Source organism: Rutidosis leptorrhynchoides, chromosome 2 (genome assembly GCF_046630445.1).
Source record: "Rutidosis leptorrhynchoides isolate AG116_Rl617_1_P2 chromosome 2, CSIRO_AGI_Rlap_v1, whole genome shotgun sequence".
NCBI classification, from domain to species: domain Eukaryota; kingdom Viridiplantae; phylum Streptophyta; class Magnoliopsida; order Asterales; family Asteraceae; genus Rutidosis; species Rutidosis leptorrhynchoides.
Window position 1 is genome coordinate 679,115,440 of NC_092334.1, and position 72,089 is coordinate 679,187,528.

Below are 72,089 nucleotides of genomic sequence, written 5' to 3' on the forward strand. Positions count from 1 at the left end.
GAACAAAATTAGCAGAGGTCAGGCGAAATCATTTGCGGAATTATTCACCGTGGCTAGGGGTTTCGAGTCGTATTCGTGATCAAAGATTGGTGAACCTTCAAGTAAGAGAAGGGTTGTTTTGTATGGTGCTCCAAGTAAGGGTGCAAGTGTGAGCACGGGTGGTACACGGACAAGTATATCGGATTCTAGTGCGCCTAGATGTTACAATTGTGGCGTAAGGGGTCACAAGTCTTGGGAATGTTCGGTGCCAAAGGGCGATGTCACGGTGTGTTTCAATTGCCAAGAGGAAGGACATCGTAAGTCGGAATGTCCTGAGTTAGCAGGGACGGGTGCGACAAGGAGACGTTAAGGTACGTTTCATTTTAATAAATATGTCCTTTGATTATTTATTATGTGCCATTGGGTTGGGTTTGTTAAATGCCTTGTGTTGTGCATAATATTGATATGGGTGACGTTCCTAATGGAATTACCCTGCGGTGACGTTTTGATTTAATGGGCGAGGGGCGTAAGACTTGGTGCAACCAAGCATTCCTTAGTGTTGAGAAATGTTTTTACCAAGCCATGTGTATGGGTTTTGGTGTTCGGTCGTTAAGCACGTGTTCGCTTTTATGTTGAAGTCGATGATCCATGAGGTTTGACGGGTGGATAAAACCCTAAAGATAAAGTGTTTGATCTCGATGTATGTCGGTAATGGAGTCTACGTGATGCGATGTTAGGTGCCTCTTTCATACCTACTAGCGTGGTATTCGACTCCGTTGGTATTGCGGTTACATTGTACTTATGGTACCGGAGAGAAACCCTTAGGTACATGAGTGACTAGGTGGAAATTTGACAAGCTAGAGCAATCAGAGGATTGTAAGATTAAAGTTTGCGTAATTTGTGGTAAACTCTTCGTTTGAAGTGTTTAAGGATGTGTTAAAATCCTTCGTATGCTCAAGGTTGGAGTAAGAAGTGGTGATGGGTCGTGTGAACCCAATTGTTAGTAAAGTCTACCCTTGGTAGCATTGTACGGTTGTACAAGGTGCGGTTATGGAACGTAGTTCCAAGGGGGGAGTTACACTCCCGCACGAGGAGGTTTTAGTGTGAGGTTTCGGATGATACTCTTAGTAGATCCGGAATTTGTGTCGGGACTTAGATTTGGTCGATTTGTGGTAAGAGTACGATTTGGAATAAATTGTACTTATGGTTTTGAATTTAAATCATCACCGAGGTGGTAATGTGGTAAATCTCGTTAAGTGATAATGGACGGGTTTGACGAGCAAGGTTAGATCCCTCGGTTAAGGGATGTGCGTGTCGGATTCTCTTTTAGAGAATTATTGTTTTGTGCCTATGTGCGATATAGGTGGTTCTTGCTCGATTGTGTTGGTGTTGTGTACGCATACGTATGTATTTGTGTGCTATGGTATGAACCACGGTGCCGGTAGCGCCATAGTATGTGCTGGTGAATTATGATGTGAACCACGGAGCTGGTAGCATCATGGCGATGCGTATGGTGTGAACCACAGAGCCGGTATCACCATGACGCGGGTATGGTTAGTGGTATCCATTAGGATTCACTATGGTGTAGCAGTGAGCGATGTTACACTACTCGTTGATCGAGGCCAAAAGAGCGTGTGTGATGGGAGTAGTGTTATATCTGCATGGTATAACATTATCGGGAAATGCGAGTACCGGTGGGAAATGCGAGTACCATTCCTGTGTTGAGAATTGGGAGTGGATCACGTGTGGATGCGGATTCACGATGACACGTGTAGTTCGGTCATTATATTGTGGAAGTGAGTCGCGTGTAGTTCGGATTCACAATGACTCGTGTGGATGCGGTCATTATATTGAGGAAGTGAGTCACGTGTAGTTCGGATTCACAATGACACATGTGACAACCCGGAAATTTCCAACCAAATTTAAACTTTATCTTTATATTATTCCAACACGATAACCAAAGTTTGTTAAGTTAAATCTCAAGAATTTTAAATTGTGTTCATGCATTCATTATAACCTCGACCAAATTCCAACGATTCACGAACCGTTATATATAAATAAATATGTATATATATGTATATATATTATAACTTGAGAATATTAATAAAGTATTAAACGTATAATACTTTACATGAACGTATTTGTTTCAATATGTTTATCGATGGAATTAGAAGATAATATCAAATGATTAATTTATCAGATACATTGTGATATGATTACGGGTCTATGTTATGAGGTCCACTGTGATTTAAGAAATCTATTCTTTTTTACAACATTCGGAAAATGGTAAAGTGATTTATAAGTAAGAACGTGAAGTGTAACTAACTTAGATGTTGGATATCGACAAGTAAGTAACTCGACATTTTTCATTAAGATGATTTCATACGTTTATTTAACCTTTGAACTTTATCCCATGCTTCACCAACAGACTGTAATTTAAAAACTTGAAACCTATTATGAATATATATGATTCTACTTTTCTAAAACGTTTTTTGATATAACGATTTCCATTATTTTAACCTTTAAACAAAATGATTCTTAAAAATATATTTGATTTTGGAAAACAAAATTATTATATTTATTTGATTTAGTTTCAAACGTACAAAAACGTTTTCAGTTTAAAAAGAACTTTATTATTAAAACGTATATAACTTTTATAAATATCTAGAACCACTTTTGAAAACTCATTACTTAACCAGTATGATAAAGATAACGATATTTATATTTTATTTTATTAAATATATATAACGATTTAAATTAATATTATATATATTTATACGCGTATTATACGTACATAGTTTTATACTTTTACTATACTTAAACTTTACCTTTACTTTATTTTTTACTTTACTTTGACTATAATAATTCACTTTAATAATTCATACTTTAATAATTCACTTTAATAATTCATACTTTAATAATTCACTTTAATAATTCATACTTTAATAATTCACTTTAATAATTCATACTTTAATAATTCACTTTAATAATTCATACTTTAATAATTTACTTTAATAATTCAAAAATCTATTATAAATAGAATTCAATAGGTTTCATTATTTCATAGAAACTTGAAAATATTTTTCTCTAAACTCTCTCAATCTATTTACATATATATATTTACTCCGTATTATTTCAAGATATTATTAGTATACATAAAATATTACGTCGGAGTGCGGTCCGGGTGATTTCGAAATTGTTTTTCGAGTGGGATTGGATTAAGGAAATTATGGGTTATAGCTATGGAGGTGATTGGGTATGGTTCATGGGTATGCTCATGAGGTCAATATAGTGTTTATCATCTCCGTTGCGTCTACGTACCTTTCCTGCAATATTGAATCTCAATATTGATACGTGAGTACTCATAATTTAACTTTTACATGCTAATAGTGTATCCCTGACTAGTGCTCGAGTATATAGGATTATGCATGTTTGTACTTTTGATATTGCCTTTAGTTAGATTATGTTGAATCCTGAATTAGTTATATATGCGACTGAGATAAGGTATAAGATATGCATGTCGTTGGAAAGCTAGCGAAAAATTAAGAACTTTTTATTTAGATATCGAATGATTTCGATGAACGGATTTGAAGTTATAGTCCATCGAATTTTTGTATTATTATTAAAAATGATTATTATTATCGTCGTTATTATCGTCGTTCTAGTTTTATCTTATTATTATTATTATTATTATCTTTATCAATAAAAGGATTTATCATTAAAAATTGTTTTTTATTATTATTATTACTATCATTATTATCATTAAAGTTATAATTAGTATTAGTATTATTATTATTATCTAATTATTATTATTATTATTATCTAATTATTATTATTATTATTATTATTATTATTATTATTATTATTATTATCATTATTATTATTATCATTATTAATATATATCATTATTTAAAAATGGTTATTGTTATTATTATTATTATTATATTATCATTATCGTTAATAATGTCATAGTAATTATCATTATTAGTATTATTGTAATTAAAACTAATATTAGTAACACCTAATTATTTTGATTACTATTATTATCATTATTATGAGCACGATATAAAAGACGATTAAAAGCTATTAAACGAAACGATTAGGAAATAATGAGTAAGAGTATCATGATAAAATTAAAATATTATAAGATATTGATTTAGATAAAATTATCGTTCTTATTATTTTTATCATTACTATTATTATTAAAAGTATCGTTAGTATCAAAACTATCATTTTAACAAAAATTATCATTTTAACAAAAATTATCATTTTAATAGAAATGTCATTGTTACTATAAAATATCATTTTTATTATCATTTTAAATAGAATTATTATTTTAAAGATAATATTAAAAATTATCGTAAATATTAAAGTTATCATAATTAGAATTATCGTTTTATCATAATATCACCTTAGTAATTATAAATATTGATATTTTTATAATAATAATTATTATTACAAAATAATACAACTTTTACTTACTAACATTATAGATATTATTTTATTAAATAAATATGTAATACAAACATATTTTACTACGTGTAATAAATTACTTTAATAATACCTATCATATTATCTTTATGATATTAAATGAACCCTATAAATTTTATTACTTAATATATATAAAAGTATATTTTATTATATAAATTTTAATATAAAATTTTATTTATTAATAAATGAATTATATTATTTACTCTAATAAATCTTTTAAAAATATTTAAAAATATAAAACGACGATATTTAAAATATATTATAATCATGTATAAATTTTGGAAATCATTTTGAGTCAAATTGACTTTTGTTGACTTTTGCATATTAGTCTCGAGCATTAGGATTGTGGTACACTATGACCTGACCTAATTGTTAGACAAATATTGACCAACATATAATTATATATAATTAATTTAGGTTCGTGAATCCGAGGCCAACCTTGCACTAGTTCAATGACGTTATATGTATTTTCACTACGAAATACAGTATGGTGAGTTTCATTTGCCTTTTGACCCTTTATATTTTTGGGCTGAGAATACATGCGCAAATTTTATAAATGTTTTACGAAATAGACACAAGTAATCGAAACTACATTATATGGTTGAATTATCGAAATTGAATATGCCCCTTTTTATTAAGTCTGGTAATCTAAGAATTAGGGAACAGACACCCTAATTGACGCGAATCCTAAAGATAGATCTATTGGGCCCAACAAGCCCCATCCAAAGTACCGGATGCTTTAGTACTTCGAAATTTATATCATGTCCGAAGGAGGATCCCGGAATGATGGAGATATTCTTATATGCATATTGTGAATGTCGGTTACCAGGTGTTCAATCCATATGAATGATTTTTGTCTCTATGCATGGGACGTATATTTATGAGAACTGGAAATGAAATTCTTGTGGTCTATTAAAATGATGAAAATGAATGATTATGATAAACTAATGAACTCACCAACCTTTTGGTTGACACTTTAAAGCATGTTTATTCTCAGGTATTAAAGAAATCTTTCGCTGTGCATTTGCTCATTTTAAAGATATTAATTGGAGTCTTTCATGGCATATTTCGAAGAACGTTGCATTCAAGTCATTGAGTTCATTAAAGATTATTATTATTAAGTCAATTTATAGTTGAATAGTGGATATTATGAAATGGTATACATGCCTATCAATTTTCGATGTAAAGAAAGTTTGTCTTTTAAAAACAAATGCAATGTTTGTAAAATGTATCATATAGAGGTCAAATACCTCGCGATGTAATCAACTATTGTGAATCGTTTATAATGTATATGAACGGGTCCTTTCAGTTGGTATCAGAGCGGTGGTCTTAGCGAACCAGGTCTGCGTTAGTGTGTCTAACTGATAAGTCGTTAGGATGCATTAATGAGTCTGGACTTCGACCGTGTCTGCATGTCAAAAGTTTTGCTTATTATTTCTAGTCGGAAATCATCTACTTATCATCCATAGGAAATTACCTGCTTATCATTATTAGTCTAGACACGTCTTGCTACATTAATTGCATGAGTAGTGTATAGACAAAATTCATATCTTAGCGTATCTGCTAAATCATATCTTATCGTATCTGTTACTTTAAACTTTGCCTGACATATCCCGCAAATTCCTCCGTAATCTATGAAATCTTTTGATCTCTATATATAGATATCCTAGGTAAATAGAATACCACCCGATAGCCGAAAAATCATTTTATATCGAAAAATCCTTTATCCAATCGTACGAAATGGAATTTGTCATCAGTTCAAGTCACTCGGATTCTGAAATAGAATCTCACTCAAGCTCCGAAAGCAGTGTGACCGGAATGGATCAACCAATCAGTCATCACCTATTCTGGATGAATTGGGGATGGGTTCGTAGCCTCCTCAATCATTGGAAACAAGAAGAAGGCGATCCTTTCCATCCACCACATTGCCCTCTTGGCGAAGAACCTGAAGCACTTGCCGGCGAACCTGTTCCAGACACCATTTTCTCTCTCATTTCCAGGGTATCTCGTCACGATTATATACTACATCAAATTCTAGATTTTATTTATCCGCTCGTTCCGACCGACAATCATCCTGGAATAATAGAAGAAGTCAACGAACTTCGCGCTCGGGTAGTGGCTTTGGAGAATATGGTTCAGAGATTACAAACACCAGCAGCAGCATCAGCAACATAACCAGTACCACCATCATCAACGCCAACAGTACCATTACCACCTCCAACCACAACCGCGTTGTAAACCTCAACTTCACAATCTGTCCCACGAGTATCAACGTCATACGTACCATAGACACCAAGGAGTACCAACAACAATAACTGACGAAGTATTAATTCATAACTTCATTGGAGAAACATTCCGCAACGATTATATAATCTCTAAAGTCTTAGAGATTATCTAATCTAGCCCTAACCATAAATCAGTTAAGCGAACCAAAATGATAGAAGGAAGAGTAGAAACCCTGACAAAAATGGCGTGTGATTAACAAGTTAAACTTGTTTTACCAATAGCATCAACAGTACCATCAGCGTCACCAGCATCGTCAGTACAGTCAACATCAGAATCAACAACACCTATAACATCACAAACTCCGCCAGTTCAAGAATCACTGTTTACATCATTACGAATCAATAACGTGTATATTGTATCAACAAGTTATGAAGAAATAACTCATTCCCTCTGAAGAAATTATATATATATTTTATATATATATATATTTTGAAATAAAAAAATAAATCTTTCCGTGTTAAAGCTATTGTGTGTGAATCTTAACTACTCGGTTAATTCATATTACAAATATGCAATAATGTACGTCCCTCACCCGCGACTTAACCATCGTTAACTACAATCTCTGTCTCAATTCAACAAATTCCAATTCCTGATAAATCAAGTAAATATTTGATTTTACACTTCATCATTGATGTAACCGAAACTTTTCAGATAACATCATTCGTACTTTGCGAAGTTCACAAGAATTTAACAAAAACCAGCATCACATCTCAACAAATAACGAAGTATTGATTCATAATTTCAATATTATTGAAGAAATACTTATGTAACCTCTATAGCCTTAAAGGAATTATTCAATTCTAGTTCCAATCGTAAATCGAATGAGTTTAATTTAGTATTAACTCATTAAAATCTATGTTACATCTGAGAAGAATATATACATATATATTTTCATAAAGACTGTAATAAAATTCTTATGTACAAAATATTAATTGTGAAATTTTTTTAACGGGTAGGTAATACCCGAGAGATATATATAAATTCACAATTAATATGTTACATTCTTCGAATCAGATTAAGCAAATTATCAATTATACTTCCTACTTTCACAATAATATACATTCTTTCATAGAAATCAAAACAACCATACTCATTCAAACCCAATTACATATTCTGATTTTAAAATCTCAGAATTCAATTTGAGATATAACCGGTACCATCACTTTTAGATTCCTACATCTTTCAAAGCTATACTTTGACTTCAAAAGTGTGTTAGAACATCAAATGTATACAAACGATTACAATCTGTGTTTAAACCCTTCGAAAATCTCTGAAGACACTTCAAATAATGAGCAATCGAGATGATGATCCAACCACATATTACCCACAGTTATGTACTTAAAAAACTCTCGAATCTAAAGTCATAATTCAACACATATCTGTGTCAGATCTTTTGGCATTTATTAGCAAAAATAACCTTGCAATTCCTTTGCAAAGTAGCAAATTATATCACAGCTCCAGCAAGACAACTTCAATTTTTTCATTCGGAGTAGCCTTATCATAATTTTGATATATGTGATTACCCTTTTGTTACCGGAGAACCTTTCATATTCCACCACATTAGCAATAAACTTACCAACAACTTCACTGATCTTGGGCATTCCGAAGAATCATTATATTTATCGAAACCTCATCATTTACTCATCTACCTCTTGTAACGAGAATTGCCATATGAATCACTGGGAATTAGAAATCAGTATTTTGAAATCTCACAGCATGTTGACGCCAACAGTTATACATAACGTCTATTTCCAAGGCTTACATACTTCGAATGTGAAGTTTCTGAAAAACACTCTGAACCGCGAACTAGTTCTCGAAATGCTGATGAAGTAACAAAAACTGTAAATGACCTTAGCAGTAAAAAGTTTGATGATAAAGATTAGTGTATTAGCAAAGCTCAGAAATAGAGAAGTTTTGGAACTGGAAAACGGATTGAGCAAAGTATGAAGGAGGCTGTGGACAAATCACAAAGACTGAACTTGCCTTCAAAGAATCCAAATGATTTAGTGTCTGTTGAAGTCATTAACGAATACCTTGCTCCTGACACTAAACCCTTACAGACAACATACTTCATCATCCTCTGATATTAGAAATTCTAAGATATCATCGTATCTTTCATTATAAATATCCTCCATATTTCTGAAGATATTTCCATAACTATTCTTATCTGGAATCATTTATCTCTTTGCGCTATCTGTATTACATCAAAAAGGAAACTGTTTAGTTCCTATACTCTGTAAACCTTTGAGTTTAAAATATGAATATTTTTGAAGTAGTGTTGGAAACTGAAGCATGAGTTAGTATAATATAATGACACTTGATCAACGTGATTATATTACAGTAATTCATGCTGAGTTTCTAAATGGAACGTGATGATTCACAGATCATAACATCATCATTTGCCATGTTATACGACTCTTGTATTCTATTTAACCTCTAAAATATCAAGAAAATATTTCTTGATGATTCGGCTTTTTCTGAGGTATTCTGGTAATTTGACAAGTCAAGATCGTGCCATTACAATTTTCTTCCTAGAATATTAACAATGTTCATTCCAAAATTCACATCTGCAAATTCTGGACCATTACAAGCGGTGCTTAATCGCAAGAAGAAGAAACGAAAGGACAAAACTCCGAAATAGAAATTGGGGTATAAATTGCAGCAAATAAAAGAGAGCATTAACTGTGGATGACAATGATTATAGAAGATAGAAACAGAGACTTTGAAATATAAGGGAAGATATAAAGCCCAACGACAAACCAAAAGTTATAAACCATATATATCGATGCATATAGTAATATAAAGACACGGGAGAACTAGAAACACTATAAACCCAAGAGTATAGTAGAAGTAAATAGATTCTTCCGGCGGTAGATGAAAAAGAAGAATGACCGATATGAAAGTTAGAAGTATATCGAGAATCAGAACTGGATGGAGCATATTGATGAATACTTTAAAATATGAGTTGAGGGGGAAAGAATAGAATGTGATGAAACATGACTAGGAACTTAGAAATCAACAGATTTAACTCACACAATGACGGAATAAGTGAATCAAACCCTCTAGTGAATAGGTTAAGCTTTTTGGGATTAATTTAGTCATACCACAACTAAATCAATTGTGATTAGATCAACACTTAGAGCTATTATTCACCACCTGGGTGATTTGGGTTGAGAGAGAATCGGAGGAGCTCACCAGATCTGAGTGTGTGTAACAAATGAGAGGCTTAACCTAAAATGAAGAACATAAGACTTTATATACCCCTGCTATTGACTCACCCGCACGATTCATCCATCACACATATGAGTTAGCTTCATCAGCCGTACGGGTGATCACTCACTCGTGTCTTCTCATTTAGATTGTAATTGTGACTTAGCTCAGCATCAACCGTGCGTATGGGCCTGTCAGCCGTACGAGTGAGGCTTCACTCGGACGTCTGACTAAGTCTAACATAGTCAAACATCCAAATCTCGTTCCTGCAGTTCCTGTAACCACATACAAACACGGATAGGATAATAACGAACGATCATGGTGGCCTGTAAACTGTTGTACCTACAATGGACGTGGGTAGATGTCTAGGGACTTGCATAAAATGCATCAACAGAAGGTGTGAGTTGTAAGAAAACGAAGGAGGTGAATTTATAAGAAAATTTCCGACAGAACAATTAAAATGGACGATCGCATTTAAAGCGGATCCTAATTCCCTTTGTTACCGGAGAATCAAATCTTATTACAAAGATTTTCTTCAAATCCCTTGAAATCTGGAAATCAATCATATCTACGTCAAATGATAAGATGAATCTACACTTACTCATTTCACTCTTCTATGTTAGCTTCATTCGTACTCTTCATATAAATGGATTGTTTATCCAAATTATTCGCTGATGATAAAACTCTAATTTTCAGCCTGTATGCATCATGAAAACATACTTATTATCATTCACGACCTTTCCACTCAAATTTTGGGACGAAATTTCTTTAACGGGTAGGTACTGTGACAACCCGAAAATTTCCAACCAAATTTAAACTTTATCTTTATATTATTCCAACACGATAAGCAAAGTTTGTTAAGTTAAATCTCAAGAATTTTAAATTGTGTTCATGCATTCATTATAACCTCGACCAAATTCCAACGATTCACGAACCGTTATATATAAATAAATATGTATATATATTATAACTTGAGAATATTAATAAAGTATTAAACGTATAATACTTTACATGAACGTATTTGTTTCAATATGTTTATCGATGGAATTAGAAGATAATATCAAATGATTAATTTATCAGATACATTGTGATATGATTACGGGTCTATGTTATGAGGTCCACTGTGATTTAAGAAATCTATTCTTTTTTACAACATTCGGAAAATGGTAAAGTGATTTATAAGTAAGAACGTGAAGTGTAACTAACTTAGATGTTGGATATCGACAAGTAAGTAACTCGACATTTTTCATTAAGATGATTTCATACGTTTATTTAACCTTTGAACTTTATCCCATGCTTCACCAACAGACTGTAATTTAAAAACTTGAAACCTATTATGAATATATATGATTCTACTTTTCTAAAACGTTTTATGATATAACGATTTCCATTATTTTAACCTTTAAACAAAATGATTCTTAAAAATATATTTGATTTTGGAAAACAAAATTATTATATTTATTTGATTTAGTTTCAAACGTACAAAAACGTTTTCAGTTTAAAAAGAACTTTATTATTAAAACGTATATAACTTTTATAAATATCTAGAACCACTTTTGACAACTCATTACTTAACCAGTATAATAAAGATAACGATATTTATATTTTATTTTATTAAATATATATAACGATTTAAATTAATATTATATATATTTATACGCGTATTATACGTACATAGTTTTATACTTTTACTATACTTAAACTTTACCTTTACTTTATTTTTTACTTTACTTTGACTATAATAATTCACTTTAATAATTCATACTTTAATAATTCACTTTAATAATTCATACTTTAATAATTCACTTTAATAATTCATACTTTAATAATTCACTTTAATAATTCATACTTTAATAATTCACTTTAATAATTCATACTTTAATAATTCACTTTAATAATTCAAAAATCTATTATAAATAGAATTCAATAGGTTTCATTATTTCATAGAAACTTGAAAATATTTTTCTCTAAACTCTCTCAATCTATTTACATATATATATTTACTCCGTATTATTTCAAGATATTATTAGTATACATAAAATATTACATCGGAGTGCGGTCCGGGTGATTTCGAAATTGTTTTTCGAGTGGGATTGGATTAAGGAAATTATGGGTTATAGCTATGGAGGTGATTGGGTATGGTTCATGGGTATGCTCATGAGGTCAATATAGTGTTTATCATCTCCGTTGCGTCTATGTACCTTTCCTGCAATATTGAATCTCAATATTGATACGTGAGTACTCATAATTTAACTTTTACATGCTAATAGTGTATCCCTGACTAGTGCTCGAGTATATAGGATTATGCATGTTTGTACTTTTGATATTGCCTTTAGTTAGATTATGTTGAATCCTGAATTAGTTATATATGCGACTGAGATAAGGTATAAGATATGCATGTCGTTGAAAAGCTAGCGAAAAATTAAGAACTTTTTATTTAGATATCGAATGATTTCGATGAACGGATTTGAAGTTATAGTCCATCGAATTTTTGTATTATTATTAAAAATGATTATTATTATCGTCGTTATTATCGTCGTTCTAGTTTTATCTTATTATTATTATTATTATTATCTTTATCAATAAAAGGATTTATCATTAAAAATTGTTTTTTATTATTATTATTACTATCATTATTATCATTAAAGTTATAATTAGTATTAGTATTATTATTATTATCTAATTATTATTATTATTATTATCTAATTATTATTATTATTATTATTATTATTATTATTATTATTATTATTATTATTATTATTATTATTATTATTATTATCATTATTATTATTATCATTATTAATATATATCATTATTTAAAAATGGTTATTGTTATTATTATTATTATTATATTATCATTATCGTTAATAATGTCATAGTAATTATCATTATTAGTATTATTGTAATTAAAACTAATATTAGTAACACCTAATTATTTTGATTACTATTATTATCATTATTATGAGCACGATATAAAAGATGATTAAAAGCTATTAAACGAAACGATTAGGAAATAATGAGTAAGAGTATCATGATGAAATTAAAATATTATAAGATATTGATTTAGATAAAATTATCGTTCTTATTATTTTTATCATTACTATTATTATTAAAAGTATCGTTAGTATCAAAACTATCATTTTAACAAAAATTATTATTTTAACAAAAATTATCATTTTAATAGAAATGTCATTGTTGCTATAAAATATCATTTTTATTATCATTTTAAATAGAATTATTATTTTAAAGATAATATTAAAATTATCGTAAATATTAAAGTTATCATAATTAGAAATATCGTTTTATCATAATATCACCTTAGTAATTATAAATATTGATATTTTTATAATAATAATTATTATTACAAAATAATACAACTTTTACTTACTAACATTATAGATATTATTTTATCAAATAAATATGTAATACAAACATATTTTACTACGTGTAATAAATTACTTTAATAATACCTATCATATTATCTTTATGATATTAAATGAACCCGATAAATTTTATTACTTAATATATATAAAAGTATATTTTATTATATAAATTTTAATATAAAATTTTATTTATTAATAAATGAATTATATTATTTACTCTAATAAATCTTTTAAAAATATTTAAAAATATAAAACGACGATATTTAAAATATATTATAATCATGTATAAATTTTGGAAATCATTTTGAGTCAAATTGACTTTTGTTGACTTTTGCATATTAGTCTCGAGCATTAGGATTGTGGTACACTATGACCTGACCTAATTGTTAGACAAATATTGACCAACATATAATTATATATAATTAATTTAGGTTCGTGAATCCGAGGCCAACCTTGCACTAGTTCAATGACGTTATATGTATTTTCACTACAAAATACAGTATGGTGAGTTTCATTTGCCTTTTTACCCTTTATATTTTTGGGCTGAGAATACATGCGCAAATTTTATAAATGTTTTACGAAATAGACACAAGTAATCGAAACTACATTATATGGTTGAATTATCGAAATTGAATATGCCCCTTTTTATTAAGTCTGGTAATCTAAGAATTAGGGAACAGACACCCTAATTGACGCGAATCCTAAAGATAGATCTATTGGGCCCAACAAGCCCCATCCAAAGTACCGGATGCTTTAGTACTTCGAAATTTATATCATGTCCGAAGGAGGATCCCGGAATGATGGGGATATTCTTATATGCATATTGTGAATGTCGGTTACCAGGTGTTCAATCCATATGAATGATTTTTGTCTCTATGCATGGGACGTATATTTATGAGAACTGGAAATGAAATTCTTGTGGTCTATTAAAATGATGAAAATGAATGATTATGATAAACTAATGAATTCACCAACCTTTTGGTTGACACTTTAAAGCATGTTTATTCTCAGGTATTAAAGAAATCTTCCGCTGTGCATTTGCTCATATTAAAGATATTAATTGGAGTCTTTCATTGCATATTTCGAAGAACGTTGCATTCAAGTCATTGAGTTCATTAAAGATTATTATTATTAAGTCAATTTATAGTTGAATAGTGGATATTATGAAATGGTATACATGCCTGTCAATTTTCGATGTAAAGAAAGTTTGTCTTTTAAAAACAAATGCAATGTTTGTAAAATGTATCATATAGAGGTCAAATACCTCGCGATGTAATCAACTATTGTGAATCGTTTATAATGTATATGAACGAGTCCTTTCAACACGTGTGGATGCGGTCATTCATTTGGGATAGTGATTCTCGTGTAGTTCGGATTCACTAGGGCGCGTGTAGTTTGGCCAATCCCGATTGTTGTTGCGGTGAAGGTAGTGAGTCGCGTGTGGTGCAGATTCACTAAGGCGCGTGTAGTTTTCGGCCAGCCTTCATGTTGTTGGGTGTGTGAACTATTGGTTGTTTTATACACCGATGGTGGGGTCGTTAGGACCATGTTGCGTGAACTATTGGTTGTTTTATACACCGATGGTGGGGTCGTGAGGACCACGTTGCGTGAACTATTGGTCGTTTTATACACCGATGGTAGGGTCGTGAGGACCATGTTGCATGAACTATTGGTTGTTTTATACACCGATGGTGGGGTCGTGAGGACCATGTTGCTTGAACTATTGGTTGTTTTATACACCGATGGTGGGGTCGTGAGGACCATGTTGCGTGAACTATTGGTCATTTTATACACCGATGGTGGGGTCGTGAGGACCATGTTGTATGATTAGTGATGCGATAGCCGTTTTTCGCTCACATGTTGTTACAGGTGTGACAATAGTAGATTTTGTACGCCTTGGGATTTGCGTTGCCATAGTCGTTTGGGTGCTATCAGTTTTAGCCGTTTTTTTATGATGTTACGATAGTTACGTATTGGTCGTGTTGCGCACTACAAGGGATGTTAAGTGGTAAGTGTTATCCGTAAGGATTCACTTTTATTTCGGTCTTCGTCGGTTTGGTTGTTGACCTTAGGTTGGTATGCGGTTACTTTAGCATTGTACTTGGTAAGGGTACGCTAAAGGGTTGATATCTCGGTTCGAGATTGGTTGAGTTTTTTCCGATGTGAGGGAATGAGCAAGGTTTTAGTGCTCGGATTGGTGGATTTGATAAATCGCGGGTGATGATTTAGTTGTTAAGGATGATTCATTGGGAAGAATTGTCTAAGAAAGTCGGATTGGGACTTATGTTTGAGGACCGTTGAGTGTGGTCTGTGCGGTTAAGTGGCGCAAATCGCGAGGACGCGATCATGCTTAAGTGGAGGAGAGTTGTAAGACCCTGTTTCGGTTTCAGCTTTGTTCAGTTATTCGGGTTGCCGTCCAGGATGGTGGGACGTCGTCCAGTAGAGAAGGACTGGACGTCGTCCAGAATGTTGGATGCCGTCCAATTGGTCTGTCGGGCCAGCTGTGTAGTTTTTAGATTTTAAAAGGGGTATTGTTGGTCCCTTGATAACAACAGGAGTATTGTAGAGGGGGGGGTGAATACAATTTCTTTTAATTAACTTAACAGTTAAACACAATTAGTATTCAAACATATAAATTAAATAGAGTCACGGGTAATTTTCAACGGTTATTCTTTATTGATTGAATCACAAAGAATCACAACTATCCTTGGCGGAATGATAGTTGGTTGATACAGATTACCTAGAATATAGCTAAGAGGTAAACTAAAAGCTATTACACATTTTTGACTCTAAATAAATAAACCCACAACACTAGTTGTTACAATAGTGGATACAACAATTTATAGTAGTCCTATTAACCGTGTAATGGTTCTATTGTCCACTGGTACATAGGATGTCTGTACTTGTGGGGACAACTGCATCAGAGAGCATGCTCTCCTTTTTCCTCTTTGGTAGCTATTTGCAAGAACACCCCAATTCGATTTGGCACTACTATTTGATTAAACAAATAGAATGTTGTGTTCCCTAGGTGTTGACAAAGTATAACCCATGTCTGCACATGCGTTAAACTTTTGCATTCCCACGTGGTCTTGTAGGGTCACTTGTCAGCCGTCGACGCGTGTCCTTTTCTGTTCAACTTTGTCTTTAACTTCTGTTGAATAGTACAATTGATGTAGACCACTCGGGAAACTACTATGCTTATAATGGAGCATAGCTGTCTTGTGTAGTAAGCTGCATTTCAGCTGTGCTGGTTCTTCATTGCTGAGACACTTGATATTCTTGAACTGCTGAGTACACATCCTGTGCTGATTGAAGAACACTGTCTACCTTGTGCTGGTAGACTGAGCAGCAAACTACACTCGATATAGCAATATCTGATGTCATACATAAACAAACTTGTGCTGGCTGCACATAACATTTTAGTGCAAATAAATTACAGTTTTGTCATAATTAAATCCTTAATTATTTTCGGGACTCAGCAATCTCCCCCTATTTGATGATGACAAAACCTATGACATATAGAGAAAACACTAAAGCTAGCACAGATGGACCTAAGGAAGAATAGGCAGTAAATTTGTCCCTTTTAAGTTTGTTTTTGGGATCTTTTGTTGAGTTATCTATATCTTATAATTCGATATGATTTTGAAGATAAACTCATTTCACTTTCATTACAGCAGAGTATATACAGTAATTACAAGAACATCATAATGAAAAATGAAATAAACAAAAGATACAATTTGAGCACTAGAGGGCTATCTATCTTTATCTTTATTTAATTCCTCTTCAGATAGCTCCTCTTGTTTGATTCTCCAGGCTTCAGGAAATAGGATAGGTATATTAGCAGGATCAAATATAGGGATATGAGGAGGTAGAATGATGCGATCTCTTCTTTGAGGGCCTTCACCAGTAGATTTCTTTCCTTTAGGTTTTTGAGAAAGTACTTCTTCTACGTTTACTACTGGTGCATTCCCAAATTTTGTAGCTTTGTTGAAGAGGTCTTGGAGTTCTAGCTTCAATGCCTTTTTAATACCACTTTCAGCTTTACCAATGAAGTACTCCAATATCTCCATCCATTCACTGAACCTAAGGATCGTAACTCATCATAATTTATCCTTTCTTGGACATTATTCTCCCTGCTGACATTGAAAGCTCTTTTTGAGCCTCTGTGCACTTTGATGATCTTACTGGGATTTGATCTTTTGTTCATCACATCACCATACCTGCTCCTATAATAATGATCAGATAGTTCAATGGTTCGGGCAGTTTCTGTAGGAGCAATAGCAGGTGCTTTCTCAGCAGCTTCTAGTTCATCAAGGGCCTTATCCTGTTCCTTGACAATGGCTTTAGCTAATTTGAGGGACTCAGCCTCTAGCTTTCTATCAGCAGCCAATTTGTCTTCTATTTCTTGAAGCCTTACCCTCTCAGCAAGTTCAGCATCAGCAGCCTCCCTTCTTTGTATTTCAGCTTCTAAGCCCAACAGATAATCATCGGCAGTAATTTTCAGGGACTTTGCTGTTTCAATCATCTTTCTACCCTCTTCAGTTCTAAGGGCAACACGATACTCCCTTAGATCCATACCCAGTTGGCGAGCCTCTTAAAATTGAGCTTTCTCCTCATCAGTAGAGAGCCTTTGACCACTGCTATTTAAGTATACACCAATTTCAATGCCATAAGTCAAGGCAGTGATGTAGAATGGCTTATCAAGAGGATGATGCAGTAATCTAACTTAGCGTATCCTTTCATCAATAGCTACTTGTCTTTGCTCAAGTAATTCTTGTACAGTGATCTCCAGCCTGTAAGCATCTCTTTCATCTGGATTCATTCTAAATAGATCTGGCTCACCACGGGCAACTGAATCATCTTCCCAAGTTCTGTGTTTACCATGATGTTTTGGGGAAGATGGAGGATACATGATTGATTCACCTATGCCAGATGAACTCACTGGAAACTGATTAACACGATTATCCCGTGTTCTGTTAAAATAAGTGAAGGTCCAGGGAGAGATAGGTGATTGAACAAATAAGTGATCTCCACTACCCCAGACTGTAAAGTCAGCAGGATTAACCATATCATCATCTTGATTAGCACCCAGCACATCCACCTTTGCTGGGTCTTCAACACTTGTTTCACCCAGCAGCACACTACTGGCTGGGTCTTCATTCACAGCACTCATTTATATGTCTTCAGTACCAGCTGACTGATTAGTATCAGCTGGCACAACTGCCTCAGTATCTTCATTAGCTGCCTCAAATAGGGGTCCTTTCCTTAGGGGCTGGTTGTCCCTATGAGCAAATTTCACCCTTTGTTTGTCAATTGGCTTAGGTTCAGCTGATGGATCTTGTGTTGATACTGGTTCTTGTGGTGGCAGATCGGGAACAATAGCAAGATGCTTCCCCTGAACATCAACATATGCTGGCTGTTGTTGTGTAGCTGGCTGAGTAGACGATACTGGTCAAGAAGATGAGCTGGTTTCTAACATTGCATCTAGCCATTTCATAAATACATCAGCTCTAACTCCTCCTGACTCGGTAAAAGCTAAATAATCTTTCATCTCTTCAGGAGTCATCTTCTTTATTCTATCTGCTCGCTCAGCATACAGCTTGACTTTCTTTTTATCATACTTGATCATGAACTTAGCATTTCTTTTCAGGGTAGCCCTTTTATATTCTTCAATGCTGATCAGATCATCATCAATTTCACGCTTATCAGGAGTGAGGGTTCGTCTACGCTCCATTTTAAGTCTTTTTAGAGCAGCATAGGCCCCAAACTTAGCGTTAAAAGCAGCATCTAATTCCTGCTGTCTCTTCTGATGTCTCTCCATTTTTCTTTTCAATTTACGTTCAATGGTTTGAGAGACAGCAAAAGATTCAGCAACAGCCAATTCAGAAATGTCACTGGGCTTATTGCCAGAACCAATATCATCCACTGATGTGGCAGACACACTGGGTTGAGATTCACTAGCTGCCTGTACACCAGCTTCAGTATGAGCGTTGTTGGGCTTAGTGCCAGTACCATCACCACCATCATCACCATCTCTCCTTTGCTGTTTAGGAGCCTTTTCATGCTCATGCTCCCCCTCAGATTGTTTTCTCTTTTTGGACTTTTTCCTAGACTTCTTCTCCCCCTTTTTGTCATCAGCAGGGACAGAAAGGGTGAGCAGGGGAGACCTGTGCATCAAGGTCACTATCTGACTGAGGAATAGAGAAAGTAAAATTGTTCCAGTCTGCATCAGCAAGAGAAAGATGGGCACCAGGATCTATGCCATATTGTCTTAGGCAGAGATTGGAAGTTCGAACTTCATTTCTAGTAACACCCATGGCCATATTTTGGACATCAGCCCTAACACCAGCTTGAAGATCAACCATGCATTGCATTACCTCCACCATTTGTACATAAGCTGAGGCAGGAATCATAGTAGCCATTTGCTGTTCCTGTGAATCCAATCTCTCTTCTAACACCCTATTTTCTTCATTAAGGAAAAGAATTCTGCGATTAGCAGCATACAAATCAGCTTGAAGACGGGCAATATCCTCAGTATAATCATTGTGAGAGATGATTCACTTCTTTAAATCCTCCACCTCTTCATGTTGTTTGACAATGACTTCCACCGCAAGATCTGCAAAGGCACACACTTGTTTGAGCTTGTTCTCAATAGAAGAAGTGGTAACCTCCCCAGCTGTGCGTACTGCTTCAGACACTCTATCAACAATAGCAGAACGAATGGTGTTTTGTAGATCCGGTGTGACTTCAGCTAATGTCTTATAGACAGCCAAAGTGGAGATGGCAGCCACCTCATCAGCATTAAACTTAGTATAGCTGGTTGAGGGGTGATCACTAGCAGCTAACACAGGAGTACCTCCGTGGGGTGGTGGAGGTGAAAGATCAGAGTCTGACTTGTCACCGTGATCACCATCATTTTTACCTTTACCCGAAGGTTTTGAACCACTGGTATCCTTGTCAGCATCATTATCAGCATCATCAGTGAGATCCACTGGTTTATCTTTGGAGCCAGTCACATTATCATGAATGACTGGCTCTTCCTTACTAGTACCTTTATCAGCATCACCATCAGATGAAGAATATGATGAGAAAGAAGCTGATGAATCAGAAGGTACTGGCGAATCAGGAAGTTGTTGCATGATAAATTTACCAGTAGTGGGATCTCTGATGAACTTGAGAGGCCTCCATGTACCAGGCCATGGAGAAGCAGCTGGAGCCATACCAAAATAGTGATAGTATGGCTGCGCATTGATCTATTCTAAAGTAGCCAACCTCTCATATACCTCTTCTCTTACTGGTCGATCAAGCTGACACAGCATTTCAGTCAGCTCTTCCCTAGGTAGTTTATTGGCTGTCACCAGAGCACTTTGGGGATCAATAGTCAGCTGATCCGCCAGCAAGGCAACTCTGGGAGTGATGGATGCTCCCCTATAGATGAAGTTAGGTACAACTTCATCAGGATCTGGTACATGGCACACATATGGCTCCTGCTCAATAGAAGCAGTAGCCTGAGATGAATTAGTAGTGGCAGTAGTAGAGGTACCAGCATCCATAATGGGTTCCGTAGAACCAGTAGCAGCAGTAGGTGACTGTGCAGTAGGTGAAGAAGCAGCATCTGCAGCACCTCTAAAGAAAGTATCCGGTGTTGAATCAGAAACCTGTAGATTACCAGCTGGATCCACAGTAATAAATTGTCTCGATTGAAGATCAGAAACATCTGGAATACTAATAGAACCAGTGACATCCATATCAAGAACCTCCTTAACAATATTACCAATGACCTTTTCAAGTGCAAGAGGAGGTTCCATTATCATCTCCTCAACCCCTACAGAATCAGTGGTTGAAGCAGCAATACCAGATACAGTAGGAGGAGTAGCATATATATCAACAGTAGCTACCTCCTCATTAACAGTAAGATCAGTAGAACCAGCAACCACATTGTCTCCAGTAGAGCTAGCAGCAGTAGAGACAACAGTACTAGTGTCAGCACCACCAGTAGGTAAATCAGTAGCACCAACACCAGTAGCAGAAGCAGAGAGCTCATCAGTAGAAACATTAACATCCTTTTCTTACTCCCCCTCTGCCTGTTCATATACCCTGCTAAGAACTGAAACAAAAGAACATTTTATGTTAACAACTGTAGAACCAAATAAATTTGACTCAACAATTGCATCTGTTGTTGGTCTCTTGGGACAGATTGGTGGTTTAGTAAGCCCTTTGATTGAGACAGAGTTAGGTGTCTGTAAGTGCAGCTGTGACTCTGCTGACTCATTGGCAACACATGTTGACCCAGATAGTGTAAGAGTTCTGGCTGGTAATGATGTAGGAGTGAGACTCTTATCATGATCCAAGTAACATATTGGCTTTGCAAAATCCTGAGCTGGTTCAACACGATGAGGACCCAGCTCAAGTCTGCTTTGGGGGTCAGTTATGTGCTCTGCTGGTTGTACTGTCAGCAGGGGATATAGCATTAAGTTCAATTTAGAAAAATGTGGAAGTGTCTGGTTAGAAGAGTATGGGTTGCTACTCTTCTTAACACTAGTTTTAAAACCAGTCAGCTTGGGAGCCAAGGTTATACCTGTAACTCCACTTTCATTTTTCAAGTCAGCAGTTAAAATGTTTTCAATTAAGTTAGAATTTTCTGCTGTTTGTTCTAGAAACGCACCAGGTTCCATAGCTACATCCTTTGCAGGAGCAGCAGTTGAGACTAGTGCAATCTCACCTGCGGTTTGCTTGGAGCCAGCCTTTGCATGTGTGGATTTGCTTGTTACCAAGAAATAGATGAGCAACGGATTCCAATGCTAGAATTGGGTAGTCAGTATATAAGACTAGGGTTGTTCTTTATTATCAGAGAGCACTAGATTCTAATACAACTACTGCTTTACCAGTATGTGAGACGGTGGCTGTTCTAGTTGAGGTAGCTGGCTGCTTCCTACGCGTAGCTGGCTTACTCTGAGGACCCTCCCCCTCAGCTGGTGCAGAACCAGAGGCAGTCGATTGGTTAGCTCCACCCCGAGCAGCAAGATACTCTAGCATTCTTGGTGTCAAACCAGTATATGGAGCAGCATGTGCATCTTTTGGTATACCCCCTTATTTTAGAGGCAGGTCGTATGATTGATCAGCAATCTGCTGGTAAGCTTCACCCAGCTCATTTTCAAAAACCAGGCTTAAGAACCTTAGAAAGGAGATTAAATGCGTTCGTTTAGGTGCTTGCACCATCTCCCTTAGCCTCACATAAATTTTCCCGGCATAATCAATGTTTCTGTTGAACAACAAACCATGACCAATTTTAAGCTCAAAATCTGAGCACTGGTCAAAACTTCCTAATTTCTGGCTAATGCACTGGGTCAGCAGCCCAAAGAAGTAGTACCAAAGAGGTGGTATATGCTTCCTCAAAGGTGTATGAGTAATTGGTTGAGAAAACCCAATGATTTCTAGCACCTCCCTTCTGAATACATCGCTGGTTGGTGAATCGACAAACGGTCCATCTGGTAATTGAAGGGCACGGCGGATGGCTTCAACGGTGATGAAGCAAGTTAGGGTTTCGGTTACCATGCCACGAATACATGGAACATTCTGGGGAGTGGTGGCAGGGGTGGCAGTATACCAAAATCGTGCCAAGTAGGCAGCATAAAAGTGTGAAGGTACACCGGTGATAGCTCTAGCCAGAGGGGATTGCCGGATGTAGTCGATTAGCGTTTCATAACCCATATTGGCTTTTGATTTGGGAATGGAGAGTGAATGAGCAGCATTGCCTCTTGATAGGCGAATAGTCGTGTGTTCAAGTACATTAGCAGCTCTAACTACAGCTGGGTGGAGATTGAACAGTGGTCCTTGAACAACCTGTTCCTCCGATGCCAGTTGTGGTTGTTGATCAGGTTATTGTACCGGTTGTTGTTGCAGTTGTTGTTCTTCTGGCTCGTTTTCAACATGTGGTGATTTTGGTTGGTCTGCCATTGATGATAGGTAAAGATGAAGATATGAAGTTGTGAAAGTTGGAAGATTGGAAGATTTTGAGAGAAAAGAGTGTGTGATTTTGAATAATGACTAACCGAAGGTTATTATGGAAGATAAAACACTCTTTTATCCGTTCTGATTGGGTAAAAAACAGGAGAGAGAAAATGGCAACTGTCATCTGCAGGTGTTTGGGCAGATGTGACAGACTGGCACACTTTCGAGGGGACACAGACTGTTGACATGACGTATATACGGCTTAAACACTCATACCTCCCATTCAGCATTAAATGCAGCAGGTTTTAATTCAAAATTGATTTAAAGACCACAAAATAAGTTTTGTATTAAATATAAAATACTTTGTTACATTTAATATGTCATGAATTTAATTTAAATCATTTCGAGTAAATGAGTTTCAGTTTTAAGGAATTATTTAATTTTGTGAGCTATTTATTATTTCATTTAAAACATTTTGAGTAACCAAAGTATAAAAGACCTTGTTGTGCTGAGTGTTTGACATATAGGCAGTAAGTTAATAAATGTGACTTACTGGTTTGCCCTACATGGTATAGAGCCAGCACACCAACAAAATTGTCTTTTATTTAAAGTTCAAGCATACCCAGCTCAGAGATGAGATAGTTAAAACGTTTCTCATCTAAGGGCTTTGTGAATAGATCTGCTAACTGTTGGTCTGTTGAAATAAAATGTAGCTCCACATCTCCTTTTTGGACATGATCCCTTATGAAATGATATCGAACGTCAATGTGCTTCGTCCTTGAATGCATCACAGGATTGTTGGTGATAGCAATTGTACTTGTGTTTTCACAGTAGATTGGAGTCTTTGTAACATGAACACCATAGTTGTAAGACCCTAATCTTCATTATACAGCAGAATAAATAGAGTACATAAAGTGTGGGAATGATTGTGCAGTTAAACAGAAGATAGAGAGTGATCTGAGCTGGGTGCGCTCAGCGCACACATATGGGTGCGCGTGGCGCACTCCTCACTGTAGCCGGGTTCTGCTTGTTTTAATTAGATATTTTGATGGGCTTTTTGGTAATTTCACTTGTAGACGAGTTGAAGGCCAGTAGGTCAGACCTTGGGGTGTCATTCACTCCATTTCCAACAACCTCATCCTATCCACTTCAATTTTGGAAAGAGAGTGACATTCTTGTGTGAGAAAGCTCAAGCAAAGGAAGAAGGAGCTAGTTTTGAGTCTTAGCTCGAGTTATAAAGTTGTTCATCTCTTCTCTAGCTACGTTTTGGTTGTAGTGGTATGTTCTAACTTTAATTTCCTTACTTTAATTTTGTGTAAGGGTTAGGGTTTGGGATAGTGAAGAACATAAAACCCATATTTAATGATTTTGGGTGTTCTTGGGTAAGAGGGGGTCATGAAGACTCAATGGTGACTAACCTAGGGTTTCAAAATGTTAATTGATGTTTATGAGTTCTAATTGGTTAGTTAATCACTATCACACCTAGTTAATTAGTAAATGGGTGTTATATGGGTTAGTAGATAACTCGAAATGGGTGTGTTGACTTTAAATTAGTCAAAGGGCTAATGATTGACCTAATTGGGAAATATGGGTATGAAATACCCTAATTGTGTAATGGATAGTGTTGTTAGACCTTAATCACTAGCTTTTAAGTGATTAATGATGGTCTTGACCCTTAAAGGGCGGTTTTGGTGAAAATGGGGCATTTAAAGCATTTAAGTCATTAAATGCACATAGGTGAAATTGTTGGTATTTAGTCCAACTAGTTATGTGGGTTGATTGAAGTACTTATTATATTAGGTACTTTGCTTTGAAGCTTGCGGAAGTATAAAACCGTCACCAAATAGTTAAAGGTGAGTGGAATGATTATATGCATATGTATGTAATGTATTTATTTGTATGCTATGGTATGAACCAAAGAGCCGGCAGTTCCATAGTATGTGCGAGCGTGCTATGATGTGAACCAAAGAGCCGGTAGCGTCATAGTACGTGTGTTATAGTGTGAACCAAAGAGCCTGTAGCGCTATAGCACGATTTGTTAGGGTGTGAACCAAAGAGCCGGTAGCACCTTAGCGTTGTTAGAGTGTGAACCAAAGAGCCGGTAGCACTCTAGCGTGAGTATGACTCAAGTTGTGATGTGAACCAAAGAGCTGGTAGCATCATGATAAATGCGTATGGTGTGAACCAAAGAGCCGGTAGCACCATGACGCGAGAATGGTTAACCATGGTTGTGTATTGTTTTGTAGCATATTATATTATGTCGATTATATGTTATTGATTACGCTAGTAGGGGTTTGTTGGAGATTAGTAGCTTCGTACTTGTGATGGTATGCTAATTGTATTGCTAGCGTGCATGCGGTAAATGTGTAAGTGATTGCAAGTAGGTATATTATATATATATATATATATGGGTATAATTATTGCATTCACTAAGCTTTGCTTACCCTCTCGTTGTTTATCTTTTTTTATAGGCTCCGGCGTTGACAAGGGTAAGGGCATTCGGTTGGATTAGAGATCCCGGTTGTTTGGGAGTCGCTTTTGTGATGTGATAGCTTTTGGAGTTTGACCGAGATTTGGGTAGTTTAACCCCAAACACCATGCTCATAGTGTCATTTGGAAATTAAACTAATGTGGTCGAAACTCATGAATTGTAAGAAACTCGTAAAACGGCCGATGTGGGCCCCGTTTTGTAAAACTCATTTTATGTTTGAATCGTATGAGTTTTTCATATTAGAACATGTTGTGAAAAACGTTTCGTCTAATTATGTCAGGAAGTGGGAGATCTTTATTTGAAAATTTGCAAATTCGGACAGAACTGAATTGGGGCCTGTACGCGCCACGCACCCTATGGTGGTGCGCGTGGCGCACTCCTCTGTATGAAAAAAAAATTTGTTTCGCGTAATCGGTTGGTTATTGGTTTGGGTTGTTACAAGTGGTATCAGAGCATGGTCTAAGGGATTTAGGCGACTTGAGATAGGTGCCTAGACTTAGATTTATTTGTGTATGCGCTTTATGCGGGACTTGTAGGAGACGGGTCGGACCGGGAGTTGATTAGTGCTTAGGTTTACGTGAACTAACCTTGCGCTAATTGTTTTGTGTTGTGTTAGCAATCATGAAGTGAGATAGACGTTGTACTAGCAAGTTAATGTGACGTGCTCGCGTAACAATGATTAGCTACCATTGTTACGGGTTCAAATCGTGTCAAACAAGCAATGTACGACGATTGTTGAGCAAGATGGGGTAGTGTGGTGTATATGTATATACATATGTGTTAAGTTTTCTCGTTCGTTGCTTAACCTTTTCCGTTTTATAGTATGAAGACGAGAAACGGACCCGAGACCAATGAAGGGGGTTCGAGCGAGGATGTTGAGTTTACGACCAAGGTTGAGGCCATTATGCAAAGGCGCCATGAGGCCTTCTTAGAGGATGTTAAGAAGATGTTCTTGGATTTGATTGACGAATAAGTAGTCAATCTAGTCAAGGAACAAGTTAAGATTGTTCTTAAAGAGGATAACGCGGGAAGACGAGACTTCCACTATAAAAACTTCAAAGATGCTCAACCTCCCGCCTTTGAAGGTGAACGAGACCCACTCAAGAGTGCTCGATGGATCTCCGATATGGAGGGGGCTTTCCGTACTAGTGAGTGCCCTCTCGATAAAAAGACGAGGTTTGGTAGTAGCATGATGAGGGGTGATGCCAAGTTGTGGTGGGACGCGAAAATCCGACTTTATGGCGAAGAACAAAGTATGAGTTTGACGTGGGATGAGTTTAAAGAAGAATTTTTCAAGGATTACCGAACTTCGGCCGATCTTTCAAAGCTTAAGGACGAGTAACGTACTTTAAGGCAAGGGTCAATGGATTTGAACACTCTCAAGTCTACTTTCTTATCAAAGACCCAATTTTGCCTGGAGTATGACGGGAACGATCATATGTTGAAAGAAGATTTCTACCGAACCTTGAATGATAACTATCAAGAAAGGATTAGTAGGAATTCGGCGAAGACTTTTGATGAATTGTTTGATATCGCTAAGGGTTTTGAGTCGCTTGCTCCAAGAAAGAGTGACTTCACCTTTGGCAAACGAAAATTTGAAGCTACTGGCCACTCGAACAAGAAGAGCAAGAGTGTGACCGAGAGCGTCAGTAGTGTGAGAAAGGGAGATTATAAGAGTTTTGGGCCCACGTGCTACAATTGTGGTCGACAAGGGCACTTGGCCCGTGATTGTACGAACTCATCTTTCAACAAAATCGTTTGTTTTAATTGTAACAAAGAGGGGCACAAGAGGCCGGAGTCTCCTGAATTACGCAACGATAATGTTAAGCGGCTAGAGAAGGCAGCGGGTACGGCTAGGGGTCGCAATTGTTTGATGACCAATGAGGAAGCCAAGCAATCTAGCGAAGTTGTCTCAGGTACTTTCATGGTTAATTTCAATCCGACAAGGATACTCTTTGATAGTGGTGCAAACTTGTCGTTTGTGTCACCAAAATTTGTGCCTAAACTTAATAAACTGTTAGCTAAGCTAAGTCATCCGGTAGAAGTTGTAATAGCGGATGGCAAGACGGTGCTAGTGGTTGATGTGTGTAAAAATTGTAATGTTGTGTTTGGTGTCGAAAACTTTAAAATCGATCTCATCCCGATGACTTTGGGTGATTTTGATATCGTTGTTGGTATGGATTGGCTCGATCATAATAGAGCCGATATTGCGTGCCATGAAAAATCTATTCGAGTGAAGACCCCAAGTGGGGGAGAGTTAATTATTCATGGCAATAAACGAAGAAGACTTGTGCCGATATGCACTTTTGCATGGGCACGTCGTTTTGTTGTTGGTGGTGGCATGGCTTTTCTTGCCCATGTTGTTGATACTCGAGATGAGCCACCATCCATTCGTGAAATTCCGGTGGTGAATGAATTTAAAGACGTTTTTTCGGATGAGTTACCGGGTGTTCCGGCGGAAAGACAAATTGAATTTCGCATTGAGTTGGTTCCGGGGGCTACCCCCATTGCTAAAACTCCTTATCGTTTAGCGCCGATGGAAATGCAAGAGTTGTTAAATCAAACCCAAGAGCTACTTGAAAAGGGTTTTATCCAACCGAGTGCTTCGCTATGGGGCGCTCCAGTTTTATTCGTGAAGAAGAAGGATGGTAGTATGCGGATGTGCATCGATTATCGGGATTTGAACAAAGTGACGATCAAGAATCGTTATCCATTGCCTAGGATTAACGATTTGTTTGACCAACTCCAAGGTGCAACGTATTTCTCAAAAATCGACCTACGATCCGGCTATCACCAAGTGCGGGTCCGTGAGGAAGATATCGAGAAAACGGCTTTTCGAACGCGTTATGGGCATTTTGAATTCGTAGTTATGCCTTTTGGTCTTACGAATGCACCGACGGAATTCATGAATCTTATGAACCGAGTGTGCCAACTTATGTTGGACAAGTCGGTAATTGTGTTCATTGACGGCATACTTGTCTATTCGAAGAGTATGAAGGAACATGAACATCATTTACGGTGCTTGTTAAAGACGTTGCGGAAGGAGAAGTTGTATGCTAAATTCTCCAAATGTGAATTTTGGCTAAGGGAAGTTCAATTCCTTGGCCATATTGTGAACAAAAATGGTATTCAAGTAGATCCAGGGAAGATAGAGACGGTGAAGAGTTGGAGACGACTGACTACGCCTACGGAAATCTGAAGTTTTCTCGAATTGGCCGATTATTATCGTCGGTTTATCCAAGACTTTTCTAAGATCGCTTCTCCATTGACGAAATTGACGAGAAAGAACGCGAGATTTAATTGGGAGAACGAGCAAGAAATTGCTTTTCAATTGTTAAAAGAGAAGTTGTGTCAAGCTCCGGTGCTAGTTTTGCCGGAAGGGGTGGAAGACATGACGGTCTATTGTGATGCTTCTTTAAATGGGCTCGGGTGTGTTCTAATGCAAAGGAGTAAAGTCATCGCTTATGCCTCTCGACAATTAAAGGAACACAAAACGAGATATCCGACTCATGATCTTGAGTTAGCGGCGGTTGTTCATGCGTTGAAAATTTGGCACCATTACTTGTATGGTATCAAGTGTACGATTTATTCGGATCACAAGAGTTTGAAATATCTTTTTGATCAAAGAGATTTGAATTATCTTCAACGTAGATGGATGGATGTGGTGAAAGACTATGATTGTGAAATACTTTATCATCCGGGTAAGGCGAATGTGGTCGCGGATGCATTAAGTCGAAAGAGTCAACATCCGGCGATACGAGTAGGATCGTTACATATGATTATTACTAACAATTTCTTGAAAAACTTGGTGTGATTCAAATTGAAGCTTACGTTCACAACAAGCATGCGGAACGAATTGTGGGGTAATCGGAATTCATTACTATGGGTTCGCGTGGGTTGTTGTCTTTTCAAGGAAGAGTGTGGGTGCCTAAGATGGGGGATTATCGATGAGTGCTACTTGATGAAGCACATAAGTCAAAGTATTCCGTTCATCCGGGCGCGACGAAAATGTATCTCAATTTGAGAAAGGATTATTGGTGGCCGGGCATGAAACGTGATGTTGTTAAGTATGTTGAGCAATGTGTCACGTGTTTGCAAGTTAAAGCCAAACACCAAAAGTCGTATGGTCAGTTACAACCGTTAGAAATCCCGAAGTGGAAATGGGAGCACATTACCATGAATTTCATCACAAAGTTACCTAAAACGGCGAGAACCCAATTCGATTCGATATGGGTGATAGTTGATCGATTGACGAAGAGTGCCTTATTTCTTCTCATTCGGGAAGCGATATCATCGGAGACTTTGACTAAGTTGTTTATCAAGGAGGTGATAGCGAGACACGGGGTTCCTATATCTATTATTTCGGATCGGGATACCTGTTTCACATCTCGGTTTTGGGAAAAGTTTCATGAAGATATGGGTACGCAATTGAAATTGAGCAACTGCGTATCATCCTCAAACGGACGGTCAAACTGAACGTACGAATCAAACTTTGGAGGATATGTTACGGGCGTGTATTATTGATTTCGGTGGTAGTTGGGATGAGCACTTACCTTTGGTGGAATTCTCGTACAATAATAGTCATCATACTAGTATCGGGATGCCACCTTACGAGATGCTTTATGGGCGGAGGTGTTGAACTCCTATTTGTTGGGGTGAAATTGGTCAAAAAGAAATCGGGAGTACCGATTTGGTCTTAGAAACGAATAGCAAGAGTGATATGATTCGGGATCATTTGAAAAAGGCGTAAGATAGACAAAAGGCGTATGCCGACAAGCGTAGACGAATGATTGAATATCAAGAAGGTGACATGGTGATGCTTACGGTTTCGCCATGTAAAGGCATTATTCGGTTTAGAAAACGGGGAAAATTAGCTCCTCGGTTTATTGGGCCATTTAAGGTTTTAGCTGGTGTTGGTGAAGTCGCGTATCGTTTGGAATTACCCGTAGAGCTTGTGGGGATTCATAATACATTTCATGTTTCCTATCTCCGCAAGTGTCTAGCGGATGATTCATCTTGGGTACCGTTAGACGAGATTGAGCTAAACAATAAGTTAGAATATATTGAGGAGCCGATTGCCATACTCGAAGAGAAGGTCAAAAGGTTGAGAAATAAAGAAGTGAGAACTTTTAAAGTTCAATGGCATCGTAGTAAAGGTTTCGAGTTTACTTGGGAGCCCAAAGAATTCGTGTTGGTTTACCTTCCCTCTTGTCACGCGGCTTGGATTGCGAGGACGCTCTCCGATTCAAGCGGGGGAGAGTTGTAAAACCCTAATCTTCATTGTACAGTAGAATAAATAGAGTACATAAAGTGTGGGAATGATTGTGCAGTTAAACAGAAGACAGAGAGTGATCTGGGCTGGGTGCGCTCAGTGCACACATAGGGGTGCGCGTGGCGCACTCCTCACTGTAGCCGGGTTCTGCTTGTTTTAATTAGATATTTTGATGGGCTTTTTGGTAATTTCACATGTGGACGAGTTGGAGGCCAGTAGGTCAGACCTTGGGGTGTCATTCACTCCATTTCCAACAACCTCATCCTATCCACTTCAATTTTGGAGAGAGAGAGTGTGACATTCTTGTGTGAGAAAGCTCAAGCAATGGAAGAAGGAGCTAGTTTTGAGTCTTAGCTCGAGTTATGAAGTTGTTCATCTCTTCTCTAGCTACGTTTTGGTTGTAGTGGTATGTTCTAACTTTAATTTCCTTACTTTGATTTTGTGTAAGGGTTGGGGTTTGGGATAGTGATGAACATAAAACCCATATTTAATGATTTTGGGTGTTCTTGGGTAAGAGGGGGTCATGAAGACTCAATGGTGACTAACCTAGGGCTTCAAAATGTTAATTGATGTTTATGAGTTCTAATTGGTTAGTTAATCACTAGCACACCTAGTTAATTAGTAAATGGGTGTTAGATGGGTTAGTAGATAACCCGAAATGGGTGTGTTGACTTTAAATTAGTCAAAGGGCTAATGATTGACCTAATTGGGAAATATGGGTATGAAATACCCTAATTGTGTAATGGATAGTGTTGTTGGACCTTAATCACTAGCTTTTAAGTGATTAATGATGGTCTTGACCCTTAAAGGGCGGTTTTGGTGAAAATGGGGCATTTAATGCATTTAAGTCATTAAATGCACATAAGTGAAATTGTTGGTATTTAGTCCAACTAGTTATGTGGGTTGATTGAAGTACTTATTATATTAAGTACTTTGCTTTGAAGCTTGCGGAAGTATAAAACCGTCACCAAATCGTTAAAGGTGAGTGGAATGATTATATGCATATGTATGTAATGTATTTATTTGTATGCTATGGTATGAACCAAAGAGCCGGTAGTGTCATAGTATGTGCGAGCGTGCTATGATGTGAACCAAAGAGCCGGTAGCGTCATAGTACGTGTGTTATAGTTTGAACCAAAGAGCCGGTAGTGCTATAGCACGATTTGTTAGGGTGTGAACCAAAGAGCCGGTAGCACCTTAGCGTTGTTAGAGTGTGAACCAAAGATCCGGTAGCACTCTAGCGTGAGTATGACTCGAGTTGTGATGTGAACCAAATAGCCGGTAGCATCATGACAAATGCGTATGGTGTGAATCAAAGAGTCGGTAGCACCATGACGCGAGAATGGTTAACCATGGTTGTGTATTGTTTTGTAGCATATTATATTATGTCGATTATATGTTATTGATTACGCTAGTAGGGGTTTGTTGGAGATTAGTAGCTTTGTACTTGTGATGGTATGCTAATTGTATTGCTAGCGTGTATGCGGTAAATGCGTAAGTGATTGCAAGTAGGTATATTATATATATATGGGTATAATTATTGCATTCATTAAACTTTGCTTACCCTCTCTTTGTTTATCTTTTTTTTATAGGCTCCGGCGTTGACAAGGGTAAGGGCATTCGGTTGGATTAGAGATCCCGCTTGTTTAGGGGACGCTTTTGTGATGTGATAGCTTTTGGAGTTTGACCGAGATTTGGGTAGTTTAACCCCAAACACCATGCTCATAGTGTCGTTTGGAAATTAAATTAATGTGGTCGAAACTCATGAATTGTACGAAACTCGTAAAACGGACGATGTGGGCCCCGTTTTGTAAAACTCATTTTATGTTTGAATCGTATGAGTTTTTCATATTAGAACATGTTGTGAAAAGCGTTTCGTCTAATTATGTCGGGAAGTGGGAGATCTTTATTTGAAAATTTGCAAATTCGGACAGAACTGAATTGGGACCTGTGCGCGCCGCGCACCCTACGGTGGTGCGCGTGGCGCACTCCTCTGTATAAAAAAAAAAATTTGTTTCGCATAATCGGTTGGTTATTGGTTTGGGTTGTTATAATAGTCCTTCAGCTGGCTTTGCATCCATAGTACTTGAGCAGTACAACTACCAGCAGAAACGTATTCTGCCTCAGCAGTAGATGTGGACACAGTATTTTTCTTTTTTCTCGTCCAGCTGACTAACCTGTCACCCAGTAACAAGCAACCACCAGTAGTACTTTTCCTGTCTATTTTACACCCTGCAAAGTCAGCATCTGAATACCCAATTAGCTCAAAATCCTGGTCTTTGGGATACCAAAGACCACGTTTAGCAGTAGCTTTCAGATACCTAAATATCCTTTTAACTGCTAGCAAGTGTGACTCTTTAGGATCAGCTTGATATCTGGCACATAGACATGTGGCAAACATAATATCTGATTTGCTGGCTGTAAGATAAAGTAGGGATCCAATCATACCTCTATATTCAGTGATATTGACTGGTTCACCATTGGGATCAGCATCTATTTTAATAGATGCTACTATTGGGGTCTCTATATCTTTTAGACAGGTCAGACTAAATTTCTTTAACATATCTTTGATATATTTATCCTGACTTATAAAAATTCCATCATCAAGTTGTTTAATTTGCAATCCCAAAAAGTATTGCAAATCTCTTTGTAAGCTCATTTCATATGTCTTTGACATAAGTTTTGAAAAATCTTGACAATGTTTCTCATTTTTAGATCCATAAATAATATCATCCACATATATCTGTACCAGCAAGAGATCACCATCTGTCTCTTTTGAGAACAGAGTGGTATCAATTGTTCTAACTTTAAAACCTATACCAGTGAGATACACATGAAGTATCTCATACCATGCTCTTGGAGCCTGTTTGAGGCCATAAAGAGCTTTGTCTAGCTTGTAGACATGGTCTGGATATTTACTGCTTACAAAACCAGGAGGCTGTTTGACATAAACTTCTTCTTGCAGCTTCCCATTTAGAAATGCAGATTTAACATCCATCTGAAATACACTAAAGTTCATCTTAGAAGCATATGCCAAGAACAATCTGATAGCTTCCATCCTAGTCACTGGAGCATATGTCTCTCCATAATCCAATCCTTCTTCCTCTTTGAATCCTTGAGCTACCAATCTAGCTTTCTTTCTGATCACAATCCCGTCTTCATCCATCTTGTTCTTGAAAACCCACTTGGTACCAATGATCTTCTTAGTTTCATCATCAGGTTTAGGTACCAATGTCTAAACCTTATTCCTATCATACTGGGAGATCTCTTCTTGCATAGCTCCTGCCCATCTTGGATCTTTAATTGCTTCATCAGGACATGTAGGTTCAATGGTAGACACAAAATTTACATGCATACGAAAATTGCTGGTTGCATGTCTTCTTGTTTTAACACCACTAGCCAGATTACCAATAACTTGCTCAATTGGATGATCTTTTGTCATCTAGTGTTATGAATATGTGAGCTTGTTGTGGAACACACAACATCTTGATCAACAGCTGGTTCAAAGGTATGAGCAGCAGTTGGAGACAGCTGTTCATTATTAATGTAACCAGTACTAGCTTGTGATCCTTCAGAACCAGTAGACCTATGCTCAAGTTGTAGGACTTCAGTAGAGCCAGTAGGTCCACTTGGTTTAGACACAGATGGAACAGAGTGTTCCATCTCATCATCAGAGAACCCAGTAACATGGATTGGTGAGGGATTTGCAGCTGGTTCTTCTTCATCATCAAGAGCTTGCTGAGTAGGCTCTTTAAACAATAACTCTTCATCTTCTTGACTAGGAGATGAAGCTGGGGCAGTTTCAACAAATGTAACATTAATTGATTCTTCAAAACAACCCCCTTTTTTTTTATTGAAAACCCTATATGCCTTTGACATGTTGGAATATCCCAAGAATATACCTTCATCAGCCTTAGCATCAAACTTGCCTAGTTGATCCCTATTGTTTAAAATGAAACAGGGAGTGCCAAATACATGAAGAAATGAAATTGAGGGTCTTCTTCCTTTGAGAACTTCATAAGCAGTTTTCTGATGTGTTTTCACTATTAAAGATCTATTCTGGGTAAAACATGCAGTGTTCACAGCTTCTGCCCAATATGAATTTTTTAGCCCAGACTCAGCATACATAGATCTTGCTGCTTCAATGAGAGTTCTGTTTCTTCTTTCTGCAACACCATTCTGTTGAGGTGTTCTCACGGCAGAAAAGTTATGTGAAATACCTTTGTCAGCACAAAATTCTTCTAATGTAGCATTTCTGAATTCTGTACCATGATCACTTCTTAGCTGTTTCACTAGTTGCCCATTTAAAAGCTCCATTCTTTTGATAAAATTGATAATTTCATCAGCAGCTTCACTCTTTTGCTTCAAAAAGAATACCCAGGTGTATCTAGAATATTCATCAACAATAACCAGTGTATACTTCTTCCCACTATAGCTGGCCACATTAACAGGACCAAATAGATCCATATGAAGTAAATGAAATGGTTTCTCAACAGATGAGATTTGCTTCGATTTAAATGAGGCATGGTGATGTTTTCCCTTTTCACAGCTAGGACACAATCTGTCCTTTACATAAGACATGGTGGGTAGCCCAAACACCAAACTTCTACTGGAAAATTTGTGAATGTCTTTGAAGTTGAGATGTGAGAGTCTCTTGTGCCATAACCACTTCAGGTTGTCTGCTGCCTTTGAATAGAAACAAGTATCAGTTGTTGTGACTGCTGTGTTCATGTCAATTTGATACATATTTTCATGACGTTTTGCAGTCACCAGTGGCTTCCCTGTCTTATCAAAAATAGTGCCAATTTTCCTTCTGAATTGGACTATCTTATTCTTACTTTTCAGTTGGCTTATGCTGAGTAAATTATGTTTAAGCCCAACGACATATGCAACATTTGAGAACGTGACATTCCCATTTGTCAAAGTACCAAAACCATTTGTGTAACCCAACAAATTATCTCCATACAAAATAACTGGACCATCCTTTTCTTGATAGTGCATCAGCAGGGACTTACATCCGGTCATATGTCTCGAACAACCACTATCGAGATACCAGATTTGCTTGTTTTGAATGCCCTGCACATTAGCTAAGAGATTAGTTCTTTTTGGGAACCCATCCAAGGATGGGTTCTGGAAGGGTCATCTTTGATGATCTCTTCATGTCTGCTGGTTTGCTTGAAGAAGCAGCAGCCGATGGGGTTAGGGTTAGAGTACACCAGTTGGCTAAGTGAAACTTGCTGCCACATTTGTAGCATTTTCTCACATTTGGTATCGGTGACTGGTCATACACTGAGTAAATGGGTGCAGTAAGATCGGGTCGACTTTTAGTTACTGCCTCAATTAGCTGGTCAAGCTTGACTGTCATAATCTCAGTGATAGACAGCTCATCATTCGAGTCCACTTTTGTTTTTCCCTTAAGGGCAGCTTTCTTCTTAGAACCAGTACCGTAGTCATGGCGTATTGCTTTGCCTTTATCACTTGACGAGCCAGCGTGGGAAGTTACTGCTTGTCTACTGAAGCTGATGAGCTAGAAGAAGTTTTACCTGCTGCCTTGGACTTGCCAGTATTTCGTTTGACTGGCTTGACTACAGCTACTGGTTGACCAGTAAGTTTGTCATCAGCTGGCTCAGCACAATGGAACTCGAACACGAATGGGAATCAGTAGGTTTAATTTTTCTTAGATTATTTTCAGTGATTTCCCTTTTAATACGTCTTTCTTTTGGAGTCATGTAGTAGATGCTTGAGGGGTCAGTAGTCTCATCAATTGAGGTACTGGCTTCTCTTGCTCTAACTTCATCCTCCAAAATCTCTTTCATGGCAGGTGGTGGGGACACAGCAGGTCTAACAAACTTATTTATCAAGACCTTTTTACCCTTAACTATCTTGGCAAAAGTATTTGGCAAGACAGCTTCAGGATCAGTTTCAAGAATTGGGTCCATGAAAGTAACTTCTGCAATAGCAGCAGCATCAGCATAGTCACCAGCAAAGAAAGCTTCAACTTGGGCAGGCACCTGCTCGTTAACACACTTGGCTGTGCGTTAAGCAGATGTACACCACGAAGCAACAACCTTTTTAAGATTATCCAGCTGGTTCTTGACTTCTGCTGCCTCAACGTGAAGAGACTTTAAAGCAAAATTTTTTTTTTTCAAGTTTGGAAATATCATCTTTCAAGATTCTAATTTCATCATTTTTGCTTTTAAGTTTCTCATTTAAAGATTTGTTGTCAGTTTTCAAAACTTCTTCACGTTTGCTGCCTCTACATAAGTCAACTCTTAGGTAGTCAAACATTTCGGCTTTTTATCATCAGTATAAGTTCGAAAATTATCAATCTTACACATCAATTCAGTTTTCCATTGAGGTGAATCTCTTTTCTGATCAGCTTCTCTTATATCAGCTAAAAACTTACTTCCACTGTCATCCTCATCAGACTCCTTGACCTCCTTGGCCATTAAACACAGCTTTTTATCAGAAGTATAACCAGCACCATCATCATCAGTATCATTATCAGAGGATGACGACGAGCTGGTTTCATCCCAATCATGATGCTCAGCAACTAGAACCTTTTTTGGCTTTTTATCCTTCTTATCAGTCTTAGCACTTTCCTTCATCTGAGCTTTGATAGCTTTGTAATTGTTCTTGTACTTGTCAGCTTTTGAGAAAGAGTTAGCATGTGTAGTTGAAGGTTTCCTGGACATGCATTAAGCAGTAAAATGTCCAACCTTCCTACAATTATAACACTCAGATTTAGGACCCTTGACTGACTTGTTGCTATACCTAGCACTCGGTTTCTTACTCCCTTTGTATGACTTGCTGGTTCTATTACGATTGAACCTTTTGAACTGCCTAGCCAGCAAAGCCATACCTTCAGCAAACCCTTCTACATCACTTTCATCATCACTACTTTCTTCAGACCCAGTACCACTATCCACATCACTCTCAGCTGTCTCTTCTTCTGCCAACAACTTTTGACCCAGTAAAGCCTTTTGAGCTTTCTTTTTAGCAGCAGCAATAAGAGCAGTATCATCTGTCTTAGAAGATTTTAAAGTGGTGGGGGCAGACCTAAAGTTTTCTTTCAAGTTAAGTTCAAATTTAGCCTCTGCTTTCTCATGGTTCCAAAGTGAACTGTAGAGAGAAGACATGTTAAAGTTCTTTAAGGTCTGAGTGGTTCTTAAAGGGTCAGTAACAGATTTCCATTTAGTAGGCAGTGAATCAATGAATTTATTTACTTGTTCAAATTCAGTATAGGTGACATTCAAAGTGACCAGTTCTGCAATCAAGGAGTTAAACCTAATAAAGGTTTGCTTAAGGGTTTCATTCTTGTAGGCAAAGCACATTTCATATCCTCTTTTCAAAGCAATCATTCTGTTCTGCCTTACTTCTCCCATACCCTCATAGGTGACATCTAGATTATCCAACATAAGCTTGGCATTTGCTTTTCTCTTAATCAGTTTGAACAGTGGGTTAGGAAAAGTTATAGCTAACAGGGTTCTGATTTTAGGGTCAAGTCCAACACGACGTTTATCCTCAGCATCCCATCTAGAAGGAGTGAGAATAACCTCTCTGCCAGGAACAGCAGGAGTGTCAGCTGTAGCTGGAGCACTACCAATAGTCTCAGTGGGAACAAATGGACCATCTATGGCAATATCAGGCATGAGTGGGTCAATATACTCAAGGTGAAGCATGAATATTGCCTTCCAAGTTTCATACTCATCTTCATTAAATTTGGGTGGTCTATTGGATGAGCCATTTTCAAGGTAAGCTGTATTTGAATATGCAGCTATGAGAGAATTCAGAACCAAGATATTAATTATCAAGACTGATGCTCTGATACCAGTTGTTGGTCCCTTGATAACAACAGGAGTATTGTAGAGGGGGGGTTAATAAAATTTCTTTTAATTAACTTAACAGTTAAACACGATTAGTATTCAAACATGTAAATTAAATAGAGTCACAGGTAATTTTCAATGGTTATTATTTATTGATTGAATCACAAAGAATCACAACTATCATTGGCAGAATAATAGTTGGTTGATACAGATTACCTAGAATATAGCTAAGAGGTAAACTAAAAGCTATTACACATTTTTGACTCTAAATAAATAAACCCACACCACTAGCTGTTACAATAGTGGATACAACAATTTATAGTAGTCCTATTAACCATGTAATGGTTCTATTGTCCACTGGTACATAGGATGTCTGTACTTGTGAGGACAACTGCATCAGAGAGCATGCTCTCCTCTTTCCTCTTTGGTAGCTATTTGCAGGAACACCCCAATTCGGTTTGGCACTACTATTTGATTAAACAAATAGAATGTTGTGTTCCCTAGGTGTTGACAAAGTATAACCCATGTCTGCACATGCGTTAAACTTCTGCATTCCCACGTGGTCTTGTAAGGTCACTTGTCAGCCGCCGACGCGTGTCCTTTTCTGTTCAACTTTGTCTTTGACTTCTGTTGAATAGTACAATTGATGTAGACCACTCGGGCAACTATAATGCTTATAATGGAGCATAGCTATCTTGTATAGTAAGCTGCATTCCAGCTGTGCTGGTTCTTCATTGCTGAGACACTTGATATTCTTGAACTGCTGAGTACACATCCTGTGCTGATTGAAGAACACTGTCTACCTTATGCTGGTAGACTGAGCAGCAAACTACACTTGACACAGCAATATCTGCTGTCATACATAAACAAACTTGTGCTGGCTGCACATAACATTTTAGTGCAAATAAATTACAGTTTTGTCATAATTAAATCCTTAATTATTTTGGGGACTCAACAGGTATGTTGGTCTTTTCACTTGGTGGCCAGTTTTAAGCCACAAATGGGCAAGGTTGAGCTCATTCAACCTTATCTTCACCAACACAAACACTCTCAACCATATCTAGAGAGAGAGGAAGGGTTTAGAGAGAGAGAGCTTGATTTGGAGAAGAAGGAGTAGGATTCTCACCAAAGCTCGGGTTTTAAAGTTGTTCATCTCGTTCACGGCTACGTTGTAGTAGTATTGGTAAGTTCAAACTTCGAATTTCATTTGTTAGATTTGATATTCAAGTTAGGGTTTGAGCTTGATTTGTTGTGAAACCCTCTTAGATGATGAAATGGGTTTATGGTGACTAGTTATTCTTGTCACTTGGCGGGTTTTGGGTTGGTTGATGATTTGGCCTTGATTAGGCTTTGATGATGGGTTTAATCACTAGGTTTAGTGATTATGGAAGTGTTGGAACACTTTTGGGTGCGTTTGGTTGACAAATTTTAAAATGGGTCAAAATTAGGGTTTTGGTGTCAAAATGGGTGAGACACGTGTTTAGCACTTGTGTTCGGGTTTAATTGGTGTGTTAGGACCATTTTCACTTGTGTAAGTGATTATTGGTTAGTTTGGGCGCGGTTTGTGCTTGGAAGTGCATTTGGGTCGAAATTGCACTAGGTGTCAATTGGATTGGTTTGTAAATCCACCCTAATTGTGTTATTGTGTTGTGATAATGGAATAGGTACATTCCATCGGTGAGTTGCGGATTATTCGGTAGCATTCATCAAGGCGACAAGGTGAGTGTTAATAACCTATGTGCATATGTATGTGTAGGATGTGTGCGGGTCGGGTGAAGTGATTCTCGGCTATAGAGCTCACTTCACATACAGGTGGATTTGATGGACTTGTGTATGTGTCCAATTGGCACGGTTGTGCGTTTTGGTTGACCACCTTTGGCGAGGTGCACACTTTGCGTGTACGTTATCACTTGTGCTTTGTGATGTGGATTACATAACCCCAATGGCGAAGGGTTGATATGGAGTTGTGAATTGGATGACCCCGATGATGTGGATTTGTATAATCCCGGGATAGTAGGTTTTGATATTGGGAAGTGAGTCACGTGTGGATGCAGATTCACGATGACTCGTGTAGTTCGGTCATCTTATTGAGGTAGTGATCTCGTGTGGTTGCGAATTTACTAAGGCTCGTGTAGTCCGGCCAACCTCGATGTTGTTGTGTTATTAAAGATAATAGTCTCGTGTGGATGCAGGTTTACTAAGGCTCGTGTAGTTCGGCCAATCTTCATTTTGGTAATTGGTAGTCGGTTTTGGTGTTGGGTTAAGGGGTTAACCTTAGACGTTTATATATTGTTATATATATCGTCGTATTGTTGTGATGTAGCTAACCCTCCGGATGTAGCTTATTGGCGTTGTTCACTTCGTCATTGGTGAACTTATCTTATTGTTGATATTATTAGCTTGATGCTTAGTGATCGTACGGTATGCTTAGCTTAGCTTGACCTTATGCATGGATGCTCCGGTATGCGTTATTTGATTACTTGTGTGGCGTGTCCATTTTATGCATATTTATGTATGTAGCATATTCTCACTCACTAAGCGTTAGCTTACCCTCTCGTTGTTTACATTTTTATAGATTGCTTGGAGACGATGGCTCGGGTAAGCGTGGGGACTAGTGGACTTGCGTAGTTTGCTTTAGAGGATGTGCTTTTGGATTTGATTAGGATTGGGTAGCGTATCCCCAATCACCATGCTCGGTCTATGTTTTGTATAAACTAAAATGGGTCGAAATGGTCACTTGTGGTATTTTGGGTCGATGTGGGCCCGGTGTTGTAAAACTCGGTTTTATTGTGGAAAACTCTTAGTTTAAGTATTATTAACATATTGTGAAAGTGTTTTCGTTTAAAAGTGTCGGGAAGCGGGTTTTCCGCCCGCGTAACTTTGACAAACTGATCAGGAACTTTTAGTACATTTGGACGCCGTCCAAAAGGCTTGGACGCCGTCCTGGTCTTCACAACTGGACGCCGTCCAGATAACTGGACGCCGTCCAGATGAACTGTGTTACAAATTTTTTTTTTATGGCACATTTTTGCACGGATAACGGGTTGGGTCGTTACAGTGAAGTCATTGATTGGTACAAATTCAAGAAGAAATAATTAATGCTTTTGAAAGTTGATTTTTAGATAACTTATGATTCGGTTGATTGAGTTTATCTTAACCATATGCTCTCCAGAATTGGCTTCGGTAATACTTGGAGATGTTGTATCAAAATGTGTTTGAGTTTGGCTCGTACCTTGATTTGGTGAATGGTAGCCCTACAAAAGAGTTTGATCTAAAAAGTGGTCTAAGACAAGGCAATCATCTAAGTCCTTTCTTTTTTCTTATTGTACTGGAAGGATTACATTTAGATCTTAAAAACACTGTTGAACTTAATGTTATTAGAGGTGCTTCAGTTGGTCATTTAAATGTTAATGTCTCTCATCTTATATATGCGGATGATGTTTTAGTGGTTTGAGAATGGAATATAGGGGAGATGGAAAACATTATGCGCATTTTTCATATATTTTATGTTGTTTCTGGATTGCGGCTTAATGTCAATAAATCAAATATATTTGGTTTCAGGGTGACAAGTGATGAATTTGATTATATGGTGTTAGCAACAGGATGCGCAAAAGGTGATGCTACCTTCAATTACCTTGGCCTTCCTTTTGGTACAAACATGAATCTTGTCTCTAATTGGAAAGTCTCGGTGGATATGTTCAAAAGTGAATTGTCTTATTGGAAGGCGAAACTTTTATCAGTTGGGGGAGATTAACATTGATTAAATTTGTTCTTATTAGTCTTGGGGTTTACTACTTATCATTCTTTAAATATCTTGAAACTATTTTTAAAATATCTATAAAAGGATGTCTAGATGTGGGGAGTCTTAAATCCTTTAACTTTGCTCTGATGTTTAAATGGATTTGGCGTTTTCAATCTCAATCGAATGCTATTTGGGCTACTGTGATTGCTTCGATATGGCAGCCATGGGGGTCAAAATGGGTTCAATTTATATCGTAGTCGGGTTTGGTGCAATCTCTTAACAGCATTAGATCAAGCTAAAGATAAAGGTTTGATTGATAGATATCCTATGCGACACAAAATTGGAAATGGATCTTCAATTATATTTTGGTTGGTGTTGGAAATATGTTCTCGGGTTGGCTATGGTTCGACCGTGGTTTGACCGTGGTACATATATTCCGAAGATATGCCCATGACATTAAATAATAAAAGTCCATTTATCCTATTCGGTCACACACAAAGGCCAATCGTAAATTGTTTGATATACCTTCTAATCGGAAATTAATTTATTAATCATTAGTTAATGGTTCAATAAATTAAGTAAGTTTTTTTTATGTGTGTACATATACTTACAAATCTAAATATGTAGAGATTTGATTAGATTTTGCAAATCATATTTTATATAATATATAAGATTTGATTTGATATAAATAAGATTTGATTTGATTTATAAATCTTATTTTATATAAAGATTTGTACTATAATCATATTTTATATAATATATAAGATTTGATTTGATATAAATAAGATTTGATTTGAGTTGTAAATCTTATTTTATATAAAGATTTGATTTGGCAAATCTTTCAAAATCTTTATATTTGTATTATATGTATTATTGTATCAATTTTAATTCTATATAATACCAAATCTTGGTATTGAAAAGATATAGAAACTTGAGATACAAAAACACACATACAAAATGATATTTCTCTTTCTCTTTTTCAAGTAACCAAAATACTTGAGATCTATAATTGGGTTCGGTTTTGGTGGAAATAAGGAAAAAGAAAAGATCCGTTAAGTAGAAGGTATAGATTGAAACAAGGTTGGAACTTTGGGTGTCTACCGTTTAGAGGAACTCTTCTTTGGGTTTTTCAGATTCGATCTTCAAAAGGCTACAAAGGTTGTATTCTAATCTTCTCTTGTTTAATTTCGTTAATTTTGTTTTGTTTGCTAAAGTTTTGTACAATGATCCGTGGAAGAGTATGATTTTGTAAAGTTTTAAAAATGCTTCCGCTCGCTTTGAATTTGTATCATACTCCAACAGTGGTATCCGAGCCATCTTGTACAAGTTTTAACAAACTTTTCTTATGATATTTAGTTTTGATGGATGCGTTGTGCATGATTCTTGGAGATGATCATGCATAACAAACATGCAAAACAAGTATCATAATTTATGTTTTATGTTTCCTAAATACTAATTTGAATCTTGAATTTTGACAAAATGTAAAATGGGTTAAATTCATTTTTTTCATTTAAGAAATTTTTTTCAGCCTGGACAGTCCGTATTTGATGGACTATTTCGGGGCTTTAAACTCAATATTATTGTATGAGACCAATTGCATTTGAAAGCTAACTGAAAGAACTTAAATTTGAAAAAAAAATTCATCGAAAATGGATTAGAAATGAGTAAGATATGACCATTTAAAGTTACATGTATGAATCTGCCAAAATTCGAAAATTTTAATGGTAACTTGCATGTTGACTATTAAAGATTCAATGTTTAGGAAAATAAAGTACATGAATTCTTTTCATGTTTTACATGAAATGAGAAAATTAAAATTATTAATTTTAGACTTTATGCTTTGGTAAGGTGAATAAATCTCTAACATGTTTTGATTCACTTAATATGTTTATTTGGATGGTTTTGGCATGAAAACCATACTTACAAAATATGAAGTGGGTTTACATACATATGTTATGTAAACAAGGATTGAATATTATAAGTGCCATTAAGTGTTGTTTAAATCAATCCTTATCGAAACATGTTATATGAAAATGGACGGTTAGCACTCCATTTGTTATGTATGTGATTGTTGTATGAAATCGGTAGTATTTGCCTCAATAAGACCCTTGTGTGGATGTTTGGTTGTATGATTTAATTTATTATTTATTCGGGATGAATGTAATAATTTATTAAATGACTTGCATGTCGTCTTTCTATTTATATTGTATTTGTAATAGTATAGAAAATAGAATAGTTATTTTGTAAGATAATACAACCAAGATTGAAATCAAGAAGACGATGTTCACAAGGCGGCCCATCCGAGCATATAATGGAGATGGCGGTTTTAGTGGGAGTCAATTCTCACACAAGGTTATGTCCCTAGTTGACCATGTTTTTTCGTGTGTTGGCTCACCGGAAAAACGCATAGGACTCGAGGCATACTACCGATAATTGCGTGTCATGATTATTATTGTTTTATTATTTGTCTATGCCATGCTAGCTAGAAAATGTTTTTTTAAAAAAAACAAAAGGGACAATAATCATATAAAACGGTTTGGTTAAAATTAGTTTAACAAACGCAACACGCAATACATAATTAGCAAATGTTTTAAAATGGTGTAAACTACTTTTGCTAAAAGAAAACAAAAACCCGTTTTAAATGTAAACTTTACGCTATCCATGAGTAGTACACACATCCGAACCTTCTACCTGTTAGAGTTCGCGATACCCGAGAGTCTTGGGCCGGACTTTAATTGGGTGTTGGGAAGGGTGAGGTGAATTTCGTAATACCCGAGAGTCTTGGGCCGGATTTCACGTGTATCTATCACGGACGGTTTACAATCTGAAATCGTGGTTTGCGGCAAACCCGCCACGAGGAAGGATTAGCGTAGAAGGGATTAAACATGCCAAGTGAAATAATTGATTATCACTAAATCCCGCAGAACCTAAGAATTTCATAATGGATGAAATTGGTAATATAGTTACCTACCTAAATAGCTTATGGTTGGCGATCCGCGGCGAACCCGTCGTTAACATAAGTGAAATATGGATCTTAGCCTTGTTAATTATAATTGTTTGAATATTAAACACACTTGGGTAATTATCTTAACAAGGTTTAAACATATCAAACTAACTAATACAACTTACTTTAAAAATAAAAATATGACAGATGTCTGCAACAAACACAAATCCTACTCCGTCATCAATCACTAATTTCTGCCTTAAAGGGCTCCTCGAAAAGGACAAGCTTACGGGTTTGAACTACATGGACTGGCTTCGCAACCTAAGAATTGCTCTTAGGATGGAAGGAAAGATCAGGGCTATTGAGGAACCCTTACCGGCAGAACCCGGATCGAGAGCTACTCAAGCGGCTAGGGACGAGTTTGAAAAATGGCGTTCCGAGTCTAATGAGGTAGCATGCTTGATGTTGGCGACCATGTCTCCAGAGCTCCAAAAGGGCATGGAGAGCTTAGGGTCATATGACATGCTTAACCAACTCAAGGACATGTTCCAACAACAAGCAAAGCAAGAAAGGTTTAACACCGTGAAAGCTCTCGTATCTTGCAAAATGGCAACGGGAAGTAGTGTTAGTGTCCATGTACTACAAATGAAAGGGTACATAGACCAGTTGGAGCGCCTTGGTTTTTCCATAAGTCAGGAGCTTGCAACGGATTTTATCCTGAACTCGCTGACTAGTGCATATGAAGGATTCATTATGAACTATAATATGAACAATATGGAGAAAACAATCATGGAGCTCCATGGCATGCTAAAAACCGTTGAGGCTAACATGGCCAAAGCTAAACCCGCAACTACCGTTCTAGCCATTCGTGAAGGTGGGATTAAGAAGAAGAAAAACAAAGCAAAGGGCAAGAACAAGGGCAAGGGTAAGGTTGGCACGTCCAACTTCAAACCTAAACCTAAGGGCATTGCTAACTCTTCTACTTCAAAGATCCCGCAAACCAAGTCTCCTGAAGAAGCAATATGCTTTCATTGTGGGGATAAAGGACATTGGAGGCGCAATTGTACTAAGTACTTGAAGGAACTTAATGAACTACGGGCTAAGGGAGTCGCCGTACCTTCAGGTTTGTTCATGATTGAACTAAACAATACTACTATTTCTAATTCCTGGGTATTGGACACGGGATGTGGTACTCACATTTGTACAAATGTGCAGGGACTCACAAGAAGTAGGAAGCTGAAGACCGGGGAGCTTAATCTAATCATGGGGAATAAGAATGTTGCCTCTGTTGACATGATTGGAGAATACAAGCTTTCTTTTGATTTTGGTTTATGTATTGTTTTATCTAATGTTTGCTACAGTGCCGAAATGGCAAGAAACATTATATCTTTTGATGCTTTATTTAATGATGGTTTTAATTTTAGTTTTGATAATGGATCAATACTTGTTCACAAAAATGGGATGTTTTATTTCAAGGTTAGTCCTTGTAAAGGCATCTTAGAAACCACAGCAAAGCTAAATGATAGTTCAATCTACAATGTTGATTCATCCAAAGATGTTTTGGATAAAACGTATCTATGGCATTGTCGTTTAGGCCACATAAACAAGAAATGCATAGCCAAACTCCAGTCAGATGGAATTCTAGAATCATTTGATATAATATCGTATGATGAATGCGAATCTTGCTTATCAGGAAAAATGACAAAGGCACCTTTCACAGGAAGCTGTGAACGGGCAAAGGATCTGTTGGGGTTAGTACACACTGATGTGTGCGGTCCGTTCAGATCGCCTGCTAGACACAAGGAACGATACTTCGTTACATTTACCGATGACTTCAGTAGATATGGCTATGTTTATTTAATTAAACAAAAGTCTGAAACTTTTGGAGTGTTCAAGGCATACCAAAACGAAGTAGAAAATCAACTGAACAAAAGAATTAAGATTCTCCGATCTGATAGAGGTGGTGAATATCTTAATGATGAATTTCGTGATCATCTACGGGGTTGTGGGATAATCTCACAATTAGCTCCTCCTAGAACACCACAACATAATGGTGTGGCTGAAAGGAGGAATCGAACATTACTTGATATGGTTCGATCCAAGATGAGCCGCACAATACTTCCAATCAGTTTTTGGGGTTACGCCCTACAAACTGCCGCAAGGATCCTTAACCTCATCCCAACCAAGAAAGTTTCCAAAACACCTTATGAGATATGGCATGGTAAAACTGTGTCTCTCTCATATCTAAGAATCTAGGTTTGTGAGGCTTACGTTCGTCGTGAAGCTCAAGATAAACTTGAACCCAGATCTGAAAAGTGTTTATTTGTTGGTTACCCGGCTGATTCTTTTGGATATTTGTTTTACAACCCTACTGAGAACAAAGTCTTTGTGTCTCGAAAGGGAGTCTTCCTTGAAAAGGATCTCATATCGAAAGGAACCAGTGGCAGCAAAATTGACCTTGAAGAAATTCAAGAATCAACCGACATGGAAACCGATATTAGAACCGATTCTCCTCAAGAGGTCGACGAGCCTGCAATTGAAAGAGAAACTGACCTACAGCCACCACCCATACGTAGATCTGATAGAGTGCGTCGAACACCAAAGAAATATAGTTTACACATATTTGAGGGTGATGACGAAAATATAGATTCTGATGAACCTATTACCTATCAGGAAGCGATGACAGGCCCCGAGTCTGCCAAATGGAAGGAGGCTATGGACAACGAGATCCAATCCATGCATGATAATCAAGTCTGGATCTTGATTGATCATATACCAGGTATTAAAACTATTGGTTGTAAGTGGGTCTTCAAGAAGAAGACCGATATGGATGGAAATGTACACACATTCAAAGCCAGACTGGTGGCTAAGGGTTACACACAACAATATGGTGTAGACTATGATGAAACTTTTTCACCAGTAGCTATGTTGAAATCCATTAGAATACTTCTTGCCATAGCTGCATTTTATGACTATGAGATATGGCAAATGGATGTAAAAACAGCTTTCCTTAATGGTAAACTAACAGAGGATGTGTTTATGACACAACCTGAGGGTTATGTACATCCTAAGTATCCTAATAGTGTGTACAAGCTTCGAAGGTCCATTTATGAACTTAAACAAGCTTCTCGTACCTGGAATCTTTGCTTTAATGAGAAGATCAAAGAATTTGGTTTTATTAGAGGCGAAGATGAGCCATGTGTCTATGTTAGGTCTAGTGGGAGTGTTGTAGTCTTCCTTGTACTATATGTCGATGACATATTACTCATGGGAAACGATATCCCGACACCGAAAGATGTCAAAGCTTGGCTAGGGAAATGTTTCTCCATGAAAGACATAGAAGATGCATCATATATTTTGGGAATAAAGATCTATCGAGATAGGTCAAGGAGATTAATTGGGCTAAACCAAAGTGCATATATAGATAAGATACTGAAGAAATTCGGTATGCATAACTCTAAGAAAGGGTGCGTTCCTATGAACCCTGGAATGATATTGAGCAAGTCTCAATGTCCTAATTCTGACTTGGAGTCAGCTACCATGAGTCGTACTCCATATGCTTCAGCTATAGGATCGATCATGTATGCGATGATATGCACTAGGCCTGACGTGTCGTATGCACTAAGCATGACTAGTTGTTATCAGGCCAATCCTGGTGAAGCTCATTGGATAGCAGTCAAGAACATTCTAAAGTATCTTAGGAGGACCAAAGAGATGTTCTTGGTCTATGGTGGGAATGACGAGCTGAGCGTCAAAGGATACTCAGACGCTAGTTTCCAATCAGATAGAGATGATTACTCTTCACAATCAGGATTTGTATTTATGTTGAACGGTGGAGCCGTCACATGGAGAAGTGGCAAGCAAAGTACTATTGCTGATTCTACGATAGAAGCCGAGTATATAGCGGTAAATGAAGCTGCTAAAGAGGCCATGTTGATAAAGAAATTCATCGGGGATCTAGGAGTGGTTCCTACAATCCATGATCCTGTTGAGATTTTCTGCGACAATGTGAGTGCGGTTGTCTTGGCTCAAGAACCGAGGTCACAAAAGCGTACACGGCATATACTCAGAAAGTACCATTACATCCGTCAACTTGTAGCAGAAAATGACATATTATTAAGTAGAGTAGACACGACTAAGAACTTGGCTGATCCTTTCACCAAGCCTTTGCCACAGACTAAGCATAATGCTCATAGCATGTCTATTGGCATTCGTGTCATTGATGATAAAGTTTGATTGTATTTATTATGTTAAGTTTGAAACTTTAAACATTGGGCAATAATATATGTTGCAATTGATCTGATGATTAATATATTGAGATTATATTATACGCACGATGCGATCATTTCATTGTATATTGCCATGTTTCATTTTGCATGTTTTAACTTCCAATGAATACTATTTCATAAACTTCCACAGTCGGTCATTCTCTAAGGAAGAGAGAATTGAATTAAGACTGCTATGAAGTGTAGTAATATAGGCTTATATGAAACTACATTCATGAGGAACTTGATAGTTGATTCAAGGTTCTGGAATGACCACACTTAGATGCTACTTCATGGTTTTAAGTCACAAGTAAGCTCTAAGATGGCAATATCATTTATCCTAGAGTAGATATATATGAGGAATCCTGAAACTATATTCTACTTTGACCTGTATTTAACGCTGTGCGTAAATGCCAGTCATATGGGATGTGGTGGATGTCTATACAGTTGAAGCAATTTGTTCCTTCTTCTCATAGCAAGTTGAAGCGATATCTCTGGGCCCCTCGTTGATTTGTGCTGCATTAAATGCATGGCCATGCTACGACTGAATTGATGCAATAGCAGTCTATTTGATCACCACAAATCTCTATCGGAAAATATAATCTTGAACGATGATGATTGACACTTAACCATGTCACACGTTCATAAAGATATCTAGAACAAAAGGATGATTGATATAAATAAAAATATAGGAGTGTAACGTAGCAGACTAGTTGTTACACATGGTGTGTCTTTAAGACTAGCCAATATTATTAATGTCAGTGCAAGTGGGAGTCTGTTGGAAATATGTTCTCGGGTTGGCTATGGTTCGACCGTGGTTTGACCGTGGTACATATATTCCGAAGATATGCCCATGACATTAAATAATAAATGTCCATTTATCCTATTCGGTCACACACAAAGGCCAATCGTAAATTGTTTGATATACCTTCTAATCGGAAATTAATTTATTAATCATTAGTTAATGGTTTAATAAATTAAGTAAGTTTTTTTTTATGTGTGTACATATACTTACAAATCTAAATATGTAGAGATTTGATTAGATTTTGTAAATCATATTTTATATAATATATAAGATTTGATTTGATATAAATAAGATTTGATTTGATTTATAAATCTTATTTTATATAAAGATTTGTACTATAATCATATTTTATATAATATATAAGATTTGATTTGATATAAATAAGATTTGATTTGAGTTGTAAATCTTATTTTATATAAAGATTTGATTTTGCAAATCTTTCAAAATCTTTCAAAATCTTTATATTTGTATTATATGTATTATTGTATCAATTTTAATTCTATATAATACCAATTCTTGGTATTGAAAAGATATAGAAACTTGAGATACAAAAACACACATACAAAATGATATTTCTCTTTCTCTTTTTCAAGTAACCAAAATACTTGAGATCTATAATTGGGTTCGATTTTGGTGGAAATAAGGAAAAAAGAAAAGATCCTTTAAGTAGAAGGTATAGATTGAAACAAGGTTGGAACTTTGGGTGTCTACCGTTTAGAGGAACTCTTCTTTGTGTTTTTCAGATTCGATCTTCAAAAGGCTACAAAGGTTGTATTCTAATCTTCTCTTGTTTAATTTCGTTAATTTTGTTTTGTTTGCTAAAGTTTTGTACAATAATCCGTGGAAGAGTATGATTTTATAAAGTTTTAAAAATGCTTCCGCTCGCTTTGAATTTGTATCATACTCCAACAGTTGGATCCTTGGATTGGTTGTGTTCCTCTATGTGAAAGATGTAACAGACTGTTCCATATGGAGTTGAATCCTTCATGTTGCATTGCATATCGTCTAATAGAAGGTTCATGGGTTTGGAATTGGAGACGTCATATTGAAGGTGGGAAAAATTTGGAAGCTCTAAATGAGTTATTTGATCTTATCGAAGATACTGTATTATCAAATGCTCAAGATAATACATAAAGGAGTGCTAGTTCAGATGGGTCTTTTCAGTCATTGGCACAAGACAATATATTGACAGTCGATTAGTTTCTTCTTGTAACCCATGTACTCGTTGTTGTAAGGTGCTACCAAAGAAGGTTTATATACACATTTAGAGAATGGCTCGTGATTGTTTACCTACATGTTTAAATCTATCTCAAAAGGGTTTGACTAAAATTTCGATTGGGTGTCTAAGTTGCTCATGTAGTATTGAACATGTTGATCATGTGTTATTCTCATGTCAAGTAGCTGTTGATCTATGGAGGTTAATTCGTGTTAGGACTAACGTGAACTTACCGACTTTTACTTCTTGGCAAGATTGAGTATTATGGTTTTATTCTTTTCATAGAGATAAAATTACCAAGACTCGTTTATGTGTGATCGTATTCACGACGAGTTGGTTGTTATGGAAGTATAGAAATGAGGTGGTTTTGGTGATTCAAAGGTGAAAAGGGAGATCTATTCGATTTACTTCGTTGTTATTCTTATTTATTCATGGTTATCTTCAAAACTGAAATATGTAATTACGTAGAACAATTGGCTTTTGATGCTTTTGTAATTTGTTTGTGTTCTTCTCCTCTAGCTCCTAGCTAGTTGGATAATAAAAGTTGATGTCCTAAAAAGAAAAAAAATAATGTCAAGGTGTTGGTGCATTGATGATAACTTTCACATGGGAGGTCAGGGGTTCAATCCCAATGTGCTATAAAATAGTTTTATAGAGGTTACCCGCCCATTTAATTGGCCTCAGAGGTATTAGACGTCTTGCGTTCGAGCCTCACCCGAGGGGGTCTATCACATGCGATGTGTTGGTTAATAGGGTTTGAATGTCCGGATAACCTTAGGGTTGCACGAAATCTTTATTCGGGATAAGACAAAGGCACAACTCTATAATAGGCAATTAAAATTGGAAGTCAAGAACAAAGAGTTTTATGTAAGTTGCGAATGTTCAATTTTTATCATCTTGAAATGTGAGACAAATACTCTTTATATATAGAGTATGAAAGGTTACTATGAAAAAATGCATCTTTTGGTATAAAAGTTTTCATAAAAAGTCGTACCTTTTGATTAAAAGGTAAGACACAATTTCATTACAAGTTACACCATTTCAAAAATAATGGTCACCATTTCATGAATAGTTTAAATGACTCTAGTTAGCTTAAACAAATGTGCACTTTGCACTCTCCTAATTTGTTATAAAGCTTAACTAAAAATTCATTTGTCTCAAGTAAATTAACTTATCACACAAAATGACCGATGACACTAAAATCATCAATACAATGACAATATGAATTTGCCGTGCGACTTCCTCCAAAATGGTAGTAGGCCTTTATACAGTGCGTCCCAGGAAACGATTGGATGAATAAGTTCCAATATCGCGTTCAGATGTCGAAAGTGACTCCTAACTGCCCTTAAAAAAAGTAATCGCTATCAGTTGACCTTGTATAATCTATAAATCCATTTATCTTTATGTTTATCACACTAACTAGCAAAGTCATTCCATTATAATATTAAATATTTAATAAGTATATATATAATCTGTAAATCGTTTTTGTTGGGGTGCAAACCCAATCCCACATAGGAGGGAGATAAATTCCAAGGGCAATATATAAGTTAGTGGGCTACTCCCTCTATCACCAATTGGTTTTAGAGTGGAACCCCATTAGCTTATATGATTGTGATACTTGGTGGTTAATTGAGCTAGAAAAAAAAAAGGATCCTACAAACTGGTATCAGAGCTATGGTGAGCCCAATTATAATGTGGAAGATAAATCCTCGGTCCCTTAGTTTGCCAACGATATTGGAGCCATGGTGCCTTATATCGAAAGTCTTCCTTCCAAGGCGTGGAAGTGCGGCGTGTCCCGATGGTGAAAGAAAAGTGAAAGAAAGAGATCGGCGGTATAAGAGGCGTGTCCCGGTAGTGAAAGAAAAGTGAAAGAGAAAGAGACCGGCGATGGCGGGAGTATCGTTGAAGGGGAGGTTCGGTGATGTGGTCTTCGGTTTGAGGGGAGGATTGTTGGGGTGCAAACCCAATCCCACATAGGAGGGAGATAAATTCCAAGGGCAATATATAAGTTAGTAGGCTACTCCCTCTATCACCAATTGGTTTTAGAGCGAAACCTCATTAGCTTATATGATTGTGATACTTGGTGGTTAATTGGGCTAAAAAAAAGGATTCTACAGTTTTATCTTTATCTTTATCACAATAATTAGTAAAGTCATTTCATTTATAATATATTAAATATAAATTATAAATTATTAAATATTTTATGATTCTTGATAAACTTGACAGTATCCTTATCCGTAATATTGAAATGAAATATCGAAGAAGCAAAACAACATGTACTTGAGTTACTACATGTTTATGAAGTCACATCTATCCCAAACGTCCAAATTCCACATTCTATTATTTTTTTACCTTCCTTTAGAAATGATCAAATCTTAAAATTCAGAAACGGGACAATGGGGTCGCCTAAAATTTGTAGTATGTAAATAAAAAATTAAATATATATTTTGTAATATATTCATATCCATTCTAGTAAATTCACAAATTAATATGCATTAATCTATTCTTTAGTGATACACATTTGAGATGTGTTTATATATAAAAAGAAAAAAAAAATGATGACGATGAATTTGTCGTTATCTATTTAGAAGTATAAAAGTTAATATGTCTTTAATACTCACCTTCAAAAACTGGATTTTTTCTATAAATAATCCTAAAGTACAAAAAAAATTGTCTTAACTTTGTACTGCTAAAAAAATATTTAATTCTCATCTGATTTTTTATCTACTTCTACTTCTCATTGTATAAAAAATAGTACTCTCTCCGTCTTATATTGATAGTTCAGTATTTTATTTTAAAATATCTTAAATTAATATTACACTATTTTTATAATATTTTTTTAAACTGTGTCTTTTTATCTGTAACTACTAATATGGAAGGGAGGGAGCAGTTGAATTTCCATGGAACTATGATAATTATTAGCAGTTTGAACTTTCAGCTAAATATTTATATTTATTTATAATTTTTGTATCTTGAAAGCATATATACGTGGACGACTGAGATTGTTCCAGTTGACAAATGCTGGTAGGTTACTTCTCCCATCAGTTGTGTTACGCTACGCTTGTGGTCCACGTTTACCTTATTGTGGTCCCCGCCCATAATGTACAACATTTTCTTCAATATTTTACATTTTTTTTATTTATTTAAATGAAATAACGTTTAAGCTTTAGAATTGGATTATGTTTATTTTATTCATAATTATTACCTAGTATATTTATTTATTTATTTTTATTTTATTTTTATTTACTAAAACTCACCGCCGAATTCGTCCTTCCAGTTCTTTTTGATTGTCGTTTTGAGTTTGCGTTCACACTACAAACGGTCCCTCAATTTTGACTTAATCTACACAACGGCCCCTCAGGTTCCCATATTTTCAGAGTAGAAAGCGTAAATATATAATTTTATTAAAATAAAAGAAACTAATTCCCCCGAATTTTCAACGGGCCCTATGTTCTCGCTTGGTCCGAGTTAAATTCTTCTGAGACCATCGTTCAACTTGAAAAAATCAGAGGGACCCAACGGGACTACCTATACGCGAAACGAACATCGTTAAAAAAACACTAAATAACGGGCCATATATTCTCGTTCGGTGCGAGTTAAATTTTTCCGAGACCACCGTTCAACTCGAAATAATTTTACGAACACAACGCGACTAACTATACTCGAAACGGATATAGTTAAAAAAAACTAAATATTTCGGGCTATATTTCATACACATACATACACGTCCAACAAACAACCCCAGATATATTAGGTAACAAACAACGTATATCCAAATTCGACCGCGCGTTGAATACAACCGCAGCAACGCGCGGTCGAATTTTTTTTCTAATTTTGATTATTATAATGTTGTTTAACAATATTGATGCTCGTTGGAATACTCTCAAACTGGGGCTATCGGTAAATATCATTTTATTTGCTTTTTCAAAAGAAAAACAAAATCATTTTATCAATATTAATATAATATTTTTATGTAATAATTATAAGTTTATAATTATTTACGTATTTAATTAAATGTATTTTGTGACAAGGTTGACAAAACATATTTTCTTATTTGAATAGAACGTCGTTAGGACTGCTTAATGAAGTGCATTGTGTTTCAGATAACTGGTAAATATTCGTATGATAAGTGGAGTATCCTCACTACGAAAAAACCCCAATTATCTTATATGATCTATACGTATCTGCGCTTTTCATTTTAGAAAAAATAAACCCTAGTCAAACTATTGCTTCTCAATCCTTGAAACATTAAAGTGTGAATAGAAGATAACTAATTTCGTGAATCATCCTTAGTGACTTTTAGAATCTAAACTATGTAAACATAACGAATTTTTTTGAATCAATTTGGGTTTTTGATAAGTTTAGTCAAAATTAAGGTTCATAGATTGATTCTTGATCTTAAGTGTTTTTAATGCTTGGTTGATATTAGATATAGTTTATATACATGTTATATGAGGTTTTTGAACCCTAGATTCGATCTAAAACAAGCTGGAATTGATTTTGGGTGCAAAACCCCCAAAAAAAACAGCTTACAGATGGTGTTTAACGTCCGCGCGAAAGGATAGACTGGTTGTCGTCCGCGCGAACGGGTTGTCATTCGCGCAAATGAGATATCGGCATTATGTGAAATTTGAAAATGTCGTAACTTTTAAATCGTAACTCAGTTTTGACAAATAAATTGTCATTGAAAGCGTAATGAGGCCTACTTTTCAATGGTAAAGGTTTAAAACAATAAATCATGCTTTAAATGAGTTCGAAAAGATAGTATAGCGTGTATGTCTTGTTTTACAAGCGTACGAGGGTTGCTATTGAATGGAAAGTTATGTAAACATGTCAAATATGGAATATAGAGTTATATGAATTCGTTTTAAATATGCATCTTTAGACAAAATTACACGGATAATTCTTGTGGTTTTCTCAAAAACACACGGATAGTCCAAACTTGATTTTTTCAACTGAATAGTCCAGAAGTATGCACAGTTTCCAAGGATAGTCCAATTTTGTGACATACATTAAATTGTTGCCGTTAACCCCAGGCATGTGCCAAGCACACAAGGGTATTTTTGTCATTTTACCTTAGTTTGGACTTTTATCATCTTCCCCTCTCATTCTCATCTCTGGTAATAGAACTATCATATCCCTAATTTTCTTTCGATCTTGCACCACACTTTCTTACTAAATGAGTTTATCATTAACATCTCTTTATCACCCCCTTCATCACTACATCCCTACAAAAATTATTTCTTTCACCCCATCAACCTTACAATCAAACAGATTTACACCTATAGCAAAAAGCTTTTCGAAATCAGCTGTAAAATGACAATCAGTAATACGCTAATAAAAACAAGACTACGACAAATAATGCTTACGATCTCGTTGATCTGTGTCTCCAAAGCAAATTTTAGCAGTGAAAATTGTAGCGACCCGACAAAATCGCCATTAACGGCGCCGTCTACTTAGGTCCCGTTACGTGGTCATAAGTCTTTAAAACAACGTGTGACCAAAATATGTTGTAACATCCTGCATTTTTCCGTTAAAATTATTTTAACGCCCGTCTTTTTATTTTGATAATATCGTTCGTATCTAGATTCGTATCCTCGATTAGCTAACATCCTTACTATTTTCGTTATTGAATTTTAACATCTCTCGTTTACCCTAGCGTTTTTAAAATAATTCGTTCGGTTAATTCACGCACCCGCTTCCAAACTTGAGGGACTAACTTTGCCATTTAGTCAAAGATGTAACTAGTGGAACTAGTTAACACTCACCACCTCCACTCATTCACTCACCTCTTTTATCCTTACTACTTTCATTTTTCTCTCAACTCTCAAAATCATTCAATCATCATCTAAATTCGATCAAGGAGGCTAACATCAAAACAAATTACATATTTGGAATCCTCTCTTCATCCTCTACAACTTGATACCAATTTCATCTCATTTGGGTAACTTTTCTAAAACACTAGATTCCTTGTTCTTGATGTTTCTAACTTAAAAGTGTGTTAATTAGTGTCTATGGCTTAAGTCTAACATGAATATATGATTTATATGCTTGTTCTTGTCATTTTGATGTAACTAGCTTAAACTTGAAATGGGTGTGTTTCATCTTGAGGTTTGGATGATTAAATGTTGTTGTTATGTTAAAGTTCATGTATTAAATGTGTTACTAGCATCATTAGCTTCAATTTGGTGTGTAGGTTGATTAAGAAAACTTCACTAACATGATTATTGATTTGTGATTTTGGTTAGGGTTTGATAGACTTCAAAATGAACTTTTGATGCATTGAATGCTATGAAATGTTGTTAGTAAGTGTTTAGTTGTATTGTATGCGTAATTACCTACGAAACGGCGTATTATATGTGTATATTAAGTTCCCGAATCATCTTATGCATTTTGTGAACTTGAAACCTTGATAATGAACCTTTAATGATCACTTGGCGAGAATTTGGTTATTGTAAATGTTAGATTTGATTGATGAAATATGCTTAGTTGCGTTCCTCGTCAAAATACCTTTCCGATGATATAAGATGCATGTTTTGATTATTTGCGGATCATAAAATGTGATTGTTTGAAGTTTGGTTCGTGCACTTGTGTGTTTTCAGCAACAGGGTCTGTGCACTAATCTGGACGCCGTCCAGATTCTTGGACGCCATCCAGTCCTTCACATCTGGACGCCGTCCAGCCAATCTGGACGCCGTCCAGATGAACTGCCAGGTTCTGATTTGGTTGGTCGTTTACCGTTAAATTCTAACTATGCTAATCACCTCCGATTAACATATAACTTGGTCTAACATGCTCATAAAAACCTCAAAAAAATAGTTCGAGACCCGACCCAAACATGTTGACTTTTTCGTTGACTTTGACTTGACCAAAGTTGACTTTCGTTTAAACTTAACCAAATACTTATGCAATCATCCTAACATGCTTTTATATTTGAATCATGCATGAAACTTGGCAACGTGATTCACATGCTATATGTAATCGATTCGTAACGAGTCATAGGACTAATTGAACAACTTTGACCAATCGTGTTTACCGTTATTGATACAACCTACTTGTTTAGGTCAAGACTAGCATTCGTTCTTGCATATGTTTACTTGTGAAGTACTATTATACTCTTGCACTCGAGGTGAGATCATAGTCCCAAGTTTTCAACAACTTTTACACTTTTAAATCGTGGGCTGAGAAACATATACTTTATTACATGTTGTACTACTTACTTTTATGCTTTGAACACAAGTACGAAAACAAACATTCCACAGTGAGTTTGAACAAAAATCCTCAATTCAATTATCATTAGTTACACTTGCAGAGTGTAAGTGTGAGCGTGAACTTATGTTGTGTGGATCCATGCGGGCTAGACGTGCCCTCATTCACACGGTTCGCTACCGTCAGGGATGAAATATATTTTCTATTTTAGTGTATGTTCTAACACTACGTAACAGGGTACCAAACAGTAAAGTCTTGATAATTGGGTGCTCGCTAACGTACTTTTGGAATGCAAACGATTTGAAAAATCAACTATATTAAATCTTGTGTCTCAAAAACAACGTTTATTACAACACCTATGATTTCACCAACGTTTTCGTTGACAGTTTTCTATATGTTTTTCTCAGGTCCTTGAACGCTAAGTGATTACATGCTTCCGCACTCTATTTTGATACTTGCTTGGATGTCGAGTATACATGCATACATGGAGCGTCTTTTGACTTTACTTTATATTGTGTCGCATAGGTTTCATTTTGTACTTAAAACGTTGTAACGTAACTAGTTGTTGAACTACTTTTGTAAACTTGAAACATCTTTACATTTGAAATGATGCGACATATTTTCGATCAAACGTTGTTTTAAAGACTTATGACCACGTAACGGGACCTAAGTAGACGGCGCCGTCAATGACGATTTTTTCGGGTCGCTACATATGTCGCATTAATTACAATTTTAAAGATGTTTCAAAGTTTACAAAGTAGTTCGATGACCAAACAGGTTACAACGTTTTAAGTACAATTGAAACCTACGCGACACAAATTAAGTTAAGTCAAAAGATGCTCCACGTATGCATGTATACTCGACATCCAAGCAAGTATCAAAAATAATGTGCGGAAGCATGTATCACCTAGCTTTCAACGACCTGATAAAACATATAGAAAACTGTCAACGAAAAACGTTGGTGAAATCATAGGTGTAAAAGTAACGTTGTCTTTGAACCACAAGATTTAATATAGTTGATTATCCAAATCGTTTGTATTCCAAAAATATATTCGCGAGCACCCAATTATCAAACATAACTATTTTGTACCCTGTTACGTAGTGTTAGAACATACACTATACTCGAAAATATATTTCATCGCTAACGGTAGCGAACTGAAATAACCCGTTCATATTGATTATAAACGTTCCATATTAATTGATTTCGTCGTGAGGTTTTGACCTCTATATGAGACGTTTTTCAAAGACTGCATTCATTTTTAAAACAACCATAACCTTTATTTTATCGATAAAGGTTTAAAAAGCATTACGTAGATTATCAAATAATAATAATCTAAAATATACCGTTTACACACGACCATTACATAATGGTTTACAATAAGAATATATTACATCAAAAATAAGTTTCTTGAATGCAGTTTTTACATAATATCATACAAGCATGGACTCCAAATATTGTCCTTATTTTAGTATGCAACAGCGGAAGCTCTTAATAATCACCTGAGAATAAACATGCTTAAAACGTCAACAAAAATGTTGGTGAGTTATAGGTTTAACCTATATATTATCAAATCAATATAATAGACCACAAGATTTCATATTTCAATATACATCCCATACATAGAGATAAAAATCATTCATATGGTGAACACCTGGTAACCGACATTAACAAGATGCATATAAGAATATCCCCATCATTCCGGGACATCCATCGGACATGATATAAAAAACTCGAAGTACTAAAGCATCCGCTACAACGGATGGGGTTTGTTGAGCCCAATAGATCTATCTTTAGGATTCGCGTCAATTAGTAGACTGGTTTACTAATTCTTAGGTTACCAAGTAAAAAGGGGCATATTCGGCTTCGATCGTTCAACCATAGAAAGTAGTTTCATGTACTTGTGTCTATTTTGTAAAACATTTAAAAAGCTGCATGTATTCTCATCCCAAAAATATTAGATTTTAAAAGTGGGACTATAACTCACTTTCACAGATTTACTTCGTCGGGAAGTAAGACTTGGCCACTGGTCGATTCACGAACCTATAACAAATATGTACATATATATCAAAGTATGTTCAAAATATATTTACAACATTTTTAATACGTTTTACTGTTTTAAGTTTATTAAGTCAGCTGTCCTCGTTAGTAACCTACAACTAGTTGTCCACAGTTAGATGTACAGAAATAAAGCAATATATAATATCTCGAATCAATCTACGACCTCGTGTATACAAGCCTCAGGCTAGATCACAACTCAAAGTATATAATATTTTGGAATCAACCTCAACCCTGTATAGCTAACTCCAACATTACAGCATATAGAGTGTCTATGGTTGTTCCGAAATATATATATATAGATGGGTCGATATGATATGTCAAAACATTGTATTCGTGTCTATGGTATCCCAAGATTACATAATATATTAGAATATATGTATAATACAATATAAGTTAGCTAGAATATGATTTGTATAGAATTGTTACAATATTTCCCGTAGCTACAACAATAAAAAAATATCCAATCTTGTTTTACCCATAACTTCTTCGTTTTAAATCCGTTTTGAGTGAATCAAATTGCTATGGTTTCATATTGAACTTTATTTTATGAATCTAAACAGAAAAAGTATAGGTTTATAGTCGGAAATGTAAGTTACAAGTCGTTTTTGTAAGAGGTAGTCATTTCAGTCGAAAGAACGACGTCTTGATGACCATTTTGAAAAACATACTTCCACTTTGAGTTTAACCATGATTTTTGGATATAGTTTCATGTTCGTAAGAAAAATCATTTTCCCAGAAGAACAACTTTTAAATCAAAGTTTATCATAGTTTTTAATTATCAAACCCAAAACAGCCCGCGGTGTTACTACGACGGCGTATGTCCGGTTTTACGGTGTTTTTCGTGTTTCCAGGTTTTAAATCATTAAGTTAGCATATAATATAGATATAGAAAATGTGTTTAGTTGATTTTAAAAGTCAATTTAGAAGGACTAACTTTATTTGCGAACAAGTTTAGAATTAACTAAACTATGTTCTAGTGATTACAAGTTTAAATCTTCGAATAAGATAGTTTTATATGTATGAATCGAATGATGTTATGAACATCATTACTACCTTAATTTTAGTATTTAAACCTACTGGAAATGAGAAAAATAGATCTAGCTTCAAAGGATCCTTGGATGGCTAGAAAGTTCTTGAAGCAGAATCATGACACGAAAAAAGTTCAAGTAAGATTTCCACTCGAAATAAGATTGTTATAGTTATAGAAATTGAATAAAAGTTTAAATATGAGTATTACCTTATATTAGAAAGATATCTTACTATAAATAAGAAAGATTTCTTGAGGTTGGATGATCACTTTACAAGATTGGAAGTAAGCTAGCAAACTTGGAAGTATTCTTGATTTTATGAAACTAGAACTTATAGAATTTATGAAGAACACTTAGAACTTGAAGATAGAACTTGAGAGAGATCAATTAGATGAAGAAAATTGAAGAATAAAAGTGTTTGTAGGTGTTTTTGGTCGTTGGTATATGGATTAGATATAAAGGATGTGTAATTTTGTTTACTTGTAAATAAGTCATGAATGATTACTAATATTTTTGTAATTTTATGAGATATTTCATGCTAGTTGCCAAATTATGGTTCCCACATGTGTTAGGTGACTCACATGGACTGCTAAGAGCTGATAATTAGAGTGTATATACCAATAGTACATATATCTAAAAGCTGTGTATTGTACGAGTACGAATACGGGTGCATTCGAGTAGAATTATTGATGAAACTGAACGAGGATGTAATTGTAAGAATTTTTGTTAAGTAGAAGTATTTTAATAAGTGTCTTGAAGTATTTCAAAAGTGTAAGAATACATATTAAAACACTACATGTATATACATTTTAACTGAGTTGTTAAGTCATCGTTAGTCGTTACATGTAAATGTTGTTTTGAAACCTTTAGGTTAACGATCTTGTTAAATGTTATTAACCCATTGTTTATTATATCTAAAGAGATTGTAAATTATTACATTATCATGATATTATTATATATTAATATATCTTAGTATGATATATATACAGTTAAATGTTGTTACAACGATAATCATTACATATATGTCTCGTTTCGAAATCATTAAGTTAGTAGTCTTATTTTTACATATGTAGTTCATTTTTAATACACTTAATGACATGTTTACTTATCATTTATCATGATTAAACATAGTGTATCAATATCTTAATATGATTCATATGTATTTAGTAAGACGTTGTTATAACGATAATCGTTATATATATCGTTTCGAGTTTTTTAATTCAATAAACTCAATTTTATGTATATAACTCATTGTTAAAATACCTAATGAGATACTTACTTATCATAATATCATGTTAACTATATATATAATCATATATATGTTATCATATAGTTTTTACAAGTTTTAACGTTCGTGAATCACCGGTCAACTTGGGTGGTCAATTATCTATATGAAACCAATTTCAATTAATCAAGTCTTAACAAGTTTGATTGTTTAACATGTTGGAAACACTTAATCATGTAAATAACAATTTCATTTAATATATATAAACATGGAAAAGCTCGTCAAGCCCAATGTGATCACATAACATAAGTTCACGTTTACACCCTGCAAGTGTAACTAATGATAATTGAATTGAGGCTTTTTGTTCTAACTCGCTGTGGAATGTTTGTTTTCGTACTTGTGTTCAAAGCAAAAAAAGTATGATACGTATATGTTTCTCATCCCATAGTTTAAAAGTAAGAGTTGTTGAAAAGGTGGGACTATGATCTCACCTTGGTTGCATGAATAATAAATTGTACTTCACAAAGTAACATGTGCAAGAACGAATGCTAGTCTTGACCTAAACAAATAGGTTTGTATCAATATCGGTAAACACGGTCGGACAAAGTTTTCAATTAGTCCTATGGCTCGTTACGACTCGATTAATATAGCATGTGAGTCAAATTGTCAAGTTTCATGCAATATACAAGTATAAAAGTACGTTAGAACGATCGCATAAGCATTTGGTTAAGTTTGAATAAAAGTCAACTTTGGTCGAGCCAAAGTCAACGGGGTCGAGTCGGGTATCCGACAAATTTCCTATGATGAGAAATCATATATAAGCATGATGGCCAAAACTCATGTTAATCGAAGTTGCGAGTAAAAGAAGAAATGAAATAAAATAATAAAAATTTGGGACAGGGGATGTGCGCGGCGCGCATTAAAGCGTGCAACCAGGTCAGAAATAATTTCCAGGGGTCAAGCATCTGCATCCTCCAAATTGCACGGCGCGCGCAAGAATGCGCGGCGCGCATTACTACCTAAAAGGTGATGTTTGCTGAAATTTTGTTAAGTCTCGAACCAAACATCAAACAAACATAACTCATGAACCGAAAACATTCAAAATGCATGCCATACACCGTTGGAAAGGTAATTTAATGAGGAATACAACTAAACACCTTTCATCAATCAAAATATCATTTACAATATACAAAACCAAGTTGAAAGCTCATTAAATGTTCACCATTAATGCTTTTAAGTTCATAATTGCACATTTATGATTCGGGAATTAAATGCATACATATAATACGCCGTTTCGTAGGTAATCTTGCATACAATGCTAATATACACCTACAACTAACCTTGCAAAGCATTCAATGCATTTAAATTCCATTTTAATTCTATCAAACCCTAACCCAAAATCACAAAATCAATAATCATGTTAATGAGGTGTTCTTAATCAACCTACACACCAAAATGAAGCTAGTGATGCTAGTAACACATTTAATACTTGCACTTTTAACATCTAACAACATTTAAGCACCCAAATCTCAAAATCAAACACACCCATTTCAAGTTTAAGCTAGTTACAACAAAATGACAAGAACAAGCATACAAATCATATATTCATGTTAGACTTGAGCCATAGACACTAATTAACACTTTTATAAGTTAAAAACATCAAGAACAAAGAATCTGGTGATTTTAGAAAGTTACCCAAACTTGATGAAATTGGTATGGAATTGTAGAGGAAGATGCAAGGATTCCAAATATGTAATTTGTTTGGATGTTTGATTGCTAGATTGAAAATGGATGATGAATCTTTGATTTTGTGTTTAAGAGAAAAAGATGAAAGTATTAAGAAAAATGGAAAAAGGAAATGGATAATGAATGGAGGAGGTGGATGTTGACTCTTTGACCTAGTCATGAGTTTGGTCAAATGACAACATTGGTCCCTCAAGTTTGAAGCGGGTGTGTGAATTACCTAAACGATATATTTTAAAAACGCTCATTAACGGAAGATGTTATAATTATATAACGGACTTTAAAATAATTAACGGAAAGTAAACGAAAAATGGCGGGATAAGTAGGATGAACGGAGCTCAGTTGAGGCGGAAGATCTAAACGATAAGCAATGGTTCCAACACGCTCCAAGATTTTGAAAGGACCAATATATCGCGGATTTAGCTTCCCGCGTTTCCCGAAACGGATTACACCTTTCCAAGGTGCGACTTTTAATATTACGCGGTCACCGACTTGAAATTCGAGGTCGTTGCGTCTTTTGTCAGTATAGCTCTTTTGACGACTTCGGGCCGTCCTAAACCTATCTCGGATTTAAACGATCTTCTCGGTTGTTTCATGAATGAGTTCGGGTCCGGTGATTTGTGTGTCGCCTACCTCGGCCCAACAAAGAGGAGAACGACATTTTCGGCCATACAAAGCTTCGAAAGGTGCGGCGTTGATACTCGCATGATAACTATTGTTGTAGGAGAATTCGGCGAGAGGCAAGTGCTTGTCCCAAACTTTTCCGAAATCGATAACACAAGATCGTAGCATGTCTTCTAAGGTTTGAATTGTGCGTTCGCTTTGTCCGTCGGTTTGTGGGCAATATGCGGTGCTCATGTCTAAACGCATTCCCAACGCTTCTTATAAAGTACGCCAAAATCTAGAAACAAAACGGCCATCTCGGTCAAAAATAATCGATAAAGGCACACCGTGACGGGCTACGATCTCTTTAATGTAAAGTTGTGCAAGTTTTTCCATGTTGTCGGTTTCCTTCATGGCTAGGAAGTGCGCGGATTTGGTGAGACGGTCAACAATAACCCAAATAGTATCGTAACCGCCCACCGTCTTTGGTAGTTTGGTGATAAAATCCATCGTTATCCTTTCCCACTTTCATTGCGGAATTTCGGGTTGTTGAAGTAGTCCGGACGGTCTTTGATGTTCGGCTTTGACCTTGGAGAAAGTTAGGCATTTTCCAACATAAGTAGCGACGTCCCTTTTAATGTTCGGCCACCAATATTGTTCCTTGAGGTCTTGGTACATCTTATTGGCACCGGGGTGAATCGAATATCTTGACTTATGGGCTTCGTCTAAAATAAGGCTTCGTAGGTCCCCATAACTAGGTACCCAAATTCTTCCGGCGAAATATCGGAGTCCGGTTTCTTTAACTTCGAATCGAGAGGTGAGGACGTTCAAGTGTTCGAGAGAGATGTTTTCATCCTTGAGAGCCTCTTCTTGGGCTACACGAATTTGACTATTGAGGTTGGTGTGGATGGTGATGTTTAAAGCTCAGAGACGAAGAGGCACCGCTCTTTCTTTTCGACTTAAGGCATCGGCTACTATGTTTGCCTTTTCGGGGTGGTAACGAAGCTCACAATCGTAATCGTTTAAGGTTTCAATCCACCGGCGTTGTCTCATGTTGAGTTGCTTTTGATCGAAGATGTGTTGAAGGCTTTTGTGGCCGGTGAAGATAGTACTCTTGGTTCCATAAAGATAGTGTCTCCATATTTTGAGTGTAAAGACAACGACTCCGAGTTCGAGATCATGTGTCATGTAGTTCCGTTCATGAATTTTCAGTTATCGAGAGGCATAAGCAATGACTTTCTTTTGTTGCATCAATACACACCCAAAACCATGTTTCGAGGCATCGCAATATACAACAAAATCATCATTGCCTTCGAGAAAAGACAAGATAGGAGCGGTGGTTAGCTTTGTCTTCAAGATTTGAAACGCGGATTCTTGTTCGGTCGCCCAAAGGAATTTCTTTCCCTTGTGAGTTAACGCGGTTAGAGGACGTGCAACTAAAGAAAAGTTTTTGATGAATCTACGATAGTACCTGGCGAGATCCAAGAATTGACGAATGTGAGTAGGAGTAGTAGGGGTCTCCCATTTGCTAATGGCTTCGATTTTTACGGGATCGACCTTAATACCTTGGTCGCTTACGATATGACCGAGAAATTGAACTTCCTTCAAGCAAAATTCACATTTGGAGAATTTGGCATAGAGTTGTTCTTGTCTCAAGAGTTCGAGCACAAGTCGAAGGTGTTGTTCGTGTTCTTCTTCGCTTTTAGAATAGACCAAAATATCATCGATGAACACGATAACGAATTTGTCAAGGTATGGTTTGTACACGCGGTTCATAAGATCCATGAACACTGCCGGTACATTTTTGAGACCAAATGGCATTACAAGAAATTCATAACCACCATAACGAGTCCGGAAAGCGGTTTTGGAGACATCTTCCCCCTTAACCCTTAATTGATGATAACTCGAGCGGAGATCGATTTTTGAATATACACGAGATCCTTGTAGTTGATCAAAGAGGTCATCGATGCATGGAAGAGGATATCGGTTCTTAACTGTCAATTTGTTTAGTTCATGATAGTCGATACACATTCGTAGGGATCCATCTTTCTTCTTAACGAATAAAATCGGAGCGCCCCATGGTGAATGGCTAGGTTAGATAAAACCACGGTCAAGTAGTTCTTGAATTTGACTTTGTAATTCTTGCATTTTGGATGGAGCAAGTCTATATGGTGCACGTGCTACGGGTGCGACTCCCGGAATAAGATCGATTTGAAATTCAACCTGTCGATGAGGTAGAAGTCCCGGCAATTCGTCGGGAAATACATCAGAAAAGTCACTAACAATTGGCACATCATCGATATGCTTCTTGTCGGTTTCAACTTTCTTAACGTGGGCTAGAATTGCGAAACAACCTTTACGAAGGTACTTTTCAACTTTAAGGCACGAGACGAGGTTGAGTCCGGTGCAACTCTTATCGCCATAGACAATCAAGGGTTCACCATTCTCGATAGGAATTTGAATCGCTTTAAGATCGCAAAGAATGTGAGATTTTGTTTTGGCTAGCCAATCCATACCAATGATTACATCAAAGCTCCCTAGTTCTATATGTATCAAGTAAATTTCGAACTCTTTAACCATTAAGTTTAACGTACACCCCCGATAAAATTTGTCGGCACTCAATAGTTTTCTGTTGGCACAACCGGTCCCCCGGTTCCATCGAAGGTGTGAGGTTTGCATCCCATGAAAGCTTTATAGGAGCATCCCTCATTTGAGTTACCGGCTCCATTGTTGTTGTTGTTGTTGTTGTTGTTGTTGTTGTTGTTGTGGTTGTTGTTATTGTTATTGTTGTTGGAAGAGTGACCAGCCATGGCCGCATCCACGGCGGTGGCTATCATTCGTTGTAGAGCTTGTTCGGGCGTTTCATGGTGTGGTACACGGCGAGGAGGCATTGTTCCTTCAAAACACAAGAATATCGTTGATTAGTATTTTCAATAATACTAACCGTGATATGGAATAAGGATAAAGAGAAAATTTTCCTTGACTCGCCTTAAATTCTTTATGTCATAATGTCGGAACGTTCATATGAGTCACCGTAATATAATCCCGAAAATTATATTACCTTAATTCATATGTGCATTCGACATTATTTCACTAAGTCAAGGTGGCGTGTCAATCAATTTAAACAACGTGAGATTAAGGTGGAATATAAGTTAGATATGAATAGAAGAGTTCGAGTATAAATGCACAAGTAGTCAAGTAATTCCTACTTCAAGTCTATATGCCGGTTGTAGTCTAGACTCACTAATGTACCCTACGACTCGGGGTTGACACCAATGAACTCTAAATCCCTACAACCAACGCTCTGATACCATCTGTAGTGACCCGACAAAATTGTCATTGACGGCACCGTCTACTTAGGTCCCATTACATGGTCATAAGTCTTTAAAACAACGTTTGACCAAAATATGTCGCATTCATTTCAATTATAAAGATGTTTCAAAGTTTACAAAGTAGTTCGACGACCAAACAGGTTACAACGTTTTAAGTACAATTGAAACCTATGTGACACAAATTAAGTTAAGTCAAAAGATGCTCCACGTATGCATGTATACTCGACATCCAAGCAAGTATCAAAAATAATGTGCGGAAGCATGTATCACCTAGCGTTCAAGGACCTGAGAAAACATATAGAAAACTGTCAACGAAAAACGTTGGTGAAATCATAGGTGTAAAAGTAACGTTGTCTTTGAACCACAAGATTTAATATAGTTAATTATCCAAATCGTTTGTATTCTAAAAGTATGTTATCGAGCACCCAATTATCAAACTTAACTGTTTTGTACCCTGTTACGTAGTGTTAGAACATACACTATACTCGAAAATATATTTCATCCGCTAACGGTAGCGAACCGTCCGAATGAGGGCTCGTCAAGCCCAATGTGATCACATAACATAAGTTCACGTTTACACCCTGCAAGTGTAACTAATGATAATTGAATTGAGGCTTTTTGTTCTAACTCGCTGTGGAATGTTTGTTTTCGTACTTGTGTTCAAAGCAAAAAAAGTATGATACGTATATGTTTCTCATCCCATAGTTTAAAACTAAGAGTTGTTGAAAAGGTGGGACTATGATCTCACCTTGGTTGCACGAATAATAAATTGTACTTCACAAAGTAACATGTGCAAGAACGAATGCTAGTTGTGACGACCCGGAAATTTTTGACCAAATTTAAACTTTAATCTTTACATTATTCCGACACAATTAGCAAAGTTTGTTAATAATTTTAAACTGTATTCATACATTCAATTAACCTCGACCAAGTTTTGACGATTCACGAACCAATAATGGATATGATTATATATGTGTGTGTATATATATATATATATACATATACATATATATACATATACATATATACATATATACATATATATATATATATATTATAAATTGAAAATATTAACAAAGTATTAAACGTATAATACTTTACATGAACGTATTTGTTTCAATATGTTTATCGACGGAATTAGATGATAATATCAAATGATTGATTTATCAGATACATTGTATGATTACGAGTCTGTGTTGAGAGGTCCACTTTGATTTAGGAAACCTTTCTTTTTTTAACGGTATCCAAAATATTTGGTAAAAGTGATTTACAAAAGTATCATTAACGAGAGTTAGTCAAAAAGTTAGTAATCATTTCTGTTTAAATTTCAAAAGTGTACTTTACTATCATTAACTCGTGTCCTTTGATAAATCAACTAGTTAGTTTTTATATTAAAAACATTATTTGGTAAAATGACTACTATTATTGATGTGGTAGCGTGGGGGTACGTGATAGTACTATATTTTACTACGAAATAAGTTACAAATTACACAAGTTTTAATTATTTATTTACAAATGGGATATACCTAAACCTTGCTACAACTCTATAGGCAGTGTACCTAATCGTACAGTAGTGTAGTTTTTAGTAAGTCCGGTTCGTTCCACAGGGAGCGGGCTTATTGCACACTATATTTTTAAACAATTATATTTGTACAAAATATATTATATTAATAATATATAAAAGGGGGTTTTTACCGTTTAATGACCGGTTTGTCGATTTTAAAACTTTAGTCGCAGTTAAAACCGAATGTAAAATAAATATAACTTAATTTAAAACGTAAAATAAATAACGATAATGAAATTTCGATAAATAAAAGTGCGATAATTAAAAAGTACGATAATTAAAATGGCAATTAAATACAATAACAATAAATAAAAGTGCAATAATTAGAAGTGCAATTAAATATGAAAATAAAGGAATTATGCTTATTTAAACTTCCATAATCATGATGTTTGACGTGTTGATTTTAGTTTTATGCCCATGGGTTAATTGTCCTTTGTCCTGGATTATTTAATATGTCCATACGGATTTGTCCATAATAGTCCATCAGTCATAAATATAAAGAGCGAAAGCCTTTGTCAAATTATTCTTATTCCCGAAGTCAAATATTCCAACTAATTGGGGATTCGAATTGTAACAAGGTTTTAATACTTTGTTTAATGAATACACCAGGTTATCGACTGCGTGTAAACCAAGGTTTTACTACTTTGTTAACAATTACACCAATTACCCTTGAATGTAATTCACCCCTGTTTCAACAAGTCTATTAACTATTAATCCAGTTCCGTTTCCGGTAAAATGAATAATTATTGGTATTTATAGATATCCCGCCCACCGTACCCAGTCAAGCGTATGTGGTTATATATAAATATGTCATATTATAAGTTTGTATATTAAATTAACAAGGTGTTGTTTAGTTAATATAAAACTCATTAATAGCCCATAGTCTAATTTCCACAAGTGTCGTTCTTTTATCCAAACCCCAATTATGGTACAAAGCCCAATTACCCAATTTTAATATTTTTAGCCCAACATCATGATTACTTCGGTATTAAATAAGCATAATAATAACTTAAGTACGAGACAATAATTTAAAAAGAAGAACATAACTTACATTGAGTATTTATCGCGTAGTGTTACACGGACAGAATTTCGACTTCAAAAACCCGTAAAATAACCTTTACATAACCCGAACTAATCTAATATAAAACTACCCTATACTATATATATATATATATATATATATATATATATATATATATATATATATATATATATATATATATATATATATATATATATATATATATATATATATATTATATATATATATTTATTTATTATTTATTACAGAGTATTATTATTATTATTTTTTATTTAAACTCGCAGAATTCGTGACCTTTTATAGGCATTCTGAAATTTGTGTGTTCCGCGAGTCGCGGCACTTTGTGCCTGTGAACTCCGCGAGTCTCGGGGAAATGGGATACAGCTCACACCCTTTTGGATCTTCTTTGCCGACGTTTTATAT